We start from the raw sequence: 72089 nt of genomic DNA on the forward strand, positions 1-72089 counted from the left end.
ATCACAAGTTCTCAAACATATAATCAATCAGCATGACCAAGTATTCAACATACTAAGCATCTCAATTCATATCACATATCACTGCACAAATGATAACAAGGGCTAGCGCTCTCAGGCTGCTCCCTCCGTTATCCCACTGACTCCGGCCCGCTTAAGCCGAGCTCAGTGAATATTAAGCTGTCCTCGGCTATCAGTGGCCAAGCCGTGCTCTATGCGCAAATACTATGTACGACACTCTTAGGCCGCTTTTACATGTCCCATGGCGTAATACCATCATTGACACGATACCATTCTCGGGAGCACTTAGTCCCATCACAAACATATAATCGGGTGCAGTGCAGTTTTCTTACCTTTCAACTCACTAGCTTTGATCCCTCGACTCCTTGAGCACGATCCCCCACGAGCCCTAGCGCTCACCTAAAAACAACCATAGGCCAAAGTCATCATCAATCCTCAAGTCCAAAACCTAGCCTCGGGGCCAATCTCGAGCCCCCGGGAAGTCCCAGTTCCACCAAACAAGGTGGTGGAAACAAACCCCAAACCTTTGGTAAAAAACCCTTGCAAATAACCCTAAAATCCCTTTCTGAAAATAGGGTAGCGCTACAACGCTCATGGGAGGGCGCTACAGCGCTACAAACAGAGGCAAAACCCCATCAGTAAACTTGGCCTAGCGCTACAGCGCCCAAAGGCTAGCGCTGTAGCGCTAGTCACAGACTGGCCAACACCAGTTTTTCCCTCCTGCAATTGTCCTCGAACCAACCTCAACCAAAACTCTTCCAAACCTTTCCCAACCTCAAAAATAACCTTATGACCATACTCCACTCATCCCAAGCACCCCAAATACCTAGAACTCAAGCACATGCATCCCCAAACTCAAAATCCACCATAGCCATTCCTAAACACTAAAACTCAGCAAAAACCAACTGAACAACAAAGTTGGAGTTTAGACCTCTGGTGGAATTTCGACCTCAAGGTGCCTCTAGACTTCCTTGGCTTGCTCTCCTTTAGCCTTAGGCCTGAATTCCCTAAAGTTTCCATCCAATTCAACTTAAACACCATAACTCAAAAACCAGAAACAGAAACTGAAGAACTCCAAAGTCTTACCTCAAGTGTTGATGAATCCTTGCTAAACCTCTGCCAATTTCTCAATCCTAGGTTAGGGTCTTTGATGCTTAGTTTATCCCAGCTCTCCTCTGAGCTTTACTCCAGAAATCCTCAAGAAACAGATGAAGGAAATATTAACCGACTTAGAGAACTCTCTCTGTTTTTCTCTCTTTCTTTTCCCTTCCTTTTCCTTCTTTTTCAGACTTCTACATTTCTCTACACTTCCCACTAACATAAAGCCTTGGTAATACTTAACTCCTGTAAACCAAATGACTATTATGCCCTCCCTATTAAGTCTAAGCCCTTTAATCCACTTAGGGGCATTTTAATCATTTTACCCCAATTCCCGCTAACTCCTCGAGTGTCTCTAATATTTCCCGCTTAATTCCCGATACCTAACTAATCACCACTAATATTCCTCAATGTCAAAATAGACCCCAGTATATTTACTAAATTCCCGTTTATACCCCTGAGCTCTCCCCGAGCCGGGTATAAATCCCCGCCATGACTTTTCCACTACCTTGCTCACTAGGATCGCCTCGAGTCACAGATCATAGATATACCCACATAATAATGTGGTCTCAACAATTATCACTTATATCAAAGCAGTTATGCCCATAATGGCCAAAATTACGATTATGCCCTTCTAACCTAATCAGGGCCTACATGCATACTAATACACATAGTCATGCATCTCAAATATTCAAATAGTCATATAACATGCTTTAAATCATAATCATGTATCTTAATCATTAAAGTCACACATAACTCCCATTATGCCTTCCAGGCACACTAATCAAGGCCCTTAAGCCTTATTAGTGAATTTGGGTCGTTACATCCCGTGACCTTCTGACCCATCATGTCACTTCCATGACATTCATGATTAATCCCTAAAACCTGACAAATGAAGTGTGGTCTAATCAATAGGTAAGGGGGATAATGGGCCGCACGGCCCAACCCAGTCGTGGGTGCCTGAATACGCATGTTCATGCTGCGTGTCTGAGAATTCAGGGATATATCAGATACATGATGTCTGATATATGCACGTTTACTTTGCGTGGTTGACTTTATAAGGAGTCACGGCTTCCCATTCTAGCTCGTACCTCGAGCTGGATGCCTTCTTGGCGTGCGGTCTTCATATCCCTGTCTCGGCCCTTAAATAATCTTGGCCAACCTTTTGTTACCTCGAGCTAAAGAGGTAGGACCTTACAACAGTAGCTCTGGCCATGTGGCGTCCACGTGGCTGATATAATTATGCCATATCTCAGCTCGCTAATAGCCCGTGGAAAATCAGGGCGTACAGTTTGGTTGACCAAACCTTCTTTTTTTGGTTGCATTGGTGTCATCTTCATTAGGTGCACTTATCCTTGTCTTCTTTGGTCTTCCATGCAAGTTTGATTCGGTTGGGGGTAAATTGGATTCAAACCAGGATATGGTCACTTATCAAGACTTGGCATTGGTCCAATAACTGCAAGATATTGTGCTTGAAAGTCTTTTTTTGTATGCATCAATTATAAAATCATCAACATTCAAGTTGGAATTCCATATTCAGGCCAATGCATGCCCACATGGTACCCCACTCAATTCAAAAGCTCTACAAGTGCATGTCCGAGTAGCTAGGTTAATGAGAAGCTCTCACTGCCAAGATAAGTAACCTGAAACATGTTTGCATCTGCTTTAATACATGAACAATGGCTGACCACTTGCTTGTTCTTCTCTATGATATCTAGAATTTTCTTCCCCACAGGTTGCAACCACTTTGCCACACTTTCCCTTTTCTTACATAATCTAGACATCAACCAGAACCGAATTTTCTCCAGCAAACTTATGATGGGCTTGTCCCTTGCATCCAATATGACAGAGTTGAAACTCTCACACAGATTGTTCAAGAGCATGTCACATTTGACATGCAATCTAAAGTGTGACTTGCTCCATTCAGTTGGAGCCTTCTTCATTAACCAATCATATGCCTTCTCATTCACCTCTTTCATTTCAGCCATCCTCCTCTTGAAATCTTCTAGTGTTGTGGCTTTTGCACAAGCCCACAACTTTTGTTTTAGAAGAAGACCTGGAAACTCCCTTTTAAAGTTGGCATGTAAATGTCTCACACAAAATCTTATCTCAGCACCATCAAACAAGGAACCTAAAGCATTTTCTAACCCCTTTTGTCTATCACTAATCAGTGTATATCTCCTAGTGTCAATAACCTCCAAATCCTCCTTCAACAATTTTAATGGTTGTGCTCCCAGGATTATGGTGTAGGAGTTGTTTACAATAATCATCCAAAACTCTATATTGCTCCTTCACAAAACCTTCCAACATTTCTTTGGCCTTGTTCCTGGTGTTGTAGAATACATAGGAGGATGTGTTCGAGAACTTTGTTTTTGCAGTCAAGGTGTTGAAGTTACTGTAAGTCATATTTGGGTTCATTCTAAAGTCTTCGATGAAATGCTTAGCCAACCAAGTAGCAATCACTTTCTTGTTGTCAAATACAATGCCACAATTATGCACATCCACCAGTGTATTGACTCTGAATGTTGTGTAGTCTTTTGTCTGCACCCTAGCATACAATGTCCACCCACAACCTTTCCCTTTACAAACTACCATTATCTTCACATAATTATTGGTCACATAAGTGAACTCCCTATCAGTGCTTATGAAGTGCTCAGTCAGAGTCTCCCTAAGTTGCTCCTTACTAGCAAACTCCAACCCAAGTGTAAACTTGAAATCCTTCCAGTCAGTTTTTGGATGGAACTCTTTTTTTCCTCTCTTAACCCCACCTACTTCTTCATCACTGTTCAAACTCCTCAAGTCATCAGACTCATATTCACTATCAGACCCTCCTATGTTTTCTTGGTTGCAGGTATCAGTCACTGAACTCCACCAACTACTAGGGTGTGCAACATTATCCCCCAAATGCCTCTCCTCATCCTCATCTAGGGCATACTCTTCTTCAACAAAGTTTGGATCAGGTTGTGATTGCGTCTCATCAGGCCCTCCACTTTGCCCAAAAGAAGTTTCTGTCTCAACAGGCCCTTCACCAATGCCAATTGAAGTTTCTCTTATGTTATTTTCTTTAGTTATGTTAAAATATTTAATTAAAATTTCAAATAAAAAAATTGAGGTGGGGGTTGAGCCCTCACATTGCCTTACTGCCTCCATCCCTGATCTCTTTCCCCACAGCCTCACCGAAAAGAGAGGTCACCCTTATCTCGTCCCACACTCTTGTTCCAATCTTCATCAAGTCTGCCACCGTCCTAAGCAAAGGATCCTTAGTCTTAACAACTTCAATGGTGGATCTATATTCTCCATAACTCATCCACAGGATCCATGGTTGGGTCCATATGTCAATGGACGAACCATCTCCAATAATTGTGCAGGCACCTTTCAAGATTGAGTTCCAAGTGTAAAGGCCCTTCCAAACCATAGAATACGCCATTTGCCATGTTCTTGGCTTGCAAAGCTTTAATCCATGGTCTATTATAACCATTTGTCATGTCCCAAGCGAGTTTCGAGAGGAGTGCCTTGTTTGTGTCTTCCAACCTTCTAAAACCAAGACCTTGGTTGGCATAGTATGTCCCATGACTTTGTAGCTAGATAGCGATTCTTTTCCAGACCTCCCATCGACAAATACTTCTTGATCAAAGAGTCCAATTCTCTTGTTATCGATACACGAACTTTGAAGGTAGACATTGGATATATTGGTAGGTCCATTGTAACCGAGCTATATATTGCTGTCATACGACCTGCATTGGAGAGAAGCTTCATCTTCCACCCCTCAAATCTATTCATGATGATTTCGCCTGACTTCATTTCTGATGTGACCACCATACATAGGTGTCAAGGCAACAGAGTAAAGCAAAAGCCTCAGAGGTGTTGATCTAGCAATCTTGATCCCATAAATCAGACCCCTTTGTTCACGATTGATGAGCTGACAAAGCACTTCATTTCATATTAGGAAGAGGAAAGGAAAAATTGGGTCACCTTGATTTACTATCTAATATTAGACATATTCAACTATAATAATGATATAATATATATAGGCTGCCTATTATATCCGTGGGCATTGGCAGACCAAGAAATTTTGCTCACTAGGGGCAAAATAAAAAGAATTGGAGGGGGCACAAATGTAAAATAAAAAAATTACAAAAAAGGGCATAAATGTTAAAATAAATAAAAAAAATGACTATAAAATAAAGGAGCATTATATTTGCACTCCAAATATATGTATATATATATATAAATAGGCACTCCATTAATTAAAAAAAATAATTTTAAAATTATTTCTAACACTTTTTCTTAATATTCTTTTTGATATACTTTAATTTTTTTTGGTTAATTTCAATAATATTGTTTTCATAATTTTTTTAATAAATAATTTATAATTTTTTAGAAAAAAAACTCTTATTTGAACAAATTTTCATATATTTTTTGTTTTAATTTATTGTTTATTTATATGTATTTTTTAGAATATAAAAAGGAAACAAGAAAAAAAAATACATTATATATACATTAAATTTTAATAAAAATGAGATGTAATTAAATTTTGGGGTACAATGCCCCTAAAATAAATTCAAGGTCTGCTAGTGCCCGTGAGGGTGCAGAACGGGATGAGCTCGTGGGTGAGCCCCGCTGGGTAATATTCCTTTTTATAATAATCATGTACAAGCGGTTGTGGGAGGTTAAAAGCAAACAGTTGTTTTATTTTTTATTTTTTTGTTATAAGAAGAAAGTACAGTTCTTGGCAGGAAACAATACAAAGCAGGGTGTTGTTACTTTCAAAGTACACTTGTATTTTTAGGCACAAAATTTATAGCAGAGAGACTGTATGTTAAGCTAACATCTGTTGATCGTTTTGTACATGAGTACAAATGTTGAAACCTGAAGTACATTTGGTTTGATTGTGAATGATTAACAGCTTATAAAATCCATGCAATACTCCTCTACTTAAAAAATTTGAGCATGCAAGATTAACAAGTATGTCTCCTATGGGAAACTACACTAATTAACCCATTTTAACACTATAATTATAACTATAACCCATAATTATTGTTTATCACATTAATGACCTTTATTGAAGAGGGTTAGGTTTGTTCTCTTTTTTCTTTCTATGTACCTAGTGGCCACTCATACAAAATTATCTAATCTTAAAAAGAGAACAAGAACCTCTTTTTTCTTAAGTCATCCTCAAAGAGAGATCATCACTATTTCTTCTCACCAAGCCTTGGAAAGTAACGTTATCTATCATACATTTTTTCTTGTCACCAAAGTTGAAGAAGATTGAAGATTAAAGAGAAACTATCTTCCAAAGTTGAAAAAAATTAAAACATTTGATTTGATAATGAGTAAGTATTTTATTTATTTATAGGTTATGGGTGTATTGTGTGATAGTTTATATGGAATTTTCGAACTATTTTAGGCTAAAAAATATGTGAAAAGAAATAATTTTATGTTGAGATGATGAATTTCTAATTGATTTATGTGATTTAAGTTATTGCGTTTACACATACTTCACACGTAATTCACACATACTTCACAAATGATTTACACATGGTCAACACATATTTCACACATGGTTCACATACGATTCACATATAATTCACACGTGATTCACACATAGATCAGACATGATTCACACATATTTCACATATGGTTCACACATAATTCACACGTGATTTATCTATGTTTCTTTTAGCCATGTGTGAACCATGTGTGAATCATGTGTGAACCATGCATGAAATATGTGTGAACCATATGTGAATCCGTCAACTTTTCTTATTGCTTCTTTATTTCTCTTCCTCTTCCTCAACTCCTCCTAGAGAAAGAAACAAAACACTAATTTAGAAGAAAATAATGCAGAAACTAATATATAGAAGATGGAGAAAGTTTCACATTTGCTTACTTGCAACGATAGAGAAAAAGAAAACTAATATGGAGAGAATGACTATGGAGAAATGTGTTTTTGACCTTAGTTTTGTCCTTTGATGAAGAGAAGAAAGCGAAGAAGATGAAAAGCTTGGTTGAAAGTAAGTGAGAAAGTGAAGAGTGCCCGAACTTGTTTTGAGTTATAAGGGTATTTTTGTCAAATAGGGTTATTTTCTTGAGAAACATTAATTTGGGGTTATGTTTAGTTTTTGGTAGTTAAGTAGGATTAATCCATGGAGTTTCCCTTTTCCATTATGATTTTGACAAATTTGCATTAAATTGGTGCAAAAATCATGTTAATTTCAATCTTTTATTTATTAAGACTTAGTTGCATTTGTCATGAATAACTTAGTCTTGGAAGTAAAAATAATGACCTATTTTGTAATAAAAATTAACTGTTTTGCTAAGTAATCTTTGGATGGACTTGAAATATGTATAAAAGAAAAGAACTAAGCAATTATGATTTTCACGTAATTCCACAATTCATTTTATTTTATCTTCTAATAATTAACTATAGATATAATTCAAAATACTAAATTTGCTAATGCAAGAAGAGAAAGGAAATAAAATATTCCTCAAAAGACGTTTTTCTTTGGATTCTTCTGTCATTTCTCCTAAAAAAAAAAAAATTTTGTTAAATAAATAAATAAAGATTCTTCTATCATATGTCGAAACTCATTTACTTGCTGTAAAAATGGGAGTCTTCTTCAGGTTATATATTCTTAGTTATCACTGTTCCTGTAAAATGCAAATTAACAAAAATGGATACATATGGAGACATTTTGTACACCCACTACTAGTACTACCCACTAGGCTAATATTTCTATACTCATTTAACCCCCCAAAAAAAAAAAAAAAATCTGACTTATCTTTTTCATCTCATATTATTAGAAACTAACGAAACTGCAGATTGGATCAGAGTTTCCAATTTGACCATTAAGCTGGAAACAGAGTTCTTTAAAGTTTCATGTGAAGTTGCCTGTAAAAGGGCAAGCTTATCATCCTGCAGTAGCTCAAATTGCCTCTTCAAAAACCTATTTAGGCTGGACTCTGCAATATTAACAAGACTTAGTGATGCATTTGTGTGCATAAATTTTGTTACGATAAGTCCTGCCAAAAGTTGTTGATCTGCCTTCACGAGCTCCGAAACAAAGTAAGGAAAGACGATCCTCCTAAAAAGTAGAAATTCCGTCTTACTATCTCTGTTTTCTTCTGAACCTTCTTCATGAGCGAGCCTCGATAGTTGGGCTGCTTGGCACTTCTGAGAAAGACTTCCAACCAAATAGCAGGTGTAAGAGAATATAGTGCCGAAAGAAGAATTGGAGAGGATATTAGACACAACTCCAGATGAGGATATGAGAATTAGAAACTCAATGCCCTGAGCAACCGTGTCTGTGAACGTTCCATGTTTCAACTTGCTTTCTACAGCAGCCAAGCAATGTGGCCGTAGCGCCTCATATGGAAGCAAAAGGACTAACTTTAAAGCCATAAAACAATCTATTTGAAGTACGGAATTGCTTAGGCTTTGGGCACCATCTTCGTCAAGCAATACGTCATTAGATTGATCAATCACTCTTAGCACATCTTTAAAGCGAGACACTGCTACAAGTTTCTTACATATCTCCAACCAACAGGCATGTAAAGGGTGAAGAGAAGAGCTGTTTTTGGACTTTTCATTCTCAGGAGGCTCGGTGTCCTGGAAACTTTCCCATCCCTCATCCCAGTTGTCAGAGTTCCAAGCGTTTTCAGCATCAGATGCTTCTGGGGAGGCTTTCTCATCATGCCTTGCCATAAAAAGCCCTTCCCACTCTCCCAAAACAGCTAGCAGCGAATCAATATGAGCATCAGTATGGGAAACCTCAGACAACTTAAAGAAGCAAGAAACCGCTGTCTCTACATTAGATAGATCATCAGGGGTAATTTCCAGAGTAGGTGAAATGCTTGCTACGAGCTGAGATGATCTAAGGGCAACCAATGTGCTAGTAAATCTGTTCGATGTATCATTTTTATCTGTCAACCCATGATTTGCAGAAGTTTGACTCTGTTCACTTGTACTGAGCGACTCATCCCATCCCTCCCATGGTACAATATTGGATTCTAACTCAGTTGAGAACCCCTTAATATTTCTACCGGTGAGAAATTGCATAATCTCTAGCATGTAAACTCTAACAGAACCCGGTATCTGCAAATCATCAGAGAACTTAACGAGTCTCTTCCAAATTACATGTCTGACATGCTTCAAATCATCCAGATCACCTTCCAATTTACTCACAGAAGACAAAATATGATAGAAGTCCTGGCGTTCCTGAGATTCACCGACAGCCAATTCTTGCAGGATGGGTTCCAAAACATTCAAGTAGAGATGGGGAAGATCCTGAAGTTCGGTGTCACCAGTTGGAGCATCTACTGCATCAGAATAAACTTCTGCAACTGCTTTAAATCCACAACCCGAAAAAAGCATAGCTCTGCCGAACATGAAAATTTCAAAAGCAGAACCACCGGTTAATCCATAACCTACATAACTAATAACCGTGCTCCAGCCCTGACTTGGTGAAACATTATCCTCAATCACGAGCCTCATGAAAGCATTAAGATGTCTACTTAAGCAATCGGGACTGAATACAAGAATTTCTTCTGCATTACTATGAGACGTAATTTCCTTCATTTCATCAGTTAGTCGCATCCAAAAGTTCAAGAGGATCAGAAGACAGTCCTGCCAAGTTGAATCATCAGGAGGAGTTCCATAAGAATGATATAGAGGTATAATTACTGTCATATACTGCTTTATTATGTCCAAAGCATCAGAAAGGACCAAAAGTTTGATATACTTTCTGCAAAATTCAAAGCTCTGCTCCAGCAGACATATAAACCCCTGTAGGTTTTCAGGCCCCTTAACGGCAAACTCTGTTCTAGACTTAGTCTCCAAAGTCTTCAACAAACTAAGGACGTAATGTTTGTAAACATCCTTCCACAAAATGAGACCATCTGGCACTGAGTCAGCATAAATGCCATGAAGGTTCTCTGCCATCTTTGCTAGGACTTCCAAGCTACTATCATCAATGTGTTCATATATTTCAAGGTTGAAGCACTCAAAGTTCAAACCTCCCAGACCAGCAATGTTTTTGAAGTTGAGGTTTGTAATAATCGAAACCCTATTGCATTCTTGTTCAAGCACCTTGTAATAACGAGAAAATCCAAAACTAGATAAATTAGCTTGATCTGGGTGTATCATTGGTAATGATTTTTTGGTTTCTTCCAGCTGCAAATAGCAATCAGAAAGCAGGCCAAATATGTAAGCAAGTCGCAACTTGTCACGTCCATCAATTGCAGGGTATACAACAGAGAAAATAATTTGGATAGTCTCAATAGCATAGCCAATTATTTCTTCTTTACATTCTGAAATTTCACGCACAATATCATCATTGGTCCAAACCTCGGAAACAAGCAAAGAACTTAGATACTGTAGAAGCACCTGCAAGAAAATGAGAAAATTGATCACTTCACGGATCAAAATTGTTTATCTATGTACCTCCCTTTTTAAAACTTCCAAATATCCATACCTTTGTCCGGTTCAAGCCATAAGTATCGGCTAGTTTTAAAATATCCTTCAGAATGTACTTTTTCTCCAACTTTACTGACTCAATTAGGGAGAGGACAACACTCTCTATGTATTTCATGTCCCCGGACAAAAACCGAGCAGTATCAACCCCAGGAATGATCTTCTCTAGTACTCTGGAACGGTCTGCCACAAACTTTTGTTCTTCTAATTTTAGTTTCCATTCTCTCCAAAATGAAGACTGCATTTTGTCAATTTTGCATATTTCATCTGAAAAGAAATTACAAACGAAATTTATAAAAAGGATGTATGATAGAAAAAAAATACAGGGAATCGGCTACACGTATAAAATATTGAGCATGTAAATGTTAACAAGCAACCACAGGGACTCATTATCAAAATCATATAGTTTTATCTTTTAGCCAAAAAAAAAAAAATTGGAAAGCCAATCACAAGTACCAGGTGTCTGTTTTTCTTTAAATTTTTTCAGTAGCATCTCCCTTCTCTGAGCAGGACCTTGACACTCAACCTCGTAGTTGTGTAACAAGCTATATATCATCCCCACATTCATGATGCTACTAATTTCTTGGTAATCTTTCCGTTTTCTCAGCTGCTCTTCTATTACTTCAACACCACAAAATGCATCCACCAGATTTAACAGAAAGGAGCAGCAAATAATGTCTTTCTCTTCAGTAATAGGAGGCTCAGTAGTAGATTTTGCTAGAGAGGCAATCAAATCATCTTTAGGAGCAAAACCGCTTCTTGCCAACCAAGAAATTACAGTCACCACAGCCTGTGTTCTCACACTCACATATTGCGTTCTAGATATCAAGCCATAAATTGAATTATCACTGTTTTCAGATTTCTTACTCAATTCAAGTAACCATGGAAGTTGCGAAGCAGCAAATGACAAAAGTTTTCCATTTTCTGCTAAAACAGATTCCCAACTGCTTCCTTTCTCCAAGGGTAAGTTTTTAGAAACAGTAGAAAGAATATTTTTTATGTTACTGATATGTACTTCTCGATCATCAGTGGTATCACCTTCAAAACTACCTTTTAGGTGAACTATACCGTCTGAATCTGACATAGTTGAAGAACCTTGAACTGAAAAATTTGGACACTTTGACCCGGTCAACGTCGTTAAAGTCTCACACTGGCCTTGCATATCTAGATCTTTCCATGCCGAAAGCAACTCACTTATAGATTCTTCATCACAATGGCTCAAAGCAAAACCAAGTAAATGTTTTCGAGAATTAACATCCATATTTTCAAGAGCCGGACCCCTTGCTATTGCAGCACACAAGTCCCAAGCTTGACCATGTCCTTTCTTAGTCAAAACAAGGCAGAGATCAAGTGCCAATTGCAGATCACCTGCAACTGCAGCTTCTCTAGCAATAGCTTCCTGCACAGCAGATATGTCATCTGGAGAGCTAAGTCCAAGAAGTTTGGCAATCTCAATGATTTCATCAACATGTAAATATGCTCCGGTTTGACTTGTGATAGCCATTTTAACAATCTCCATTTGATCTTTTATTTGCCTGAATTGCACGGGTAAAAGTGTAACTCCAAGACTGGGAAGTTTAACAGTAATGGCATCAATAGTATCAAGCTCTGCTTTAACTATTCCACTGCTTGAAAGTAGATTCAGACATTCCTTAGCCCTCCATATCTGAATAAAGTTGTAGTCATGCAACATATTAGAATATAATCATACAACCAAATATGTTCTCAGCTTAATTTCAGCTAGGTTATTGTTAGACTGGTTCATTTTTCATTTGAATGGTAAGCCTTGAGTTTGAATATAAAATGCATGCAATCCTACTTCTTTGAGAAAGCACATGAACTTGACTAAACAAATAAGAAAACATCCAAACAACGTATTTACTGTATTACGTAATGTAGCTAACCATAATAATATGAAGCTATTACCAAGATAGTCTAAAGCACTAACAATAATAAAAAAACCAACTTGACTAAGAAATGTGTTTATTTTATAACATGCAGATGCAATTAACTTTAAAAGTATCAACAAATCATCATAATAGAGGGTTGACAACACTTTTGGAACAGCTAACATAATGCAAGATGGCATCTAAGAATTATTATGTATTGTAAACAGGCATATAAAAGGAAAAGAAAAACAAGTAGCACTTCAACTTGAGACTAGCTCAAGTGGTCAGTGGGTCAGTGTGTTAGTGGTCTGGGATTCAAGCCCATAAAAGTATGTTATCTTATTGGGAAAAAAAAAGACAGGGTACATTAAATAATTTAAACTTATCAATCAGCAATTAAACATCCTAGAAGTAAAATGTACTTCAATTTCATACTTACTTCAGGGCAAGCAAGACTTGAGGCAGAGAAAAAATATTCCCTTGCAGCTTGAATGACAAGGCTCTCCGCTTTATCTGATGCCAAGGCAACAGAACTTGTACCCCTTAAATAGTTTCTAGCAAGAGAAAACTTCCCAGCTTTAAGCAGTCCTCTACAAAATTCCATCAGCATATACTCTGGATCTAGGAAAGGAAATGCTTTTTCCTTCATTGACTGCATATCGCGCCACATGTTTGCCCAATCACTATCTGATCGGCCAGGCTGTCGGCGAATAAATTTTGAAAGTATAAGACGAAGAATTTGCTTGACACCTTTTTCATCTGCTTGGGACTCAAGGAAATAACTCATTGGCTTTGGAACCTAAAAAAACAGAAGAACAAAAATCAATTATATGCAAAAAAAATTAGGATTTTTACGCCTGAACTATGACCTATACATTATCGTGCCCCTGATTTGTTTGGGCCATTAAAAATTCCCCCGAAATACTCACAGTGTTGTAAAGTGGAACTTTCGTCCAACCAATGTGGCTAACGACATGCTGACGTGGCTCTTTGTTTGCTAATGTGTCTTGACCACGTCAATGCCACATATGTATTTTAAAAATCTCTTTTTTTATTAAAATTAATAAATTTAAAATAAATCATAGTTTATAAAAAAAAGTTAATTTTGTAAGATTTGATTTAATTTAAATTATTTTTAGTGTAATGATTTATTTTAAATTTATTAAGTTTTTATTAAAAATAGATTTTTTTTAATATTTTTAAATTACCTGACATGGCCAAGACACATCAACAAACAAAGAGCCCGTCAGCATATTGTTAACCACATTGGACAAAATTAGACGGAAGTCCCACTTTACAACATTGTGAATAGTTCGGGAGAATTTTTAACAACCGGAAAAAATCAGGGAGCACGTTAATGTATGTGTCATAGTTCGGGGGGGCAAAAATCCTAAATAGCTTAAAAAAAATACCAAATCATGAGCCAAAAAATTCATGCATTGGTATCAGCCAAAATATTCAAAAAAATACAGCATAATGGTTTTCCTTGAAAGTCTAGATCAGTATTATACTCTTATACAGTATTACACCAATGAATTGATACTTATCATTGCATACATAATTTCATCTTTCTTTCTTTCAATCTTACTTTGACTTCATTCTGAAGATCCCTCTGTGTTGGCATAAAATTCCAAATTAAAAGCATTTTGTTGCAAGAGGATTACAGACCTGATAGAATGATAGAAGCCTCCCCACTTCAATATGCCCCTCCGCAAGTTTTAGCCTTCTCTCCAGGCTACCATCACATATTATACTACCTGAAAAGCAAATAAAAAATAAATTTAAACATGGCAGAGATGATAGAATATCATTTAAGGGCTAAGGATGAAACCAAACATCTAAAAGAAGAGATTACCATGCACTTGTGGAAGCTTTGACAATATGGAAGCCATGGTACTCCACTTATCTGTTACTTTAGACAAATATAGGCACTTCAGGGCACAATTTATAGCTTCAATTTCATCCTTGAACAGGCCACTACTTTGGACATCTCCACACCCCTCCTCTATGACCAGCAAGCAAATGTCCAATTTATTCTCTGAAGCAATTTCCTTCAGCCATCTTACCAAAAAAGACTCAGTCTCATCATGATCAGCATCAAGATGGGTCCTTGTTACATGATCTTGAGAGACTACAGTTGAATAATGAAACCTATTCCGCATAAATGGAACTGCTTTATCACGAAGTTTTTCAACAACATTTTCTTCGTTGACTCCCTTGAGCATCACTTTGAATTTTTCGTAGTCCGATAATTCTTCCCATGTAACAAGACTCAAACTTATTTCCCCATCACTGTCATCAGAATAAATCAGTTGGTGCAGGTATGAGACATTCTCATGGAATTGCTTCAACTCATAGATGCCTTTTCTATTAGCATAATCAAGCAAGCAAAGGCAATTATCTAGCTGCCCACTACATACATCAATATCTCTTGCTCTCTTCTTGTACCATACCAAAAGTTCGTTTGTTGATGGCCAAACAAAACCTGAGCACTGTTTGACAATGGGTTCAGTTCTAATCTGAACATCAATCTCATTACTTGTTTGTAAGCTCTTAACAAAGTCTATCATCTTCCTGCATTCAACCCAATCTTCTTCCCTCACAACTGTACTAGAAGGAGGAGACTTTCCAGGAAGAAGCTGCCCATATGTTTGTACAGGAAGGGTTTCAGGGATAGCAGCTAAAATATCTAAAATAAAAGGAGCAAGTGAATAAGGATGACGCTTGAATAGAAGGTTCAAGGCTCCAATTTTTCCACTTTCAGCCAGCGTTACAGAAGCTTCATTTATAGGCATCACTCGAAATTTGGTAAATTCCTGTACAGAAAACCTGCAGAATTGTTAAACATTGGGTTAGTACTTAGTAGTAAGTTAGTAACCATTACTTCTAAAACCACGCTGACAAAGAAACAAAATCGAAACTTAACATATGCATTGAAAAAACTAGAATTAAGTCAGCTTTTCAAGATGACAAAGGAGGCATCAAATAAAACCTTCTCATCCAAGGATTATAAGTTTGGCTCTCGTTTCCCTTGCAAATTGAAATAACTATAAATAGGGAAGAAAAGCATGATACCTGCCCATATTTATCCCAAGATATGTCTCCAGCCTGTCTCTGAATTGCAAAATTTTAAGTCTAGACACTCGAAAATCCCAAATTTGGTTACTTTCGGGATCTTGTCGTTCAGAAAATTTATACTGGTTAGTAATGCGCAACCCATATTCAAGCAAAGCCTTCACAGAATCTTCTGTAGGTCCAACTTTGTCAACGCATTCTGAGAGAATGAAAACTTGGTCCTTAATTTTAGACAAGTACATGTTTATTTCAGTTAATCCTTGTGGAGAATGCAACCACTGTGATTTTATGACTTCATCTTTATCCAGCCTGTGACAATCGGCAAATTCTAAGGCATCTTGGTAACTTCTGTTGCTGATTAAAATTTCATACATTTCATGAATGGATTTCTTAGAAAATGTTATCAGGTTCCAACTCAACTTGGAAATGTCAATGTTATTAAAACCATCTTCGGTTATCTGTTCTATACAATGAGAGTCACTTGTTCCACTTGAATTAGATAGATTATCTCTCTCTTCATCTGACATACTCTCCAAAAGAAAGAGATTTCCTTGAAACTGATTAGCTCTGTCTAAAACAGGCATAGAAAATACAGGATCATTTTCCTGAACTCTTAAACCACTACATATGTCAATCATGGTAACAACACCAGGCTTTTTAGAGATAGCAAGAACATGGTTAGACCACCAAGTAAAATCCACAACATAAGTGAAGATTTCTCTCAGATTAACTTGCGAACCACATATTTCTCCTACCGATAAATGTGAAAGTGATATACATTTCTTGTCCAGCTTAAAAATGTGCAAGCATCCTGTCACGTCTAGAGTACATATAAATTTAGCTTCTGGAGAAATTTGAACCTTTGGATATGCCAACTGACCAATATAACCTTTTGGTTTTGAATATAAACCGTCAAACTGAACAGAGGACAGCTGCTCTAAATCCATAGCTTTACTCCTACGCCAAAGAGAAAGACAGGACGAACCTGGGATAGATATTAAGAAAGAATATTTAATATAAATGGAGTAAAACGAAAAACTAGTGAAAGAAATGAATTATCAATGTTCACAGAGATGACTGAAACCATAGCACATAAACAGTAATGCAAGAAACCAAGTATGTAAAGAAAATAAAAGGAAGACAGGACAAAAAACATTGATCATCTGCATATTATGCCACATAAAATCAGTTGTAAAAATAGTATGAAAGTTCTCTAGTACTCATAAATCAATAAAAGAAAAATAATATCAACTATGTATAATACTTGTTACGAGTCAAAATGTTCAAGAATGGAGATGAAAATAAAATTATGGAAAACAAGAACAGAAAAACATACCTGTATTTCCACTTGAGGTCAGTGTAAGACTGTCAGAACTAGTAACTACAACAAACAAAAGAAGCTCTGGATGGGAATCAACGCAAATGACATTATTCCCAAACTTTCCCTTTTGGGTTAAGCCATTCTCGATGGAGACATTTGGCTCCCGACTGATCTCAATATGTTGAAGAGAACCATCCATTGTCAATATAGTGAAGCTACACCTGGAAAATTCATTCAACTTATTAACCGAATTTGTGTAAAGGTTAACAAGGTAACAATAACCGCACAAAAAGAAAAACTCATCTTCATACATGTTGTCCTATGTATATGTGCAGAGGCTGTAAGAAAATATATACACTTACAAGCAAGATGTCTGAACATCAGAATCCCCATTTGCAATCAAGCTTATAATCGGTAAAGAGACTTTTAAATGCCTCTTCATAATCCTCGTTATCTCGTCACCATTTGCTTTAATAAAATAGAGAGTATCTGTATCATCAACAACTCCAAGAACAGCATGACTTTCTGACCAAGTTCCGGTTGTAAATGTAACAAAGCCGCTAGCTGTTACAATGTTCACAAATTATAAAAAGTTCCTATCTTTTGGAAACCAATCAAATCGTTGGACATCAACACTAAATTCAATGCAATGCAACAGCCAAAACTAATGATCGTTACAAATAACCCAAGGGGCTCAGCCAAGAAATGTTACCACTGAAAGTGCCACAGGGCTTTGAATAATCATCCTTCTTCTGCAAAAATGTTATGAGATTTCCAGAAGCTACGGCAACATTCTCGCCGCTAGGAGAAACAAACAAAGAAGTTAATTTCCTCAACTTTCTTGGTTGCTTGCTTTCTATCCATTTTTCCTTGAGTTTGCTCACACCTATGCCGAATCAGGCAAAATAAATGTCAAACATATATGCTAATTGAAATACTCAACTTATTCAGATAAGTACAACTATCGCAATGCCGAATTTAACACCCAAAAAACAATGCAAAAACAAGTTAAACTAAGTAAGAACGTTAAAGAACATTGATATACAATAAGATTGATGGTAATTAGCAAATTAACAAAACTCCAATACTGTGAATTCGAATGAAACATTGAACTAAAAAATTAAGTTTTCTAGAAAATTAGATATGTTATAAACCGCAATGAATTGTAAATATAAAAATAAAAAGTCGAAATCGGTGTACCTTGAACTGAAAAAAGCGAAAGAAAGCCGCCTCTGGATTCATTATCAACCTAAGCTTATCGAACAGCAATGGAAGATTTAAGTGATATAAACAATGAGATAATTCAGAAATGAAGGATTTGAGTAAAATGTTAAAAAGGAAGGAAATGGTAACCTGTTGAGGAGGATAATTGAGAGAGAAGGGCCTTGAAGCATGACGACGAGTCTCGTAAAGCACTGGTTCATCCATCGGCAAAGGTTTCGATCTCGAATCCTGCCTATGCTCTAATCAATTTCGCACCAGATTTGATTTCCATAGAAAGAGAAACTGTGATAGATTCTCAGACAAAGATCAGAAGTCAGTACTGTCTTCTCTCTCTTTCCCTTCCTTGCCTTGTTGGGCTTAGAGAATAATATTGGGCTGTGCTGATTATTTTGGGCCTACATTTATAATTGGGAATTTTTAAAAGAGATGTTTACATAAATAAATATGGGAAAAATATATATAGTTTCTAAATTTATGGGAAAAAAAATAATTGTACAAAATATGATAAGTTTTGGAAAAAAAGTTTAAAATATGGTAAATAAATTACCATAAACTTAATTATCTTATTTTTTCTTCTCTCCTCACGATCTCTCTCTCTTCTTCTCATTTCTTTTTTCTCCTTCCCCATTTATTCCTCATTTCTTATTTTCTTTCTCACGATCTCTCCTCAGATTTTTTCCGGCGATGCTACCTCCGCCACTGACGACGGCGACGGCGACGAACTGGTTTTCTTCTTCTTCTTCTTCTTCTTTCTTTCTTTCTTTCTTTCTTGTTATTCTTCTTCTTCTTCTTCTTATTCGGTCTTTCTTATTCTTCTTTTTCTTTCTTCAAATCTAGTTTTATTCTTTTTCTTCTTTTTCATATTTGATTTTTCTTGGTTTTTTTTTTTCTAAATCTGTTTAACTAACCAGGTACTTGACTTCATATTTGATTTGATTTAAGAAATGTACTTAAGAAAAATTGACTGCTATTATTTAATGTAGACTAGGGTAGTATAAGAAGTTAGGTAATTGAATATTTTAGGGTACTTTTAACATATGAAGCTTAGGTTAGCTGATTAGTTTTTTTGGTTGAAAAAGGCAAAAGTTGTCAAAAGGTTATTTCCTGTGATGTTTAGATCAATTGGATATAGGTTTAGCAGCCAAACCTTCATCAAATAAGGTTCTAACATAAATATTTATGTGTTTATTAATTATTTAAAGAAATAGAACTAGAACATTTGCTCAAAAAATGTATCCACTTGTTTACAAAAATTATTCAGAATACAAGTACAAGAAATAAAAAAAACAAGCAAACAAAACTTTTGATTTTTCTGGGTTTTTCTTTTCCAAATCTGTTTAAGTAACCAGGTACTTGACTTCATATTTGATTTTTCTGGATTTTTTTTTTCTAAATCTGTTTAAGTAACCAGGTACTTGACTTCATATTTGATTTGATTTAAGAAATGTACTTAAGAAAAGTTTGCTGCTATTATTTAATGTAGACTATGGTAGTATAAGAAGCTAGGTAGTTGAATATTTTAGGGTACTTTTAACATATGAAAGCTTAGGTTAGCTGATTAGTTTTTTTGGTTGAAAAGGGCAAAAGTTGTCAAAAGGTTCTTCCCTATGATGTTTAGATCAATTGGATATATGTTTAACAGCCAAACCTTCATCAAATAAGGTTCTAACATAAATATTTATGTGTTTATTAATTATTTAAAGAAATAGAACTAGAACGTTTGCTCAAAAAATGTATCCACAGGTTTACAAAAATGATTCAGAATACAAGTTCAAGAAATAAAAAAACAAGCAAACAAAACTTTTGATTTTTCTGGGTTTTTTTTCTTCCCAAATCTGTTTAAGTAACCAGGTACCATGACGCCTGATTAATTTTATTCATATATGATTTTTTTTAGACCTATGAGTAACCAGTTACGATAACGATTAATTTAGATTCTTTTGTTTAGATTTTATTTTGTTTTTACACTTGACTAAGTAACTAGGTACCATAGCAATTGGTTTTTTTTTTAGATTTGATTTTTTTTTCAAACCTCGCTGTAACCAGTTACGATTATGATTAGTTTAAATTTTCTGTTTGAATCTTATTTTTTTCCAAGTCTGGCTAAGTAATAATTTACCAATGCAACTGTCTTTGTTTTTTTTTTCAGACCTAGTTGTAACCAGTTACTTTCAAGATCAATTTAGTTTATTTTTTTCATATCATTTTTTTTTCTTCCAAATCTCACTGAGTAACCAGTTACAATTCAGTTAATATTTTGATAATGGTACATTACTTAAAAAAATAAAAATTATTTTTATAGTTGTAATCAGTTACTACAACACCTCTTAAATAATAAAACTGATTTCTATAATTGTAACCGGTTAACACACATTATTAAAAAAAATAAACAGGGCCATACAATTATTATCACAAAAAAAATCAAAATTGTATTGATATGAATCTTGATAATGCCACACCAGCAAACGATGACTGCAGAATCGGTTAACTTCTTCTTCTATAGAAATCTATGCATATATATATATATATATGTATGTTAGCCCAGAAAATGTGAAGCTGATAACAAGAAAAATATTAGGAAGACTGTTGTTCTGTTCAACTCGACTCCGAGAACAAAATCAAAACCCTATTCGGATTTTTTTTTTATTAATTTCCTAGAAAGTTTCTACAACTGGATATGAGAAAAGTTAAGCCTAGAGCTCAGATTAATCAAGCGAAAATAAATACACTTTTGTAATGATAGAGTAGTTCCGGATAATAAGAAAATCACAGTAAATGCTAAGGGATATATTAAAAATGACAAAATTCAGAAAAAAAAAAATATATATATATATATATATGTACATACAAGAGCTTTGAGGCTGTTTGAGACCAAAAAGAAAAAATGATAAAAAGCAATAGAACGAAGAAAAGATAAATTTAGGAATAATGATAAACTATGAAAATGGATGATGAAAATAAATTTAGGAATATGTCTTAGTTTTTTCTTTCAAAGAATTATATAAAAAAATATTTTATTAAATATAAATAATAAAAATTAACACAAATAACTTAAAATTATTTCAAAATATATCAAAAATAGGTACTAAAAAAGAATAAAAGATAAAATATGGTATATAAATAAAGTTTTACAAATATATGGGAAAAAATCCCATAAAAATGTAAACAAAAAAAATATGCCATAAAAAACTTAAAAAAAAAAAACTGTCATATTTTTCAAAGTTTATAAAAAAATATCATATTTGGTGTAATTTCTTCTTTTTAAAAAATATGGCTTTTATACCATCAATGTGCAAAAATATGGAAGTTAGACTTTTCTTAATTTGTATGAGAAATTTATTAAAGAAAAAGTTAAAATATGGGAAACACAATCAGTAGCTAACTAAAATATGAAAATGTTATATTTTTTTTATCATAGTTATGCTTTCTTTGATTTTGAAGTTAATTTTTTTTTCCATCATTTTTTTATTATTTTTTCTTTTTTTTCCTTATTTGTTTTTTCTTTCATTTTTTCTTTTTTCTTTTTTTTTTCTACTAATTTTTTTCTTTCCATTTTTTCATTATTCTTCTTCTTTTTTTCATTTTTATTCATTTATCTATTTTTTTCTTTCATTTGTATTGTTTTTTTTTCTTCAGTTTTTTTCATTCTATTTTTTCTTTATTTTTGTATTTATTATTTTCTCCTTCCATTTTTTTTTTCACACATATGAGCTTTTTTTCTTCTTCTTCCATTTTTTTTTCATTTTTTTCTACCAATTTTTTCATTCATATTTTTTTTTCTTTTCATTTTTCCATTATTTTTCTTCTTCTTCTTTTCATTCTTATTTATTCATCTATTTTTTTCATTCATCATTTCTTTTGTTTTTTTTTTCATTTTTGTACTTATTCTTTTCTCATTCTATTTCTTTTTTTTCACACATATATTTTAACATTACATAATTATTCTACTATTTTTTTTATTTATTATTGTATTTTTTTTTATAGTTTTTCCACTATATGTAAAAAAAATTCAAATAATTTTTTTCAGCATTTTCTTTTTTTACTGTAACACTTATAGGAATACCAAAATTTGGAAAGAAAACTAATAAAAATATGAAAACGTGAATGGGTAACTCGTTACCTTCACATTCTTTGTGTGTATATTTCTGAGGGTAACTGGTTACTTTCACGTTCTGGTGTGTGTATATTTATGGTTTCTTTATGGTAACTAGTTACTTGTGTTACTAAAATCATAGTTACTTCTTCTTCCTTTTTTAATGAAGTGTTCTTCCATTTTTTCCTTCAAATTTGATGTTTCTTTTCATATTTAATATGAGTAACTCGTCACCCCTCTTAGGTAACTGGTTACCCCTCTTATGACAAAAAGTTACTCATCTCAGGATAACTGGTTACCCCTCCTGGTGCATGTTATTTAACCTAACTTTATGATTTTTTTTAAGATCAATAAAGTAACTGGTTACCCTACCCAGGATTTGAAAAAAAAACGTACAATCTTAAAAAAACATGTTTATAATAAATAAATAATAATTTTAAAAACAATTCATATTACAAAAAAAAAATTGCAAAACAACCAAAGAAAAATTTAATATAAAATTAGTAATATAAAAAACAAATAACCTAAAAAAAATAATAATCAAATTACAAACATACCCTTCCAAATTTGATTAAGAGTAAAATTATGGCATAAACTAACTTTTATACAAAAATATGGGAAAATAAACTCATAAAAGTGAAAATTCTTATAAAAAGCCATAGATTAACTTTTTTTTTAAAAAAAAAGTCATATTTTTGCACATTCTATTAAAAATCCCATATAAAATGTAATTTCCTCTTTATAATTTAGGAAATGACACCGAGATTTTTTTTAGTAAATATAATTTTTTTTTTAACTTTGAAAAATATGACAGTTTTTTGGTATATTTTTTTTGTTTGTATCTTTATGGGAGTTTTTTTCCCATCTATTTGTAATATTTTATTTGTATACTATATTTTATTTTTTAAAAAGTTTTAGTGGGTAGTCTTAATATGTTTTGCAGTTATTTTTATAATTTTCATCTATTTGTATTGTTTTTTATTATTCATATTTTATAATGTACTTTTTTAATTAGTTTTTGAAAAAAAACTGAGATCTTCATTACCATATTTTTTATTTCCATTTCTATTTCTTTTCTTTCATTTTTTATTTTCTTCAATCAACATTTTCTCTGAGTAACTCGTTACCACTATAAAAACAATTTTGATTTTTTTTGTAGTAGTAACCGTATGCCATTGTCATTTTTTTTAGTGATGTATGATAACTAATTACAACTATAAAAATCAGTTTAATTTTGTAAGTGGTATTGTAGTAACTGGTTATAACCATAAAAATAATTTTGATTTTTTTAGTAATGTATCATTATCAAAATACCAACTGAATTGTAACTAGTTACTTAGTGAGATTTGGAAGAAGAAAAAAATTGATATGAAAAAAATAAACTAAATTGATTGTGAAAGTAACTAGTTGCTGCTAGGTCTGAAGAAAAAAATTGATATGAAAAAGAAAGAACCAATTGCGATGGTAACTGTTAACCGAGATTTTCGGCAACTATCTTAGAGAAGGATATTTACTGATAATAATAAAGAGAATGGAGGATCGACACAAGATTTTTATGTGGTTGGGGCGTTAACTAGCCTTAGTCCACGAGTCTGTATATAAGTCTGTATTAGAGCTAGAATAAGCTATTACAATGGAGTTGTTTAACTGTATTTGAGCAGAGTTTCTGCCTTCTCCCCCTCTTCTACGTTGCATTACAACTTATATTTATAGGAGGAGGGGGACATCAGGTTTGGGCCGGGCCTGACCCGGGCCCATTTGGAGTATGTGCACAGGGGGCCTTCCTAGTAGAGGCCCGAGCTAAAAAGATATACAGTACATCAAACCCAAACCAGCTCAGGCCCAATTAGTTACCCTGAGATGCAAGCATTCTCCCGAAAAAACGGCACTTTGGCTCTGACCACTTCGAATCACGAGGCAGATTCAGGGGACAAGACCGGTCAGAGTACTTGGCTGCGCAGTTCTGACACGCCAGCAGATAATCCCAAGGAGACCCTTTCTGCAGGTGAAAAGTGGGGGGACAAGACCCACGCGAAATGAGGCGGCTTCAGTGTCCTGGACGCCTGACCCATAGCCTGGGGATGAAGCGGTCCAGGTTCGTTTACCTTGGGCCCGCTGCGTTTACTTCGGGACCGGACCATTCTGGGCCCGGGAGCGGGACGCGATGGCCGCGATGGTCCGGGGAACTCCGGACAGTGCCGTGACCGTTCGAGCTGAATCATGAACCCGGAGGGACGTCCCGGACCCTTCTACACAGGCCCAGTCCGTAGTCCGCGGACTAGGCCCAAATACCGAACCGGTCCCTCTGACCGTGGGCCTGGGCGAGGGCCCAAAACCCTGACAGGAAATGGGGATAACATTTACCCCCCAAGCCTTCATCCCGGTTAGCCGGGTGGAGGGTTGCACCACCCTCGCGGTTCTTGCCAAGTTGCCTCCACAAAATCTGCCAGGGCCAGGAGGCTCACGGGAAGGCAGTGGCTGGGCCAGGTTACCCAGCCCGGACCATTTGATGTACCCCGGGGACGTTTACCCTTGGCCTGCTTCAAGAATAGCGACACGTCGCCATGTGACTGTTGCGAGGGCCTCGAAGAGTCGCCTAGGCCTCCCAAAGTCTGCTAGGCCTGGGCTAGGGTGTCAGCGCACGTCACGAGGCGTCCCATCCGCACGGGGAGAGTCATCATTGATTTCCTTGGAAAGGGGCGGACCGTAGGATGGGGCGTCCTTTGACATCCACCACTCCTGGACCGTCGAATTGGAGGTGTTGAGGATCCAGACCACAAAAGAGCTCATAAATGTCCTCTGCGCGATCCTCTGCCGTCGGATGAAGAGGCATCTGACCGTTGGATCGGGGGCCAGTATTTGAGGGCTGATATAAAGACTCAGACTACAGGCATTCGGCATTTTTCCATTTTCGACCCAGCTTAAGAAAAAGAAAAACCAGAACGCTCGCCAGAGCTTTGCATGTCCAACCTCGCCGACGAAATACTTCGCCGTTTACTAGTTCTGCGCCACCGCCTGTTTCCCAGGGCCTCAACTTTCGTTCTGCAACCTGACGGCGCTTCTCGGACTTGCCCCGCCGACGAACTGCTGCACCGGCTGTGCCACTTCAAGAACGAGGTTCTGCCGTCCTTACGATCGAACAACCGCCAGCTTCAGCCGTCGACACCACACAGTAAGTATCTTCTGATTCTGTTGTCAACTTTGTGAACCTAGGCTCTCTAGACGCATGCACCTAGGCTCCGTGCTTTAGAATTTGCTAGGAAGGCTGCCCGGTTTGGGCGGCACCGTTTCGGATGATCCCTGGACAAGGGATGGACCGTAGTAGCCTTTCCTCCTGATCAGGGTCCCGGGGCTTTTCGGGGTCCCGGGCCTGATCCGTCGGGACTCCGAGCAGTCCTTAGGAGATTCCCTGTACCTCGACCGACTCTATTGGGTTCAGGTACTGACTGCTTGGCCTCTTTCTTTGTTCCCAGATCGTCAATCATGGCCACGGGCGTCACACTTTACTCCGAAGAGGAGGTTAATAGGGCCCCTGTAGTCACTCCCGGCTCCAAGACGCCCAAAGGCAACAGGTGGGAAATGGACGTAACGCCCAACCTGTTCCGGAACTATCGGATGATGCAGCTCCTGGAGACGGGGCTGGGCATCGAATCGACTCCGGGCCTATTTCACAATCGTATGGCCAGGTTAGAGGAGCGGGCGCATACGTCCGTGGATGGATTCGGGGCCGGCCACATCAGCGCGGGAGCTACGCTCCCGCTTCATGACTACTTCGTGCGGTTCCTGACGTATGTGGGGATCGCACCATTCCAACTGCTGCCACAAGCATATCGCCTGCTTGCTGGGTGGAAGGTGTTCTGTGCCGCGAAAGAGATCGCGGATCCTACCCCGGCGGAAGTCCTGTACTTCTACAAGCTGGTGCCGCAGGTCAGCGCCAAAGACAAGAGCCTGGACGGCTTTTACAGGCTGCAGCCGCGGAGTGGCTATCCGGCTCCTACCAGTACCTGGAAGCACCCCCCGGATGTCAGGCATTACTGGTTTATGACATCCGGGTTCCTTATTGACGAGAATCCCACGCTGCTGCTAGACTTCCAGCGAGTGGGTAAGTACTTCCCCGGACCCTCTATTTCACTCCCCTTTCGTTTTCCATCTCTCATTGTATCTTCCGGGTCGCAGGTCCCTTCATCCAAACCCCCCTCACCGCCTTTCTCTTGGAAAGGAGGAGGTTCTACGCCAAGCTGACCGCGGAGGAGCTAGACGTAGGGGGCTATGTCAACGAAAAAAACCTCCGGCTAGTAGGGTTACTCGCGGCCACCTAGACCATTGTAGCCCCTAGCTTCCGGGGCATCCCGTTTGAGAAGAACGTCAAGGCCCGGGAGCAGCTAGCCCTCGACCACATCGCCGGGGTGGTGAGAGCGGCGCGGGCCACCGCAGCCCAGCGTAAGAAGAATCAGCTCCCGGTGGAAGAGGCCACCTCGGAAGAGCTGGAAGAGCTTTTCGAAGATGCCCTACCAAACGTTGGGACTCCCGGGGCTAGCGTATCGGGGCGAGGTAACTCCCCTTTAGTCTTAATTTATGCCCCTCAAGTTGGGGATTTAGCTAAGGATAGGCTAGAGCCGCCGGGCCCCGCGTTTGGGGCTGACGGGGAGATGAGGCCTTCGTCTCCTATCCCTGTAGGATCAGAAACCCTAATGTTCCTGTCCGGGTTCCTCCAGTACGGGGGGTTTCTAATCTCGGTCGACGTAGGAGACCGGATACACTCATTTGCTTTAAGGGAATTGAGTCTCGCCCGGGGCCTAGACGAGGGTTTGTCCCGGGCTATACTTTCTTCTTACTGTTGAGCTTTCCCGTTTGGCTTATCATACTAACTTTGTTTTCCTGTATTTTTGCAGAGGATTCCAACATGTCTGACCCGGCCAGCGAGATGAGGAGGCTCATCAAGGAAAGATCAGCCTTGAAGGCGGCCAGGAGGTCAAATGTCGTGGCCGGCGCGGAGCTCCCCCCAACCAGTGAAAAACCCGGGACAACGCCCGGCCCAGGCGAGGCACTGGCCGTTGTACCATTCCGGGCCATGGAGCCGGCCGCAGACGGTCTCCCGGACCAGCCCTCGGTAATCGATTTGGAAGCGGGCGAAGCCACAAGCCGGAGCTCTGGGAAGAGAGGCCCTGGAGATGATGCCCGGGAGGGCAAGCCGAGCGATCTTGCCCTGGTACATCTTTAACTGCACTTGCGACTCTTCCCGGATTTCCTCGATAAGGTCCAAAGATTCTTGGAGCAAGGCATGGTTCTGGGTGGGATCATACGTGTCACGACGATGGGACGGGATGGTCGTTTTGATTGGGATGACGGCTTCGCATCCGTACGTCATTGAGTATGGGGTGTGCCCGGTTGATGTCCGTTCGGTTGTCCGATAGGCCCACAACACGCGGGGGAGCTCTTCGGGCCACTTACTCTTACAGGCCTGAAGCTTTTTCTTCAGTGTCCCTTTTAGGATTTTGTTCACGGCTTCGGCCTGTCCGTTCGCCTGGGGCCTGGCCACGGCGGAGAAACTCTTCACTATACCGTGCCTCTCGCAGAAATCCGTGAAGTGATGGCTGTCAAATTGTTTCCCGTTGTCAGACACGATTTTGTAGGGGAGGCCATACCGACACACTATGTTGTTAACGACGAAATCTAAGGCCTTCTTGGACGTGATCGTGTTCATAGGCTCCGCCTCAACCCATTTCGTGAAATAGTCTACCGCCACAATGGCATACTTCACCCCTCCTCTCCCGGTTGGGAGGGATCCCATAAGATCGATCCCCCACACTGCAAAGGGCCAGGGACTGTTCATCAAGGTTATCTCTGTTGGGGGGGCCCGAGGGATCTTCGCGTACCTCTGGCATTGTTCGCACCTGCGGACGTAGTCTATGCAGTCCCTTTTCATGGTGGGCCAGAAGTATCCTTGGCGCAGAATCTTCTTGGACAAACTGGGTCCGGCTGTGTGGTCTCCGCAAAAGCCTCCGTGGACCTCATGCATGATGGCACCCAGCTCAGTCCCGGACACGCACCTGAGGTAAGGCATAGACAGTCCCCAGCGATAAAGTTTCCCGTCCATCATGACGTATCGGTGGGCCTGGTACAGAAGCTTCCTGGCCGCGGCTCGCTCGTTCGGAACCTCCCCGGCGGACAGGTAGCGGATCAGCGGCCCCATCCATGAATTGGGGTGATCGACGGCATGGACGGTCGGAGTCCCTATGCTTGGGACGGGGAGATGGTTGACGGGGACCAGCCCGGCCAACTCGGCCTCTGCGTCGGTTGCTAGCTTCGCTAATGTGTCCGCAAAGACGTTCTTCTCCCGGGGTATCTGGCGGATGGAATGCGCTGCGAACGCTTGGAGCATCTCCCTCGCTTGGGTTACGTATGCCGCCATTCGCTCTCCCTTGGTCTGATATTCCCCCGAAATCTGTCTGACTACCAACTGAGAATCGCTGTATATTTTGAGGTTCGCCGCCCCTACTTCTCGGGCCAGACGCAAGCCGGCTATGACGGCCTCATGCTCCGCCTCGTTGTTCGACGCTTTGAACTGGAAACGGAGAGCGTTTTGTAGCTGATGCCCCTGCGGGGATACCAGGATGATCCCGGCGCCGGCCCCGTTCTCGTTCGATGCTCCGTCCACGAAGACTTTCCAAACGGGAGAAATGCCCGCGGGGGCACTCTCTTCTGGGGTGACCCCGGAACATTCGACGATGAAGTCGGCCAGGGCCTATCCCTTAATGGCCACCCGGGGCACGTAAGATATATCAAATTGGCTCAGCTCCATGGCCCATTTCAGGAGTCTCCCCGACGCCTCAGGTTTCTGCAACACCTGCCGCAGGGGGTGGTTGGTTAAGACCTTTATCGTGTGGGCCTGGAAATAAGGCCGAAGCTTCCGGGATGCCGTCAGCAGACAGAAAGTCAGCTTCTCGATTAGTGGGTATCTAGATTCGGCGTCTAGTAATCGCTTGCTCACGTAGTACACCGGGAGTTGAGTCCTCTCCTCTTCGCGTACCAACGCGGCGCTGATGGCGTGCTCGGTTACGGCCAGGTATAAGTACAAAGGCTCTCCTTCGACTGGCTTCGCCAGGATGGGGGCCTTGGCCAAGTGCTCTTTCAGCTTCTGGAAGGCTTCTTCGCACTCGGGTGACCATTCGAACCGCTGGCTTCCCCGGAGGACGTTGAAAAAAGGGACGCACTTGTCCGTGGCCTTGGAGACAAAACGGCTTAGGGCGGCCACTCGCCCCGTCAGGCTTTGAACGTCCTTGTGCTTCCGGGGAGAGGCCATGTTGATCAGGGCCTTGATCTTCTCGGGGTTGGCTTCAATTCCTCGGGAACTCACGATAAAGCCCAGGAATTTCCCGGATGCGACGCTGAAGGTGCACTTCTTAGGGTTCAGCTTCATCCCGTACTTCCGGATAATTGCGAAAGCCTCCGCCAAATCGCTCGAATGTTCCCGCGACGTCTTGGATTTGACCAGCATATCGTCGATGTATACTTCCATGTTTCGACCCAGATGGGCCCTAAACATTCGATTGACGAGCCTCTGGTAGGTGGCTCCGGCATTCTTGAGTCCGAAAGGCATGACGACATAGCAGTAGATGCCCTTGTCAGTTTGGAAACTGGTGTGCTCCTGATCTGCCACGTGCATGGAGATCTGGTTGTAGCCTGAGTAGGCGTCCATGAAACTCAAGATCTCGTAACCGGACGTAGCATCCACCATTTGGTCTATCCGGGGGAGCGGGAAACAGTCCTTCGGACATGCTTTGTTGAGGTCCGTGAAGTCAATGCAGGTCCTCCACGTCCCGTTAGGCTTCGGCACCAAGACCGGGTTGGCCAGCCATACGGGGTACACGGCTTCGCGGATGAAGTTAATGGAAGACAGGTTCTCTACCTCCAGCTTGAGGGCCTCGGCCCTTTCCGTCCCCAAAGGTCTGCGCTTCTGGCGGACCGGGGTCGCGTTTGGGTCAACACTCAACGCGTGGCATATGATATTGCGGTCGATCCCGGTCATATCGGAGTGGGACCATGCCAGAAGATCCTGGTTTTTCTTGACTTGGGCGATAATGGCGGCCCGAATGTCTTCCGGCAGGCTCTTTCCCACTTGGATGACCCTGGCAGGGTCAGACTCGCTGATGCATACCTCTTCTATTTCGTCCATTGGCTCAAGAGTGCGTTCCTCTCCCAACCGTGGGTCCAGATCGTCTTCGTCCTGGATAGCTTGCTCGGGCGGGCGGAGTGCCGGCCTGACGGGCTCATCCCGGACCATACAAACAGGACGGGCAGAGATATGGTAACACTTCCGCGCGCTTTTCTGGTCTCCGCGGACCGTCCCAATCCCTCCGTTGCTGCACGGGAACTTCATGCATAGATGGCGGATGGAGGTGATGGCCCCGAACTCGACCAGGGCGGGCCGGCCAAAGATGGCGTTGTAAGCGGTCGGGCAATCCACCACCACAAAGGTGCAGAATTTGAACGATTGCTGCAATGCGTCCCCCAGTGTAACAGGCAGCTGGACCTTTCCCATGGGGAGGAGTGCGTCTCCGTTGAAGCCGTAGATTTGGGTCGGGCACGATGCCAGATCAGCCTCCGTCAGGCCAATGGCGGCAAAGGCGGATTTGAACAACAAGTTGACGGAGCTTCCGTCATCCACCAACACTCAGGACACCATCTTGTTGGCAATTTGAGCATCTATGACCAGTGGATTGTGGTGCGGGAAATGGACGTTACGGGCGTCGTCTTCTGTGAACGTGATGGGGAGGTTCATCAGTTTGGGGCGCTGAGCAGGGGCCTGAACGAGGGCGCAAACTTCTTGGTCATGGTCCAGCTCGCTCAGATAGCGCTTTTGATCATTCTTCGAAGGGCCTCCTAGGTGGGGTCCGCCTGATATGGTCGACACGTGCCCGTCCACTCGAGGGGGCGCTGCCCCGGAAGGATAGGGCATCCCAGGACCGGGGGCCTGCGCCGGGAGCCCTTGCGCATACCCTCCCTGGGGCGGGTATGCACGAGTCGTTGCCGGCGCCGTAGACTGCCCGGGATTTGCTGTCATGCCCGGGACGCCTATGGGCATCCTTACCCACTAATGGAGGTTCCCAGCTTGATGAGGTTTTCAATTTCATCTTTGAGCTGCCGACATTCGTCGGTGGTGTGGCCCACATCTTTGTGATAGGCGCACCATTTGCTGGTGTCTCTGGGGTTCCTCCCCCCCCCCTAAACATAGGGCTAGGTTTCCGGTAATGGACCGCTCTCTCCGTAGCCAGGTAGATGTTTTCCCGGGTATCCACCAAGTTAGTGTATTCCGAGTATTGGGGCTCATAGCCCCTCTTCCCTTTTTTGGCCGACTCCGGCCGGTTCTGGCCTTTGCCGGCCCGCTTACTCCGGGAGGGATTCACGCTTGCCTCGGTTACCCTGGTCTGCGATTGCTGGGCCACGACGGGGGCCATGCTGTGCCCCGCTGGCGCGACACCATACCCGGAGAAGGGCGTTGACTGGGCCGGGGCGTATCCCGAAACGGCAGGACCGTACACCGTAGGCGTGTAACTAATGCCGGGCGCGACTACCGCCCCCGGGACGATGGGGGGCGATGCGTAGGACTGCGCGGGGAAATGTCCCGCACCTCCTGGAATCGTCTGAGGGACTGGGTGAGGGGCCGAGGGCCACCCGAAGGCCTGGATCTGGGCCTCCTCCCAGTTGATGAATCCTTAGGCCCTCCTAATAAATTCTTCTAGGGTGGCGACTTTATTGCGCTGCATGTCGTCCCAGAGCGGGGACCCGGCCCGGATTCCAGACTGTAGTGCCACCAGGCGCTGTCTGTCGTCGACCTTTGTCTTGGAGGCTTCTTCAGTGAAGCGCTGGATGTAGGCCCTCAATGTTTCTGCGGGCATTTGCTTAATATTGGCGAGGGCACTGATTTGCATGTCCATCCTCATGGCGCCCACGAATTGCTTCCGAAAAGCCGACTGTAGCCCGGACCATGTTTGGATGGACCCCGGTTTAAGCCTTTTCCACCACTCTTCGGCGGGACCGCCCAACGTGATGGAGAAGCAGAGGCATTTGCCGTTGTCGCTGACGTGAGCCACGGTCATGAGTCGGTTGTACCGGGACAGATGATCCCTAGGGTCCGTGCTTCCAGTGTAGGCGGTGAGACTTGGCATCTTGAACCCCTTGGGCAACACAGCGTCTAGGATATGTCTCGCGCATGGCTCCTTGTCCTCTTCGTCAGAGTCAGTGTCCGCGCCCTCTTGCTTGCGGACCAAGCGGTCGGTGACCTTTTTTAATGCTGCCATTTGTTCCATGAGCTGCCTGGCCGCGCCGTCCTCCAGGGGGATTCTCTCGTTCCGCCTGTCGTTTATGTCGTTCCTGAGGTCGCCGTTTCGAGGAAGGATTTTTTGCTTGCGGGCCCGCTCTTTCCGGGCATTCAGTCCGTCACGTAAATCTACCCGGGAAGTGTCGTCCCCGGAGCTGAGAGCGTAACGATCCTCGCGGAGGGGTCGCTCCCGATGATTCTTGTTGACCGAGGCACTCGGGTGCAAAGACTTTTCCCTCCCGTTCGCCCTTGGGGCGGGCCGGGGCTGACCGTCCTGCGGCCGTACCCCCTGCGGATCGATTGGGTGGCCTCGTCCTGGGACGGGGCACACCTTCTCTTTCCTAGGTAACGGTCGTGAACGTGCCCCGGCTTTACTGACGGGGGTAGTCTTTTTCCGAGTCGTCCGTCGCTCCCTGTCCGGGACTTTCGGAGCCGTGTCGGGGGGAGGCTCTGGGAAACGGATCGGGCTGGCCCCCCTGGGGCCCCCGGTTTGTGCTTGGGGTGCGGGATGTTGTGTTTTTGGGTGCGGGCCAACTGCGGGGTTGGCCGCCGGGCCCTGCGCGGCCATCAGCGCTTGCAGGGCATGGAGAGACTCTTGCACCCGGCGGTGTGCCTCCGCCTGCTCAGCCATCCTGGCTTCCTGATCCAGGATCTGCTGCCTCAGTCTAGTCACCTCCGGGTCTTGCTGATCGTCGCGAGGGACCTCGGGATCCGCGGCTTCATCATGATACTTCCCCTCGTTTTCCTCCTCATAGTACTCTTCTTCGTTTCCTACTTCGTACTCTGTCTCACCCTCGTAGTCTTGCGACTCATCTTGGTGAGACGTCTGAGGAGGCACGTCTTCAGGCAGGTTCTGAGGGATGCGCTGAGAAGGCAGTGGGTCTCCGTTGTCCTGCTCCGGGTTGGCAGGGTCGAAGGTGGTGTTACGAGTGTTCACCATCGTAGTAAAGGCCTGACGTTGGCGCTAGCTTCCTTCAGCTCTCAATGAAAGCACCAAACTGTTAACCGAGATTTTCGGCAACTATCTTAGAGAAGGATATTTACTGATAATAATAAAGAGAATGGAGGATCGACACAAGATTTTTACGTGGTTGGGGCGTTAACTAGCCTTAGTCCACGAGTCTGTATATAAGTCTGTATTAGAGCTAGAATAAGCTATTACAATAGAGTTGTTTAACTGTATTTGAGCAGAGTTTCTGCCTTCTCCCCCTCTTCTACGTTGCATTACAACTTATATTTATAGGAGGAGGGGGACATCAGGTTTGGGCCGGGCCTGACCCGGGCCCATTTGGAGTATGTGCACAGGGGGCCTTCCTAGTAGAGGCCCGAGCTAAAAAGATATACAGTACATCAAACCCAAACCAGCTCAGGCCCAATTAGTTACCCTGAGATGCAAGCATTCTCCCGAAAAAACGGCACTTTGGCTCTGACCACTTCGAATCACGAGGCAGATTCAGGGGACAAGACCGGTCAGAGTACTTGGCTGCGCATTTCTGACACGCCAGTAGATAATCCCAAGGAGACCCTTTCTGCAGGTGAAAAGTGGGGGGACAAGACCCACGCGAAATGAGGCGGCTTCAGTGTCCTGGACGCCTGACCCATAGCCTGGGGATGAAGCGGTCCAGGTTCGTTTACCTTGGGCCCGCTGCGTTTACTTCGGGCCCGGACCATTCTGGGCCCGGGAGCGGGACGCGATGGCCGCGATGGTCCGGGGCACTCCGGACAGTGCCGTGACCGTTCGAGCTGAATCATGAACCCGGAGGGACGTCCCGGACCCTTCTACACAGGCCCAGTCCGTAGTCCGCGGACTAGGCCCAAATACCGAACCGATCCCTCTGACCGTGGGCCGGGGCGAGGGCCCAAAACCCTGACAGGAAATGGGGATAACAGTAACCAGTTACTTAGCCAGACTTGGAAACAAATAGGATCCCAACAAAAAATCTAAACTGATCATAATCGTAATTAGTTATAGCTAGGTTTGAAAAAAAAATCAGATCTAAAAAAAAAGAATTAATCATCATGGTACCTAGTTACTTAGTCAGATGTGAAACAAAATTAAATCTAAACAAAAAAACCTAAATTAATCGTTATTGTAACTGGTTAAAACTAGATCTAAAAAAAATCATATATAAATAAAAAGAATCAGACGTCATTGTACCTGATTACTTAAACAGATATGGAAAAAAAACTAGAAATTAGAACAGAAAAGTTAGGTCTGGAATAAAAAAATCAAATATGAAATGCATCATATTTGAAATGACAAAGTCAAATGTGAAGAAGAAGAAGAAAACCAGATTTGAAGAAAGAAGAAGAAGAACCAGAGAGGCAGAGGTGCATCACTGTTAGGGGCGGAGGCGGAGGTGCATCGTCGTCAGGGGCAAGGGTGGAGATGGCATCCCCTGTAGAGGGCTGAGATGATGGAACCAAATAGGGTAGGAAGAGGAGGAAATGAGAAAATGTAGAGATATCGTGAGGGAGAAGGAAATGGTAAGAGAGAGTTTTGTGTATTTATGATTATGGTAATCTATTTTTTATATTTTATGAAATTGTCATATTTTAAACTTTTTTTTCTTTGAAACTTATCATATTTTATATAATTACTTTTTTCCCATAAATATAGATATTATATTTATTTTTCTCGTATGTATGTAAACTTTTCTTTACAATTTTCCAGATCTTTCTCCTCAAGAGTTTTTGGATTTTTTTTCAACTACTGTTCTTTATTATCCTCATTTTCATATTTTTACTTTTATTTATGGGAATTTTTTCATTTTTTTAAATACTTTGTATTTTCAAAACTATAAGTTTTAATTATTATTTTTCAAAAATATGATTTCTGAATCTAATAGTTTTAAAATTCTGAAAATCACTAAAATAAATAAATTAAAGACATTATAAAAGAATTTTTTTAATAAAAAAATCATATTGAAAGAAAATTACATTTTCATCTCCCTCTCTTATTTTTGCCTGTTGTCTTTCTTTATTTTCTCATATCTTTCTTGTTAGCAAGAAAATAAAAAATGAAAAACTCTTCTAATATAATAAAATTATATCAAATTTAGTTCAAAATACAACATAATGCCATCAAATGTGACCAATTAAATTCATTCTTTTATATTTATTTATTTAAAATTCAATTCCAATAAAAAATTATTTTGTATTTATTAAATATTAATGATTTTTTATGGATTTTATATCCAAATAATGTTGTATATCACTTGTGCATTGGAGCATAATACTAAATATGATGCTTAATCGTGTTTTATTTCAAATTTGGTATTACCGTTTTCCTTGCAAATTTATGATGTATTGCTAAAATATAACACACTTCAAAGAATTTTTTTTATTATAGTGTGCTAAAAGCTATGCCAAATTTGACACAAGTTTAACATTAATTCAAATTTGGATCAAAATACAGTGTGATCCAAATTTGGATCACCAATAAATATTCACCTTTTTGTGATCACTTATTATTTTATTATATTTTTTGATATATTATTTATTATTGGCAATAAATGCTCATTTTTTATTTATTTTTTTGCCATTACTTATTATTTTTGGTATATTATTTGTTATTAGCATTAAATGTAGACTATTTTACATAATTTTTACACCAATGTGCATTAGAGCATAATTGTAAAAGTGGTATTATATATATATGGAACGACTACAACGCATCATTTTTTTTTGCAACACCGGTGCATTCTTTTCTATTTTCGGCACCTGGATAGATATAATCATAAATTTTTTTATATGACGGTGTACATTGTAGGTATTTAGAATATCCTGCAAATTTTCAAGAAATTCTGAATAGTTTACGAAGCCGAAAACAGAGTTCAAACTGTCAAATTTTACACGCGCACAAAAAAAACAGGCACGCGTGCAACAGACAGTTTAGACTCTGTTTTGGTACCATAATTTATTCAGAATTTCTTGAAATTTTGTAGGATGTTCTAGATAGCTATAATGTATATCATCATATAAATTTTTTTTGGATTATAACTATTCAGGTGCCGAAATAGAAAAAGGATGCACCGGTGTTGCAAAAAAAAAGGATGCGTTGTAGTCGCTCCCTATATATATATACCATTCATTTACTTTTTGTGCTAAATTTAATACAATTTTTATGTCTCTCATTGGAGATGTTCTTATACTTACATCAGAAATAAATTATATTCCTTTTCATTGTTTTAATGTCATTTTCACCTAGTTGGCCATTATTTTCCAATCTTATTGTCATTTTTGTTGGAAATATTACACTTAAAAGGAAGGGTTACAACCAAACTACAAAAGAATATAAACAAGAACCAAAAATACAATACATGAAAAGAATGAAGATTATAAACTCAAGACATTACACTTAAAATGAATGGTTACAACCAAACTACAAAAGAATATAAACAAGAACCAAGAATAAAATACATGAAAAGAATGAAGATTATAAACTCAAGACACAAATTTACAAGTAAATATCACAAGAATAAAGAATAAAGTGAAAAAGAAGAACTCCAAGGCTCAAACAAGTCTCAAAAGATGTTGTCCAAAAAAGTTATTTCCTTCCTCACAAGAACATTCTCAAAATACTCTCTAAAAATATTTTTGAGAATTATAAAGTCTATCACTCTCAGCCTAGTGCTTTTTAGGTTAAGAATGTAAAAATCTCTCATGGGAACAAAATGATCACTATTTATAAAGTTTAAACACTTCTTTAAATTTGAAATCATCTACCAACCCATTAATTGTTACAAAACCTTAATTAAGCGTTCATGAACATAAAGAAAAGTTACAAGACCAATTAGAGTAGAGCAAAACATTACAAAATAGCTCCCAAATAGAGTTATTATGTAACAGGTACATGTTCCCTATTAGCATTTTAGTGGCGATGTGTCACCACACAATGGATGAAACATCACCACCTTGTTTCTTTTGGCATTTAAGAAAAAAAAAAGCAAAAATGTTTCAAAATTTCCAAAATGTTTTTTTTATCATTTATAGACATTATAAGTGATAAAATATGATGTATAAGAGCTATATACATTATAAATTACATTTGATTCAAATCAAACAAATATATAACTCTTTTACACATTTAAGAGTGTAAATTACAAATATGTAACAATAAGTTACTAGATTTATAACTCCTCCATACATTGTTTGATTTATTTAATCACACAATTATATTATCTTATAAAATATAACCCTATTATATTTGTTTTTTAACAACCTTGGCTTGTTTGGGACAACTTTTAGATAAACTAAAAGTTGATTTATGAAAAAGTTATGTAATAAAGGTGTTTGATAAACAGTTAGAAAGTAGTCTATTAAATAATTTATACAAAAACTATAGTTAAAAACTAAAACTGACACAATTTTTTCTAAAATCAGCTTTTTGAGACATCTTTGCAGTAAATATATTTTATCTATTTATTTACTTTTTTATTATATATAACTCAAAATAAAAGTATTTAAAATAAATTAATATGATAATAAAATAAATAATATTTAAATCTTAAATATTTTTTATTTTCTTTAAAAAAATATTTTTATCATTTATATTTATTAGATATTTTTAAATAATTTTTTTTATTTTTATATTAACAAACCACTTTAATAGAGAGTTTGTTATACACTATAGTATTCTTTTTGCTTCTTATAGTATTTTTAAAATTATAATTTATCAAATACATATTAATTTCATATTTTAGAAAAAAATAATAATTTTAACATGTTTAAATAAATACAATATTTATATTGAAATCTATTAAGTATATTTAGTATATGTGAATTTGTTTTAAAAATAAATATGGCATCTATTATGCTCATTTAATATTTAACAATATTTTAATTATCAAACAGTCTGATACAACTTTTACAACTCATAGTACTTTAAAACTTATAATTTACCAAACACTCAGCAACTTTTTCATACAGCACAACTGCAACTACTTTTCCCCACAACACGACTACAATTACTTTTTCCCACAACACAATTATACTAAACTAGTCCTATATTTGTTTTGAGTGCGATCATTCATTGTATTTTTTCTTTCTCTCTCTGCCTCTTTTTTTTGGTATAAACCATCTATACATATTTTTTTCCTTTTATGATAAAAGATACCATACCACTAGATTGCTTTCTTGGAGGTGCATATATATCTCAATTATTCTCCACCAATGAACTATTTGGAAGTCAACTAGTTCAGGAGAAGAAGGAAAAAGAGAAAACTGGGTCATATCTTGTTAGAACTTAGATATTCTCCTAATCTCTATGCAAGTGTCTCTACATTCAACTTAATCAGCATATTCTTCATATCGATTATAATCAATCAGATATATTGTGAAGTTAAAATTTCGTGTAATATATATTCTTTTCATAAGTTATGGCACCAAGAAATATGCATTTATTATGATTTTTTTTTTTATGTATCGTCGATGATACTTTCCAAGCTTCCCTAGAAAATGATGTTTATTATGGGGGTGTGTTCAATTTTCTCATAATAGTAAGATGAGTAAAGAAATAACTATAAAATCGAATTAATATATTACAATAAGGAATATTTATGATATAAATATTAAATTTTACTAATTGTTTATTTATATATTAATTTAATTATATTGACGGTATAAATGCCAATTATTTAATTAATTACACATGTTAGTACCTTTATTTAAAGATTATTAAGAATTTTTGCCTTTGAATTATAAGGCCGCATTCCAAACTATTGACATTGTTGTAAAGTAAGACTTCCATCCATTTTTGTCCAATGCGACTAATGAAATATTAACGTGACTCTTTACTAGCTGATGTGTCTTGGCTACATCAATGCTGCATTCTAAATGTGTAATTTTAAAAATGTTAAGAATATATTTTCTTATTAAATTAATAAATTAAAAATAAATCATTATAATAAAAATAATTTAAATTTAATCAAATCTTACATTTTTTTTTTTATAAACTATGATTTAAGTTAACTCAAAAAATCTAAACTATGATTTAAATCCTTATAAAAAAAATTAAAAATAATTTCCAAAATAGAAAAATATTAAATAAATTTGATATAAACTTTTTAATGAAAAAATAATTATGATTTAATTAAACATTATTATTTAAATTAACCTAAACAAATAACTAAAAACCCTAAAATATTTCTCCTCCTCCATATCCTTCTTCTTCTTCATTCGATGGATGCAAGTGGTTGGGACGAAGATGGATGAAACTTCTTCAAATTTGGTCGCAGGTGGCTTGGACACATCAGACAAGGCTGGGAAGTCGCGAGGGTGGTTAACTACACGGACTAAGTGGAGCTAGGTTTGTCGAGGCTCAAATTTGAAGATTGAAGCTGAGGAAATCAGAGGAGTGAGTTCAACATCGAGGCTCAAAAAGCTTAAATTTAATTTAATTTTTTTTAAATTCAATACCATGAAAATATTATTAAAAAAATCATTTTATAATCAAAAGAAAGCAATATACATGTAATGTCCTTAAGCATACTTATTTGAAGTTGAAGATTTTTTTGTTTGAATTGTACTTATTTGAAGAATTGATATCTACTAATTAAATAGAACCCTCCCCTACTTTACCACCCTCCATCCATAGTTCCAACTCAATAAGATTCTTCAATTTTGCCTCTTTTACTCACTCCTTTACGCCATTCCTCAATTATGCTTGCAATAACAATTCACACTAACATTTTCTTTTTTCTTAGTCAATGACCACGCCAGAATCAAATTATAGGGACCCATTATTTTTAAATAAAAATTAAATAAATTAATCTGAAACATATACATTTTATTTTTTAAAAATTCTAATATTAATTTTTACTTTTTACAACAGCTGAAGGAGACATGACCACCACTTCTTCCCTCTACCTTTGCCAATACTCTTAATCTCTCTCTTCTATTCATAGGCTAATATGCTTTATTAGAAAATTAAGTAATTTAATTTTTCTTAGAATCTAAGTTGTCCTTTAGTTGGAAGAATGAAAATAGAGGAATATGAATAAGAATGAAAAAAATAATAGGAATAAAATAAAATAAAGATTAATATAAATAAAAAAATTATTAATTTTTTTTTCAATATTGCACTAGAATGGTCTTTCTTTCTATTTTCAAATGGAATAGTCATTCCACCAATATGGTGGAAAAACCATTTGTTTACCGAGTTTTTCGGAAACTAGAATTATAAAAGATAAGAGAGCTTAAGAAGAAAGGATTTAGAATTTACAAGCAAAGTTTTTACGTGGTTGGGGCGTTAAAGAGCCTTAGTCCACAAGTCAGTTGTATTAGAGCCTAGAGAGCTTTTGACAATGGTGTTTTCTACAAGTTTTAGCAGAGTAATCACTTACTAGCGAAATTCCCCTTTTCCTTCAATGCACCACTATTCATATTTATAGGCAAGCGAGTGCATTGGGCTTGGGCCGGGCTAATCTGGGCCCAATAAGGGTATAAATATTATTTGCTCTCTGATGGAGGCTCAATACAAATGATTGAAATATAAAACATATATTAACCAAGGCCCATTGGGCCAGCCCAAACATGATCACATTATAAGACTCGTGACAAACAGGTGCTTCAATCTGGGTGTTATGGGCTACGAGGAAGATTCAGGGGACAAGATCTGTCAGTGTAGTGGCGGCGCAGTTCTGAACAGACGTCGTACATTCCCGATGTAGCCTTATCCGCAGGTTAATTATGGGGACATAGCTCCACACTTCGTGGGATGATGTCAGTATCGGGGACACTTTATCATGCCAAACTCGGCCAACCGATCCAGAACCGTTTACCAACGTCCCTCTTCATTTACCAGGGTCCCGGTTCGTTTACCAGGACACAGGTTCATCCACAGCGATCCCGACCTAATCTCGGACTTGGGAGCCAAGACCTCTTCTATTGCATCTCGGGAGCATCCCGGTACGCGGTCCCGGGTTTATGCAACATGCCCCGGCGATGGTCTTGGCTTATACTTCCGGATGCCCTTTGGGCCTTACCGAGACTTGGACTGCCAGTATTCGTTTTCTCTTCGTCTACTGGGCCTGATCTGGGCTTTAACTCCCTAGAAGGCGGCCCATAAACTTAGAGTTTGGATCCGTACATTTTGGGAAGAAACGGGGATAACAATTACCCCCCAAGCCTTCATCTGGGCTTGCGCGGTGGAGGCTTGTCGCCCTCCCGGACCAGCTCAGTGCTTCCCGATTCACTTCCAAGGCGACGAGTCCGCTGACGGGGGGCATTGCTTGCTGAATGGTCGTGGAATGAGCCCCTGTTTCAATGTCATGGACCAAATCCAAAAAGCTTGGTCCATTTACAAGAATCCGGGTTCGTTTACCAGATCCCCGGTTCATTTACTTAAGGGCCATCTGGAGGCCTCCCGTTCGCTCTGCTTCATCGTGAAGTGCGTACATGTCCTCTTGCGATTGGTGCATCGATGGCACTTGAATTTGAAGGGTCAGAAAACATTCTATTGGTTACTGTGTTGGCAGTCAAATATCGGCTCGACTTCTGTAGCGTCCCATCCGCACGAACGGCCTTTTTATTATCTCTGCGTCAAAGAGGACTGTTGGATGGGATGAACTTTGAGGTGCTCTTCCTCTGGGCTATTGGATCAGGGCGACGCAGATTGCACCTTTGGGTAACCGTGATCCAGTTCTCGAGTAGGCCAATTAATGTCCTTGCATGATCCAGGACCGTCCGATGGGTGGGATCACGCCGAACCGTCAGATCAAAAACAACCTCTCGGTTCTTATAAATACCCTTAGATTCTCATTTAAAATTTTTACACTCTCAACACGAAATTGCACAAGGGACCTTTTATGTCCGAGATCGCCGACGACATTCACCATCAGCTACCTCACCTTCGCCGTCACTTATTTCCAACGTGCCTGATCTCCGCACCTTTGCCTGAACGGACGACCTCGGCTTGTCCAATAGACGAACTTTTGCATCGCCTCCGCCTATTCAAAACGGTGATTCTGCCGTCACTATCGCCAGACATACGCCATTCTTCACGACTAGTACTTTCCAGTAAGTTTTCCTAACTTTTGCTTTTATTTTCTCGCATTTATCATACCGTCCTACTATTTTTATAACCGTAAGGTTGCTAGAGCCATCGCCTCTGTTAGGGTGGCTCTGGGTGCGTTAGAGTAGGCGAGGAAAAAGTTGCTAGGGCCGTCCTGGATCTTCTCAAGTTCGGGTTTTCCCGGGACAAACGGCAATAGGCTGGCTTAGGAAAACTTTAGCAAGAATCCTTCTTGTTTGTTCCCGATCAGGATCTTGTGGATCCTTGGTGATCCCAGATTTGATCCGGAGGGGACTCTTCCAAGCAGTTCGTAGGAGAGCCCCCGTACCTTAACTGACCTTTTTGGGTTTTGGTGCTGACTGCTTGGTTTGTTTTGCTTCCTTTTGTTCTCAGATCATCAGCTATGACTTCCGGCGTCACCCTCCATTAAGAAGAACACATTCAAATAACCCTTTTCACTCTGCTGGGGTATAAAGCTCCCAGTGGCAACATATGGGAGATGGATGGGGTGAAGAACTTATTCCGGAATTCTCGAATGATGTACGCCCTGGAAAAACATTTGGGCATGGAATCGACTCCCGGACTGTTCTACAACCGTCTGGCCAGAAAAGAAGAAAAAGCCCATACCGCTGCGGGCGAATTCGGGGCCTAGAGCGTGGGCCACATCAGTGCGAGAGCCACTCTTCTGCTTCACGATTACTTCGCGCAATTCCTCAAGTTCGTGGGGATTGCGCCATTCCAGCTTTTGCCTTAAGCATATCGACTGCTTGCGGGATGGCACATTTTCTGCATGGCGAAGGGAATCCCGGACCCGAATCTTGCAGAGGTGTTGTACTTCTACAAACTGGAGCCGCAACTTAATGCCAAGGACAAAACTTTGGATGACTTCTACAGATTGAAACCTTGTGGCAACTACGCTACCCCCACCAGCTCATGGAAGCACCCCCCGGATGTCAGACACTATTGGTTCATGACATCCGGGTTTCTTTTGGACAAGAACCCCACGCTGACGTTGGACTTCTAGCGAGTGGGTAAGTAGCTTCCCGTTTCCTGGTTTAATTCTGTTTTTCACTTTTTATTCACCATTTTCAACTTATTGCCCTAGATGACATGACCCTATGCCCAGACTCCCCTCACCCAGTTGATCCTGGATCGGAGGACCTGGACGTAGGGGGCTATGTTAACACCGAAAATCTTCGAGTGGTTGGGATGTTGGCAGCCAACCAGACGATTAGGGCCCCTAGCCTCCGGAGGATACAATGCGAGAATGATCCAGCCTTGAGGGAGGAACTGGCCCTCGAGCACATCAAGGCTGTGGAAGCCGCGGCCCTGGCAGATGCGGCAAAAAGGAAGAGGGACCATGTAACGCCCTGGTTACTCCAGAACAGTTACGGTGACCGGTGAACCAGAAATTTAACTCGCTACCCGAGTTCTTTGGTTAAAATCGTGCTTCTAAGTGTTATTAACAGGCTAAGGTGGAAAACCAATCAAAAGGAAAGGATATATTTTATTAAATGCATAAAACTGTTCATGGGCCCATCAAAACATTTATAGGTTATTTACAACTCAAAATGGTCATTACTTGTTATCCTTGTTTCCTGCCGTGGGCCTGGGACTGCGTTCCAGGCCCACTAACTGCCCAATTGAGGTTGGGCCCAGTCCGGGCTCGTTTGGCAAGGAGCAGGATGGATATCGACAGCCCAATTCTGGGTGAGGCCATCCGGGAGACGGTTCAACTGGCTGGGGGTAACAGTCGGGATCGGTACGAATGGTCTTGAAGCCTGGTAAACGATCCGGGCTCCTGGTGGATGATCCGGGCGCATGGTAAATGGAGAGGGACAGAGGTAAACGAACCCAGGTCGAGTCCCCAAGGTTGGCAGGATAAAGCATCCATGACCCTGACTCCGCCCTATGAAGCGTGGGAGTTGTCCCCACGTTTCACCTACGATAAAGGCCACCTCAGGTGTAATGCCACAAATTTCCTAATAAGGTTTAGGACCTTGATTAGGAGGCCGGGAGGGTCATAATTGATTTATTATAGTATTTAATGATTATATGCATGTTCATGTGAATTATATTATTATATGATGGTAAATGCATGCATATGGGAGTATTTATTATTATAAGGGTATTTTGGTAATTTGGCCACTGTGGGCGTAATTGTATATTTTGGGTGCATGGTTGTGATTAATTAATATAGCCACATTATAAGATGGATTGGTTCGAGCTAATCGGCATGAGACGATCATGAGATGTAAGTGTTCGGTCTAGTCATAACAGGTTTAAGTTCGGGGCTCGGGGTGAGTCTCGGGGTCATTTTAATGATTAGAGCATTACCGGGAATTAAAGGGTAATGAGATATGATTTATTGGTATTTGGGAATATTGAGAATAGCGTGAATTGGAGAGCGTTAATTATAATTAACGAGATAGGCGGGAAATGACGGTTTTACCCTCGGAAGCTTTTAGAGGGATTTATTTGGCTTAAGGGCATTATGGCCTTTTGACCTTAAGGATTTATATCAGTTTTTGGGGTTTGGAAGGCTGTAGAAACAGAGTAAGAACTTTCTCCTTCCCGTACATCCATTTTCCTCTTTCTTTCAATGGAGTTTTGAGCTCAAAGGGTGGAATCAAGCTAGGAGATCAAGGGGCTGAGGTTTTAGGCTTGGTTCAGCTATTGGAGAGGATTTAATTCCAGGTTTGAGGTGAGTTTTATCCATTGAGTTTCTGGTTATACCCTGTTTTCGTTTTAAGTTTTTAGCTTTTGGTTTCTTGATGGAAGTATGGATTTGAGGAGGTTTTAATTGAAGTTTAGGTTGGGTTTTGATGAGGGGAAATTATGGGTTATGTTTAGGGGTTTAATTGTGTGTTTGGAGGAGGTTTTCAGTTGGTTTGAAGGGCTGGTTTGAGAGGAAAAATACAGGGGAAAACTGAGTTCGCGTGTGGTCTTTTTGCTGGTCTGGGCTGAGTGCCGCGCCGCGGCTGTGGAGCGCCGCGGCCCTTGGCGTCTGGTAGGGAGGCCCTCTCTGTTTGAGGGTGCGCCGCGGCGCAGCTGGGGAGGGCCGCAACCCTTAAGGTCATTTTTTGACCAAAATGGTATTTTAAGCTTGGGGATTCAAGCCTTAGGCCTCGGGGTTGTACCTAGTACCCGGTTAAGTGGGGATTGATGTCCCGGAGGCTAGATATTGATTTGGGAATTTATGTTGACCATTTTTATTGATGGTATCTTATATTTGGTTATGACTAGGTGACCGCTAAAGGACTAAAAGTTGATCGTTCTCAAGGGTCGTTCTTTAAATTATTCTAGCTCGAATCTGAGGTAAGAAAACTACACCCTATGTATGTGTGGCATGCATGGCTGTTATTGATGCATGTTGGTTGGCTACTGAATATGACATGCATGGTTATTATTGATGCATGTCGGTTGATTATTATGTGTGACATGCATGGCTATTCCTGATGCATGTTGGTTGACTATTAAACATGACATGCATGGCTGATATTGGTGCATGTTGGATTGTTGGATATATTGCATATGATGCATGAGAAACATGTGATTAGGACATGCTCTGTATACTGGGTATGATGTTGTTCAGAGCTTGAGCCTCTGTGTTGTGCATGGACCTAATTGTACTAGTATCTGTTAAATAAGCGTGTTGAATGCCTTGTTTATGGATATTGGATATGTGATATATGTTTGGTGGCATGGCTTACTTGTGTATGGCGCTGACTTATTAGTCAGAATCGGCAATGGTGTCAGATCCGTCTGTGAAGCTGTGACTTATTAGTTAAGTTCACAACGGGCTGAGCACTGGTCGAGTTTCACTGACCCAAGAGTCAGAAGTGGCAGTGCGTTGCGAACGCCGGGCCAAATGGAGATTAGATCTAATCGAGGTCGGCATTGGATGACCCATATAGGGTATCAGTGCTGGACCGACCGGAAGGTCAATGAGAACTATAAGCGCTTACCTGGTCTAAGACCAGATGATTTCAGCCAAGGTATATGACCCCGGTGACTGTTTGTCACATGGCTGGGGGACGCTGTCCTTAGTTACAACTCTAGAGTCGGGAGGATGGTTATGTTGGTAACTACCACCATGCACCTTGATAACTCTACAAAATAGAGTTATTTTACCACTTTTTATGTGCTAATTGTTGCTTAATTCTTGAGTTTTTAAGTAATTTATTAAGTTTTTAAGTAATTTTGAATTTATTAGGTTTATTTTAATTTTTTAGATTTTTGTGTGTTTTTATAGTTATTTTGTTGTAAAATATTGTAGTTAATTATTTGAATTATTATTGTTTAGTTTGACGTAAAAAATGTTGTATCATTGAAATTAAATGTTAAATATAAATTAAGTTATAATTAATATTTTCAAATAATTAAATTGATTTATTTTATAATTGAAAATATTTTATTATGATTTATTTTATGTTTATTTTGTAGGGAATTTATTGTATTTGTGGGCTTTGAAAAGAAAAGAAAAGAAACGATATAAAGCTGAAAAAGAAGAAAGAAAATGGCATTTTTCAAAAGCCATAAGCCTCATGGGCCCTGCCACCTTCTAGGCCCAACAGCCACTTGGCCCACGAAGCACTCCCTTCAGCAGCTTCTCCTTTAATCACTCCTGCTGCCTTCCCACGTTGACTCTTCTCTTCAGCCAAAGACCAAGTCAGCTCCTCCAAATGCCACACACCACCAACGACGCCAGCTGTCCTCACCGACCCAGCAGCTTGCCACCAAGGTCTCCTTCAGCATTCGGTCAGCCCCCATGAGCTGCCTGCCCCAACTGCCAGCAACAGCCCAATTCGGCCCAACCACCACCCCATGCATGCCTTAAATTCTTGAGCCCAACAATGTCTCATTTGTCCCCTTGTCCAAAAATACCACATTTTTACCCTACTTTCTACATATTTTACCTCACTTTCTACATATTTTACCCCCAAAACATCATTATTATTCCATATAATTTACCTCTATTTTCCATATTATAATTAATTAAATTAATTTAATCAATTTAATTAATTTAAATTGATTATTTTAATTATCATTTTTTGGCTATAAATAAGGGAGTTTAGTGTCCATTTTGGAGGGAGGTGACCATACCAAAAACTCTACACATTTCAAAACCTCTCTATTCTCTTCATCTTCTTCTTCTTCTTCTTCTTCTTTTTGGTTATTTTTCTATGTGTTTTTAGAGGAAATTTTGGGGGTTTCTCCTCCAAATTTTCCTATTTATGTTTGTAATTTTTAGTGTGTATTTGCTATTCTAGTTATGTGTTTCTAATTTTTTTAAGATTATTAAGGTGATGATGAAACAATTTGTAACTAGATAGTATTTATTGTGTATGTTGATTTCCCATTTTGTGTAACAAAGTTTATGGAATTTTCTTCTTCAAATATCTTCTTTCATCTTAAATATCATGTATTTTGGATTGTTAGCACATATTTACACTTTGTTCTTCATTAGTGAAAAAACATAATATTCTTTGTGTAAGATGTGTCATTAAATTGTACACATCCATGCTTAGAACAAAAATATTATGTTTTTCCTTATAAATAATGTTTATTGATTTATTTGTTATTTCATTAGATTGATTTACACTAAATGCTTTGAAATTATAACTTTGAAAAGTGAAGAAAAATCTTATCTTTTTGGAAGAAATTTGTGCTTAAAATTATAAATCTATTTAGAAAATGATAGTTTGATTTATTTTAACTATCACTAAAACTTGGGAATCAATATACTTATAAATATTATTGAACTTAAATTTTGTGGATTCTATTATCTTAATAATCTTATTTTACTATCTTGATTTCTATTATTAATTTATGTTTATATATTGGCTTTAATATCTTTATTATTATCTTTTAGTTTATTTTCTTATCACAAATTCTCATCAATCTTTGGAGCTAGGTTAGAATTTATTAATTTTGATTTAAAATAGTTTCCTTTTCAATTTTAGACAACTCCTTTGGGTTCGACATCCTTGCTTACACGATCACTATTCTATATGAACGATTCGTGCGCATGCGAGTATAAATTTTTAAACATACTCGTTTTGGGTCCATCACACCTATCCTGATCAAGCTTATGAAGGAACCACCTATCAATTGAGCTATCTGTTGATATTATATCATGTTACCTGATGATATTACATCATGTTATCTGTTGATATTATATCATGTTATACGGTGTTTTCTTGCTGGGCTTCGGCTCACGGGTGCTACGTGGTGCAGGTAAAGGCAAGAGGAAGCTAGACCATCCTTGAGTTGGAGAGATTAGGTGATGATGTGTACATATGCAGCTGCTCGTCCGCCACGGCCGAGGTTTAAAGTGGAACTAGGGTCGAACCCTGTTTTGTCGCTTAGAACGACCTGTTGTAAATATTTTCTGTAATAGACACTGAAATTATATTCTCGGGATCCCAATGTATATATATTAAACGTTCTAGTGAATCGTTACATCTTAACCAAAGTTTTTAATCCCTAAACCGCTACTCTTACTTAGTTCACGATTTTGGCCAAATGACTCGGTTAGCGAGTTTAGCACTGTTTACAAGGCACACCGTAACGGTCCCTGGAGTCTGGGGCGTTACATCAGGATTGTACACCGCTGGTTCAGACCTGTGCCGCCACTGCTCTGACTGATCTTGTCCCCTGAATCTGTCTCGTAATTCGAGATGCCCAGACCAAAAGCTCCAATTTGTCAGATGATAGTTACATTTTGGGCTGGTCTAATGGGCCCAAGTTAGCATTTTTCTTTGATGTTTTAATTCTTCTGTATTGGGCTTCCGATAGAGAAGCTAGTAATATTTATACCTTTGTTGGGCCCGGGTCAGCCCGACCCACGCCAAATGCTCCTGTGAACCTATAAATACATGTAACAGAGCACTAGAGAAGGGAGTCTGGGGAGCATGCATACTGTTACCCTACTAAAACTAAGAGAAAACTCCATTATTGTAGACTCTCTAAGTTCTAATACAACTGTCTCGTGGACTAAGGCTCATTAACGCCCCAACTACGTAAAAAGCTTGCTTACCCTTTCTCTTAATCTCTTTTATCTTTTATTATTATAGTTTCTAAAAATCTCGGTAAACATTTTGGTGCTTTCATTGAGAGCCTGAGAAAGCTAGTGTTGACATCAAACCTCTACAACAATGGTGAAAACAAGACACATCACTTTCGACCCTACTAACCTAGAACAGGGCAATGGAGAGCCGCTGCCCACCCAACCTCTTCCTCAAAATCCACCTGAGGACGCTCCTCATCAGACATCCCACCCTGACGAGTCACAAGACTACGGAGGTGGAACGGAGTACGAGGAGGACTATTACGAGGAAGAGGAGGGAAATGAGGGGGAGTACCATGACGAAGCTGAGGATCCCGAGATCCCAGGAGTGGACCCCAACCAGGAGGATCTGGAGGTGACTAGACTGAGGCAGCAAGTCCTGGACCAGGAAGCCAGGATTGCTGAGCAGGCGAAGGCATCTCGACGGATGCAAGAGTCCCTCCAAGCCTTACATGCATTCATAGCCGTGCAGGGTCCGGCGACCAATCTCCCAGCTGGCCCGCCTCCGGGAGTGCAACAGCCTGCTCCGCAGGCCAGAACCAGAGCCCCCGAAGATGTGAGGCTGACCCCTCCCCCGGAGTAGTTTCCTGAGCCAGGCCCAGGAAACCCAGACCGGGAGAAAAAGAAGGCCGAGGGAAAAATCCCCCCGTCTCGAAAGCCGGGACCCTTCCCCGGCCGCTCCCTAGGAAAGAGAAGGTGCGTCCCGTCCGAGGACAGGGCCACCCGATCGATCCGCAAGGGACGCGGCCGTGGGATGCTAGGCCCCGGTATGCCCCAGGATGAGCCGGATGGGAAAGGTCTTTGCACCCCAATGCTTCAGTGAACAAAAATCACCGGGAACGCCTGCATAGCGGGGAACATCACACCCTTAGTTCTGGGGACGACACGTCCTGGGTGGACCTGCGCGATGGGCTGAACGCTAGGAAAGAATGGGCCCGTAAGGAAAAGATCCGCCCCTGAGGTGGCGACCTTAGGAATGACATCAATGACAGGAGGAATGAGAGAGCTCCCCTAGAGGATGGCATGGCCAGGCAGCTCATGGAGCAACTGGCCATTTTGAAAAAAGTCACGGATCGCTTGGTTCGCAAGTAGGAAGGAGCGGACACCGACTCTGATGAGGAGGAAAAAGAGCCCTGTGCGAGGCACATCCTGGACGCTGTGCTCCCCAAGGGGTTCAAGATGCCGAGTCTCACTGCCTATACCGGGAACACCGACCCCAGGGATCATTTGTCCCGGTACAACCGACTTATGACCGTGGCCCACGTTAGTGATGACGACAAGTGTCTCTGTTTTTCGATCACTTTAGGCGATCCTGCCGAGGAATGGTGTAAGAGACTCAAGCCAGAATCCATCCAATCCTGGTCAGGGCTACAATTGGCGTTTTGCAAACAGTTCATGCCCGCCATGAGGATGGACATGCAAATCAGTGCCTTCGCCAATCTTAAACAGCTCCCCGCAGAGACACTGAGGGCCTACATCAAACGTTTCATCGTGGAGGCCTCCAAGACCAAGGTGGACGATGGGCAACGCCTGGTGGCATTGCAATCCGGGATCCGGGCCGGGTCCCCCCTCTGGGATGACATGCAATGTATCAAGGCTGCTACCTTAGAAGAATTCATAAGGAGGGCCCAGGGGTTCATCAATTGGGAGAAGGCTCAGATCCAGGCGTTCGGATGGCCGTCGGCGCCTCAGCCCATTGCTCCAGCGTTCCCGGGATACGGGGTGCAGTTCCCGGCACAGCCCTACGTCAGTCCCCCGGTTGCCCTAGGTTCGGCGGCTACGCCCAGGGTTACCTACACCATGCCTACAGTGTACGGTCTTGCCTCTTCAGGATATACCCCGGTCTAGTCTGCCCCCTTTTCCGGATATGGAGCCGCACCAGTGGGTTACAGCGCTGCCCTCGTCGGGGCCCAACAGTCCCAGGTGGGGGGAACTGAGGTAAGTGCAACAAGGGAAGAGGTTCGACAAGGGCCAAAATCGGTCTGAGTCGGCTAAGAAAGGCAAGAGGGGCTACGAGCCCCAGTATTCGGAATACACCAATTTGGTGGACACCAGGGAGAACATCTTCCTGACCACAGAAAGGGCGGTTCATTACCGGAAGCCTGCCCCCATGTTCAAAGGAGGGAGAAATCTGAGAGATACCAACAAACGATGCGCCTACCATTAGGATGTGGGCCACACGACTGAAGAGTGCCGATAGCTCAAGGATGAGATCGAGAATCTGATCAAGCTGGGGTATCTCCACCAGTGGGTTAGGATGCCCGTGGGAGTCCCGGGCCTGTCAGCAGGTCCCAGACAACCCGCGGTCCCGGGTGCGCCCAGAGCATATTCGCCTCAGGGAGGATATGCATAGGGTCCGACGGCGCACACCCCTCAGGGGGTCCCCGTCGCGCAAACACCCAGCCCTGGAATGTCTTATCCATCTTGGACGACACCCCCTCGCATGGACGGACATGTAGCCACCATTTCGGGCGGGCCTCACCTGGGAGGGTCGTCCAGGAATGATCAGAAACTCTACCTAAGCGAGCTCGACCATGATCAGGAGGTGTGCGCTCTGGTCCAGTCCCTGACTCAGTGCCCGAAACTGATGAACCTCCCTATCACCTTCACAGAGGACGACACCCGTAACGTCCATTTCCCGTACCATGACCCGCTAGTCATAGACGCCCATATCACTAACAAGCTGGTGTCCCAGGTGCTGGTGGACGACGGAAGCTCCATCAACATCTTGTTTAAGCCTGCCTTTACCGCGATTGGCTTGACCGAAGCGGATCTGACATTATGCCCAACCCAGATCTACGACTTCAATGGAGATGCGTTACTCCCCATGGGAAAGATCCTGTTACCCGTAACATTGGGGAGCGAGTTGCAGCATTCGTTCAAGTTTTGCACATTCGTGGTGGTGGATTGCCCCACTGCTTACAATGTCATTTTCGACCGGCCCGCACTAGTCGAGTTCGGGGCGATCACCTCCATCTGTCATCTTTGCATGAAGTTCCCTTGCGACAACGGAGGGGTGGGGACAGTCTGGGGAGATCAAAAGAGCGCTCGGAAGTGCTACCATGTGTCCACCCGACCAATCTACATGGTCTGGGAGGAACCCTTCGAGGAAGTCATCGACCCGGTTCCTCCTCCCCCTGCTGGAAGAATGGTTCGGGAGGAAGATGAGCTAGACCCGAGGATAGGAGACGACCGCGTCCTGGAGCCCATGGACGAGATTGAGGAGGTGTGCATTAGTGACACTGATCCGACCAGGATAATCCAAGTTGGGAAAAATCTGCCGGCAGAGGTCCGAGCCGCCATAATCGCCCAAGTAAAGGAGAACCAGGATATTCTGGCCTGGCCTCATTCAGATATGACGGGGATTGACCGTAACATCATCTGCCATGCATTGAACATCGACCCGAACGCGACCCCGGTACGACAAAAACGAAGGCCCTTGGGAATGGAGAGGGCCGAGGCCCTCAAGCTGGAGGTAGAGAAGCTGTCATCGACCAACTTCATCCGCGAGGTTGTGTACCCCGTGTGGCTGGCCAATCCCGTTCTGGTGCCGAAGCCGAACGAGACATGGAGGACATGCATTGATTTCACGGATCTCAACAAGGCTTGCCCGAAGGATTTGTTCCCGCTTCCCTAGATCGACCAGATGGTGGATGCGACATCCGGGTACGAGATCTTAAGCTTCATGGACGCTTACTCTGGCTACAATCAGATTTCCATGCATGTAGTAGACCAGGAGCACACGCTGGGGCCACCTATATGAGGCTCGTCAACCGAATGTTCCGGGCCCAGCTGGGGCGAAACATGGAAGTCTACATCGGCGATATGCTTGTCAACTCCAAGACATTCGGGAAACATTCGGACGACCTGGCCGAGGCTTTCACGGTCATTCAAAAGTATGGGATGAAGCTGAATCCCAAGAAATGTACTTTCGCGCGTGGCCTCTGGGAAGTTCTTGGGGTTCATAGTGAGCTTCTGGGGAATAGAAGCCAATCCAAACAAGATCAAGGCACTGATTGATATGCCCTCTCCTCGGAAGCATAAAGACGTGCAAAGTCTGACCGGGCGGATAGCCGCCTTAAGCCGTTTCATCTCTAAGGCTACAGACAAGTGCATCCCATTCTTCAATGTTCTTTGGGGAAGCCAACGCTTCGAATGGTCAGCCGAGTGAGAAGAGGCTTTTCAAAAGCTGAAAGTGAACCTGGCCCGAGTGTCGATCTTGGCGAAACCGGTGGACGGAGAGCCTCTATATCTCTATTTGGTAGTGACCGAGCACGCGATCAGCGCCGCACTAGTGCGGGAGGAGGAAAAAGCCTATCTCCCGGTCTACTACGTGAGTAAAAGGTTGTTGGGGGCTGAGTCACGGTATCCGTTGATTGAAAAATTAACATTTTGTCTACTGATGGTGTCCCGGAAACTCCGGCCTTACTTCCAGGCCCACACCATAAAAGTCCTGACCAACCACCCCTTGCAGCAAGTGTTGCAGAAGCTCGAGTCGTCAGGGAGACTCTTAAAGTGGGCCATGGAGCTAAGTCAGTTCAATATAGCCTACGTTCCTAGAGTTTCAATCAAGGGGCAAGCCCTAGCCGAATTCATCGTGGAATGTTTCGGGATCACCCAGGCGGATGACCCCGCGGATCCCACGGCGTTCGTATGGAAGGTGTTCATGGACGGGGCCTCGAACGAGAATAGAGCAGGGGCCGGAGTCATCCTAGTGTTGCCACAGGGACACCAGTTTCAAAACGCCCTGCATTTCCTTTTTAAAGCATCGAACAACGAGGTCGAGCACGAGGCATTGCTGGCCGGGTTGCGTTTGGCCCGGGAAGTAGGGGCCACGAACCTGGAGATCTACAGCGATTCCCAGTTGGTTGTCAGGCAGGTCTTGGGAGAATATCAAACCAAAGGGGAGAGAATGGCAACTTATGTGATATATGAGAGAAACACTGCAAGCGTTCAAGAGACACACCATCCGCCAGATCCCCAGAGAGCAAAACGTGTTCGAGGACACGCTAGCAAAATTAGCCACCGATGCCGAAGCGGAGCTGTCCGGACTGGTCCCCGTTAACCATCTCCCCATGCCAAGCATTCAAGTCTCCGTGATCAACACCATTGACCACACCGCGTCCTGGATGGGACCCCTCATCCACTATCTGACAACCAGTGGGTTGCCAGCAAACAGGGTCGCAGCCAGGAAGCTTCAGTACCAGGTCCACAGGTATGTCGTGATGGACGGAAAACTCTACCGCAGGGGGTTGTCCATGCCATACCTCAGGTGCGTGTCCGGAACCGAACTAAGCGCCATCCTGCATGAGGTGCACGAAGGCTTCTGCAGAGACCATACAACTGGACTCAGTCTATCCAAAAAGATCATGCGCCAAGGATATTTCTGGCCAACTATGAAGAAAGAATGTATTGACTATGTCCGCAAGTGCGAGCAGTGCCAAAGGTACGCGAAGGTCTCGCGAGTCCCGCCAACAGAAATAACCCTGATGACAAGGCCCTGGCCTTTCGTTGTGTGGGAAATCGATCTGGTGGGATCGGTTCCGACCGGGAAGGGGGGGTGAAATACGCCATTGTGGTCGTCGATTATTATACCAAGTGGGTTGAAGCGGAACCCATGAGTACAATCACCTCGAAGAAGGCCCTGGATTTCATCATCAACAATATCGTGTGTCGGTACGGGCTCCCCTACAAGATTGTATCCGACAACAGGAAGCAGTTCGACAACATCCACTTCACATATTTCTATGAAAGACATGGTATCATCAAAAGCTTCTCCGCGGTCGCCAGGTGATTAGTGCTCAAAAATATCATTTTATTAATCTTAAAGTGTAAAATTAATTAAGTTTTAATTAAGATTTTCATGGATTTATTATCATATATTTTATATTTGAAAATATTAATTTTAATTTAATTTGTGTTTAATTTTCAGGAAATAAAATATATTTTTAACACAAAGAAAAAGAAAGGAGAAAGAAAGAATTAAAATTGAAGAAATCATGAAAAAAATGGCATTTTTGAAAGATGAAATGGCCCAAAACTAAGCCCAAAATGGAGCCCAAACCCAAGCAGCCAGCCAAGCCGCCAGCCGCCCCCTGACGCCGTCTGACGCGCTGTCCAATCCGAGCTGCCACCTGACGCGCCTGACATGCGTCCCATCCACCTGACGCACCTGACATGCATCCCATCAACCTGACGCGCATGACATGCGTCCCATCCACCTGACGCACCTGACATGCGTCCCATCCACCTGACGCACCTGACATGCATCCCATCCCTGACGCGCCTGACATGCGTCCCATCCGCCTGACACGATCTGACGCACGTCCCATCCGTGTCTCTACTTTACCAGCAGCCCCTTCCCATTTTCATCAGCTTTTTGAGCCACTTACCCTACTATTTTGTACACGATTTTACACGTTTTTTGTCATATTTTCTCTATAAACAGAGAACCAAAGCCAGTGTAAATTATCAGATTGTAGAGTGGGGAAAATACACTTTATTATTTTGTTTCTTTTCTTATTTCTAGTTTAATTTTGCTTGTTTTAGGTGACAAAAATTAGTGAATTATTTTAGAAATATTGGTGAGGTTAGAGTGTAGTTTTTGTACTTCTTATTCTCAATAGTGATATTGATTCTTCTTATGCTTCATTTCCATATCTCATTAATTATTTTGTTTCTCATCTTCTAATTTCTTTTCTAAAATTATTTAGCATCTTTTACATAAGTTCAGTCATGCTTTTCTTATGTAACTTAGATTGTTAATTTATTTTAGTATATTTGTTATATTGTATCTCTTTTACTGCATTCTGCCAGTGATATTTTGTCGCTCTTGGATATATAATATGATATGCTATGAAATTAGGAGTTAGATTCAATTTAATCTAGATTATTTAATTTGTGCTTTTAACATATACATCTTCCAGTTGCAATTAATGGTGTAGAATTGCAACTGTGTTTTGAATTAATATCAATATTAGAATAGGTTTTACAGCACTGCATCTCTACCTTGCCATGCCCTTTATCTGATCATTTTCTCTAATCTATAATTTTAATTTCACAAAATCCATATCTTCAATTCTACTTTATTTTTATCTTTTATTTACTAATCAAATTTTTAGTTGGGTTTGCCTCTCTGTGGATACGACATAGCCCGATTACTACTGCGACCGCTTAGGAAATATTGGGCGATATCAATTTTTGGCGCTGTTGCCGGGGAGGTAATTCTACAATTAAAGGTTTGCATAGTAAATTAATTTTTTTTTTTATAAAATAAAAGTAGTATAATTTTTTTTAATTTCTCTTTTAATTTTTTTCCTTAGTAATTTTTTTTATTTATTCATTTTTTTACATTGTTTTATTTGTTTATTTTACTTTTAGGTTTATTTTTAGTTTGTTTATTTGTTTTTGGGCTCATTTTTAGTTATTTATTTATTTTTTTTTATTTTACTTTTTAGGTTCAGGTTTAGGATTTTATTTTTTAGATTTAGTTTTTTTTTTCCCAAAAATAAAAATAAAAATATAAATAAAATTTTGTATCAAAACAAAGTATTGAGAACATTTGTGTAATGTTGGAAATCATTAAAAACCAAACATGTTCTGTCTTAGAAAAATTGGTTCTTAAATAAGGTCTGTGTTAGCGTTACCCTCCAATCTTTTCTAAGAACCTCAGGGAGTTCTAGAAAAGCTCTTGGGCCTAAAGTGGTACCTTGACAGCCTTCCCAATTGGCCTGGGAACATTTTTGGTGTATACTTATTACACTATTACACACTTGCGCTGATAATACTTACAAAAAAAATATATATAAAAAAAAAAAAACAAATGAATGAAGAAGATCATCGACGTTTTGAGTACTATTATCCAATATATCTCTCTTCACTTCAAAACAATCCAAAATCTAGTGCTACTGAGGGTACTAGAAATTTTAGAGGTGCCTACCAACTTAGCGAAAGAGAGTACCTTAAATCTGAAGTAGAATTCTTGACTAGAGAATTCGAAAACTTGAAAGCTAAGTATGGTCGAGAAAGTAACGAGGTCATAAGGGTAGAGTATGATGAACCATATTTTGACTGTGAAAGAGTCGACCATTTTGCTCAAGATTACTCAACTCTTAGAGAAAAGGAGGAAGCTTTTCAATACTATTCTTACTATAAGAATAGTAATCTTAGCTGGAAAAACCCTGTTGCTTCAAGTTGGAAGTCTAAGTACAACTACCGTGCACCGATTGGTTGGGAATTGGCACCATCTAGCAGGAATGTTGAGCACGATTTTTCTAACTCTTACCATGAACCTCCACATAATGTCTGGACTAATACGAATTCCTTAGAAAAATCATTATACACATTTATGGAGGAACAAATAAACTTTACTGAAGACATAAGAAACATTACTAAACACATGATGGGGGAACTTAGAGAAATTCGGACTCAATTTTCAGAATTGACCGATAAAGTTAATTCACATTATTTCAGTCAATTCCAATCAGATGAGGAAACAATGACACCAATCTCTAATCCTATTCCCAAAAAATTTGATGAGGATGATGTCATTACTATTCGGAGTGAAAATATTCCTCATGCTGAAATTCTTCCAACAACTCCGAATGAAAACAAGTGTTATCATACTGATGTGATAAACCTTATTGTGGAGGAAATCCACAAACTTTTCTCAAAGAATCAATCACACTATTTCCTCCATGATACTGACAACGAACATTTTCTTTATCCTGAGAATGTTACTAATGCTTCCATTTTTGAGACACAGGATAAAAGAAAATTCATTTTTGATACTGGATAGTCAAGAATATTGAGTTGGTGAACCTACCTGAGGAGACTTTTCTCCGGTTTACCAAGGCTAATCAGGTTCTATCTTTCCTTGCTTTCTTTATTTCTAGTATGTTTTATTTTTTGTTATTTGTTTTATTTTTCCTTTTTATTTAATTATGATAGTTTGTCTTGTTTTTTTTCTTTTTCTAAGAATCAATATCATATCATTTTGCATTAGCTCACTCTCTATATGTTCTCATTTCACGCTTTTCATGCATAAATTTTTAAACAATGAGGACATTGTCTAATTTTGGTTTGGGGTGGTGAGCATATTCATGCACGTTCATGTTGATTTTTGTCATGTTAATATTTTCACGGTCAAATTTTTTTAAAAATTACTTATTTATTTTTGCAAAATGTTACTTTTGAGTCAATTTTTGTTATCTGTATTACTAAGAGTTTCTCTAGAGTTACCTAATGCACATGCCAATTGTTGTGGTAAGATGGTTGTTAGCACATATTTGCTTAGAAATTTGCCATGTTTAAGTAATTCATTCTTTTGTGTGAGATGTGAGAAGTGAGACTTGAGAAAACAACTTTTAAATTTTTATTGATTCTTAGAAATTGTTATAATTATTTGGACAAGGTATTGTGGTATGAATGGATGATGTTTTAGGGATAATATTTTCTATAGACAAATCTTATTAAGCTTTTTATTATGTTGTTCATAAAAAAAATGAAAAAAAAGAAGAAAAGAAAAAAGAAAAAAAAAATAGAAAAAAAAGGAGAAAGACACAAGAGCAATATTTTTATCATTTTCAATTATGTTGTCTCTTTTGTCAAAGAAAAAAAAAGTGTGTTTATTAATTTCATGTTCTATTTTATGACTCTTAGAATAAATGTAAATATTGTCTATTTAACTTAAAATCCCGAAAAACTGGTTTTGTGGTACTCTTTATGGTGGTTGTCCAAATAGTTTATTTCCTATCTTCGTTTCAATAATTATTTAAGAGTTTTTCCTAAATACATACCCATTTGATGAGTGCTTACTTCTTTTCCAACTCCATGAGTGAAACCCTTAAACTTTAAATATTTTCAATTACATGAGAGGTTAATGGAGTTGAGACTTTTACTTGGCATAATTTCAAAAGCTTTATGTGTTATGGTTTGCGGTAAGAAGGTTCAAGTTTGGTGCATACACTTACAACTCAAGATTTATTCGAAGTAATTTTGATAACTCTGGTTGACTTGTTACTAACATTTTGTGTTAATACTTAAGTTCTTTTTATAATTTTTGACCAGAAATATATCATGTTGACATTTATCATTTCGCTTGAATTGCTAGAGACTAGCAATAAGCTGGTTGGGGGTTGTGATTAGTGCTCAAAAATATCATTTTATTAATCTTAAAGTGTAAAATTAATTAAGTTTTAATTAAGATTTTCATAGATTTATTATCATATATTTTATATTTGAAAATATTAATTTTAATTTAATTTGTGTTTAATTTTCAGGAAATAAAATATATTTTTGACACAAAGAAAAAGAAAGGAGAAAGAAAGAATTAAAATTGAAGAAATCATGAAAAAAATGACATTTTTGAAAGATGAAATGGCCCAAAACTAAGCCCAAAATGGAGCCAAAACCCAAGCAGCCAGCCAAGCCGCCAGCCGCCCCCTGACGCGCTGTCTAATCCGAGCTGCCACCTGACATGCATCCCATCCACCTGACGCACCTGACATGCATCCCATCCACCTGACGCGCCTGACATGCGTCCCATCCGCCTGACACGATCTGACGCACGTCCCATCCGTGTCTCCACTTTACCAGCAGCCACTTCCCATTTTCATCATCTTTTTGAGCCACTTCCCCTACTATTTTGTACACGATTTTACACGTTTTTTGTCCTATTTTCTCTATAAATAGAGAACCAAAGTCAGTGTAAATTATCAGATTGTAGAGTGGGGAAAATACACTTTATTATTTTGTTTCTTTTCTTATTTCTAGTTTAATTTTGCTTGTTTTAGGTGACAAAAATTAGTGAATTATTTTAGAAATATTGGTGAGGTTAGAGTGTAGTTTTTGTACTTCTTATTCTCAATAGTGATATTGATTCTTCTTATGCTTCATTTCCATATCTCATTAATTATTTTGTTTCTCATCTTCTAATTTCTTTTCTAAAATTATTTAGCATCTTTTACATAAGTTCAGTCATGCTTTTCTTATGTAACTTAGATTGTTAATTTATTTTAGTATATTTGTTATATTGTATCTCTTTTACTGCATTCTGCCAGTGGTATTTTGTCGCTCTTGGATATATAATATGATATGCTATGAAATTAGGAGTTAGATTCAATTTAATCTAGATTATTTAATTTGTGCTTTTAACATATACATCTTCCAGTTGCAATTAATGGTGTAGAATTGCAACTGTGTTTTGAATTAATATCAATATTAGAATAGGTTTTACAGCACTGCATCTCTACCTTGCCATGCCCTTTATCTGATCATTTTCTCTAATCTATAATTTTAATTTCACAAAATCCATATCTTCAATTCTACTTTATTTTTATCTTTTATTTACTAATCAAATTTTTAGTTGGGTTTGCCTCTCTGTGGATACGACATAGCCCGATTACTACTGCGACCGCTTAGGAAATATTGAGCGATATCAATTTTTGGCGCCGTTTCCGGGGAGGTAATTCTACAATTAAAGGTTTGCATAGTAAATTATTATTTTTTTATAAAATAAAAGTAGTATAATTTTTTTTAATTTCTCTTTTAATTTTTTTCCTTAGTAATTTTTTTTATTTATTCATTTATTCATTTTTTTAAATTGTTTTATTTGTTTATTTTACTTTTAGGTTTATTTTTAGTTTGTTTATTTGTTTTTAATTTTTGTTTTTGGGCTCATTTTTAGTTATTTATTTATTTTTTATTTATTTTACTTTTTAGGTTTAGGTTTAGGATTTTATTTTTTAGATTTAGTTTTTTTTTTCCCAAAAATAAAAATATAAATATAAATAAAATTTTGTATCAAAACAAAGTATTGAGAACATTTGTGTAATGTTGGAAATCAGTAAAAACCAAACATGTTCTGTCTTAGAAAAATTGGTTCCCTGCCACCCAAGATCCGGGGGTGGGGGTTCTGGGCCCGAATTGGGAAGGGTCGTACGAGATCCAGCACGAAGTGTGCCCCAGAACATACCGTTTAAAGCGGCTCGATGGCACGGAAGTCCCAAGAGCTTGGAACGCAGAACATCTCCGTAAATACTATCAGTAGTCAGGAGAACATGTTCCATTTTTATATTTTTGTTGTAAATAATGTACGCCCCAGGGCGATTCCTTGAATAATAAAAATGGTGTGTACAAAACACCATAAAGAAATGTTATTAAACAATGAAAACTCTACTCAAGTGACCCCAGACCAGTCTCTGCTCACTTGGGGGGCATCCCCGGTATGAACAGATACCGGCAAGGTCTGGGGGGTACAAACCCCGTCAGACAAAGCCTGGTCCCGCCCCGGACGAACGATGTCCGGGGGTATAATAAAGAGGACCGAGCCTCAGGCTGGTCTCGCCCCGGACGAACGATGTCCGGGGGTATAATAAAGAGGACCGAGCCTCAGGCTGGTCCCGCCCCAGACGAATGATGTCTGGGGGTATAATAAAGAGGACCGAGCCTCAGGCTGGTCCCGCCCCGGATGAACGATGTCCGGGGGTATAATAAAGAGGACCAAGTCTCAAGCTGGTCTTGCCCTGGATGAACGATGTCTGGGGGTATAAAAAAAAGGACCAAGCCTCAGGCTGGTCCCGCCCGGACGAACACTGTTTGGGGGATAAAAGTATATGGTATGCCCCAGGGCAAGGACATAGCCCGCGACTGTTAGAATGCGGGTCCCAGGTGTGTGCAAAAGTGGTACGGCCCAGGCCATGGGAGCCTAGTCTAGGTTTCAAAATAAACTACCTGAACATCGATGGCCCAGGCCATTAGATTTTCGAAGTTGAGGACTGGACGGGTAGATTCAGTAATGACTATCAACTCCCTAATGGCCCACACTGTTGGATCCTGGATAACGGGATTAAATTAAGTTGACAAGTTAAAGTCATGAATAATCTAGTCCAGGCCTTTGGAACCAGGACCAGACGCTCAGCACGGTGATAAAAAAAAAGGCAACAAAAATAACATAAACTGGATAAAACACTACAAATTGTCTTGGACGCGTACGCATCCGTAAAAATGTTATTACAAGATAAAGGAAAAAAGGCAAGGTGAAGATCCGGGTCTAGGCTTCATCATCCAGGAGCTCCGTGTCCTTTTTCTCCTTGGCCTCAAATTCGGCTCTCTTTGAGTCCGGGTCAGGAAAGATCAAGAGGTTCATGCTCTTGTCCTTGCGCCAGGCCATGTAGATGGCCTCCTCGAAGGTGACGTGCAGCATGTCGTCCACCTGCTCTTTTGCGCAGCGGGTCTCCTCATGCGCCTTCACCTCCTTGCAAAGTGAGCCATCCAGCTCAAGGATCCGGGCCTCCAAACCTTTGACCCTCTCCGGGTCCTGGATGGACTGAGTCATGGCTGCCTCCTCTGTGACTTTTACTCGAAGAAGCTCTGCCTCCAAAAGGGCCATCTTCTCATCAGCCTCGGCTTCTTTTCGGGACATAGCCTCTTCAAGCCGGAAAGTGACCCGATCGAACTCCGCGCGGTCTGCTTCGGCCTGAGCAACCGCTTTGGCCAGGGACTCGTTTTCCTGGGCTGTCTCCCTGGCCAAGGCTTCCTTGGCGGCTTCCCTTTGGTTCAAAGCCGCCTCTAGCTCCAGCTGGAGTGTTTCCATCTTCATGGCCGCCTCGGCCACCAGGTCGACATTCCGATGGGATAGTAGAGCATCCTGGAACAAAGCAAAGTTAGAAGAGTCCTTATTGAACAAGGAAAAGGAGAAATAAGATGCAAAGCAAACTTACAGCGGTGGCTTGATGGCAGAGAGCTTGGGAAATGAACAACATGTCCAGGTTGGCGATGGTGGCATATCGCTTTAGTTGGAGATTGGACATGGTGTTCCCCACCTGATCCAGCAGGTCCGTCGCGAATGGGGTCGTGTCCTGCCTCAGCTTAGGGCGGAAGCCAGTCTCGGCGACTAGCCGATCCACGATCGGCTGAGGGGCACTGAAAGCCGTCGGGTGCTGAGAGAATTCAACCAGACGACGAATCGTCAGGGCCTTGTAGGTCTCGTCCCTCCTTTCCCGGCCACTCTCCTAGGTCCGGGAAATAAGCTTGGACTGCTTGTCCCACAAGACGGCTTCCCCATCCTCGGGTAAGGCCAGATGGATGGGAAGGGCCGATGTTTCCGGAAGGTCCTTCGCGGCGAGGCGACTTTCTCCGAATGACTCTCCAGCCGATCCAGCCCGCCTCTTCCGGGGCCTCTTTGTAATGACCCACTAATCTAGACTAATTGGACCATTATCGAAACTATACATAAAACTTACATTTTTACAAAAATACCATAATTTATTGAGTAACTTGAAAAATAAGAGTTATTTACAAAGAAACAGAATACTAAGAAGGATTATGGGATCCCATTGTTTTTTAAAACAAAACATGATTTAAAATAAAAGACATTACATAATAATGCGGAAAATACACATAAAAACCATAAAAACATAAAAGGAGACTATATCCTCGAATCGAATAACGCTCGGCCCCTTGACTCCATTCATCATCGATACACATTCTCCAAGCGTCACGAATCTTTCCGCCTCTAAACTTATTTTCCTGCACATAAACAGAAAGGAGTGAGCCTAATGCCCAGTAAGGAAAATCTAACACAAAGTCACATACATAATTTCATAAGAAAACATAAAGACTTAACATAATACATATAACATACACTTATTATAATGGCCATTATTACTTGGGGTCCCATAGACTAAACAAGCATATGCCCATGGGATTAGCGGGGTCCTACTAGCTAAGTAGGTCATATGCCCATAACCCATTTGGGGTCTTGTTAGTCATATGGGTCATATGCCCAAGCCTACAAACATACACATATATCATAACACTTTTAATAACATAAAACATATAGATAACATAATCACATAACATGTTGATTCTAGCCTATTTCCTTACCAAAGTTACCGAGATTATGGACTGAGTTGGGATTGTTGGAACACTCCTAAAACCATAAGAAAGAGTAAGTCTAAAGAAAGGAGATGAAATGAAAGAGATGGAAAGACTAAACCATAGAAAACACACTTACCGACTTATATGCTTAAAAGCTTGGATTCCCTAACCAAAATAAGAATAAGGTTAGGGGACTGAGTAGAAGGTTTTGAGAAAGGAAATAACATAAAAATACAGAAAAGAACTAGAGTTTTGGGTTTACCTCAAAGATTTCAAGATCAATCTAACCTTCACCGAAATACTATAGCACTCACTTCCCAAAGTGTTTGATAAGCTTATGATGTTTAAGCTTATAGTTTTTCCCCAAACCAAGTGTTTACACTCTCACACTCACTTAACACTAGCAGCCTCTGAACTTAGAGCAAATGGTGAATAATGGCTGGGTACTAGGTCCTATTTATAGAGTTTGGGAATGAAAATATCTTGATTTTACTTGAATAAAAATAATGGCTTTTTAGGTGAAAATCATTTGAATAATCGTTCAGCAGAGGCTGAAGACTCGTTCAGAAGATGCTAGACTGTTGAAGGAGTTTGAATGGCTGAAGGGAAAGGAATTCAAAAGTATTTGAATTCATGCTGGTGGAGGCGATATATCGCCCCCTATAGGCGATATATCGCCTGGACCTTTGTTCCCGAGGCGACCGTGCATCGATTCGTGTTTTCCGTATCTACGTGCTGCGACATATCGCCCCCTATAGCTGCGATATATCGGCATACGCAGAATATTTAAACACGAATTTACACATTTTTAGCTAAGTTTGAATGGATTAAACAACCTTGACTAAGCCCTCAACGTGCTCAAAGCTGCTGACTGACCCTATACATTCAAACTTTTACCCTTATTTAATTTAATCCTCAAAAATACTTAATCCTTAATTACCATTCAAAACATGTGCTTAAAATCCTATTGGTTGATGTCTAAACCTTATAATATAATAATATAATCCTTAATATCAGACACATTAATCAAACCTTAGGTTATACTTAATATTCTTAAACTATAGGTTAAACTTAGAAAATCTATAAGTACTACTATGAGTGTCCAAATAACTCCCGGTCTGAACCAAAAATCCAAAGTAACAATGATAACACTAAACATACTATAATACTACTAAACAATTAGGTAAGTAAAGTTCTTGGACTCTACACTCTTGTTCCCGGTTTCTGCCTCCGCTGCGCCTGGCCCCGTGGCCCTCTTCTCGGAACTCTGGCTTACCGCAGGTCCCAGCTCCAGATTGATACCGTGGGGTGAACGAGAAGGTTGGGGATGGTGGCCGAGTCCACGGCCGTAATAGGAACTGCAGTAAATGCAACTTGGCCAGGTCGAGGATCTGCCCCTGACGTCTCCTTGCTGTGGGGGAGGTCCAGGCCTGGCACCTCAAATGTTTTCTTGGCAGCCTTCTTTGCCGCGACCTTGGCTGCCCAGACCTCAAGGAGTTGCCTCATCTCGTCCACGGGATCGGACATGTCGGACTCTCCTGAAACAAACACAAATGAAAAGGAGTCAGTACAATTAACATGCAAACAGAGAAGTCAAAACTAAGAGTGGCCTGGGACGAACCCTTATCTAAGCCCTGGACATGACTCAATTCATCTAGCGCAAAAGAGTAGACTCGGTCCCCCATGTCATCCGGGTTCAGGAAATTCCCGTATTGGAGGAACCCGGACAGGTACATGAGAATTTCTGAGCCTACGGGAACGGGAGACGAAGGTCTCGTCTCCCCGTCAGCCCCGAATGCAGGGCCTCAAAGTGCTAGCCTATCCCTAGCTAAGTCCCCAAATTGGGGAGCATAAGTCAAAAGCATAGGTGAGTTACCTCGCCCTGATACGCTAGCCCCAGGGTTCCCCGTGTTTGACAGTGCCTCCTCGAAGAGGGCTTCCAACTCCTCGGAAGTGGCCGCCTCCTTTGACTGGGCCAAGTCCCTCTTCCACTTGGTTGCGTCCGCGAGTGCCGTGGCCTCTACGTCCCTGATGTGCTCCAGGGCCAGCTCCTCCCTTTTAGCGGGATCCTTCTCGCACTATATTCCTCGGAGGCTCGGGGTGTCGATCGTCTGGTGGGCCGCGAGCAATCCGATTAGTCAGAGGTTTTCGGTGTTGATGTAACCCCTACATCCAGATCCTCCGCGCTCAGCTCAGAGTAGAGTTTCTTCCGATCCAAAATGAATTGGGTGAGAGGAGTCTGGGCGAAAGGTCCTGCCACCCAAGATAATACAGTGAGAATAAAAGAAAAAAAAGGAAGACATGCAATGTAGAGAATCGGGAAAACACTTACCCACTCGCTGGAAGTCCAGCATCAGTGATAACTCTATATTTTAGAGTTATTAATTGAGCTTTTGAACTTAAAAATTTAAGTGAAATAGAGTGTTTGTGTTATTATTGTGTGGTTTTAGTCATTTTATCTTTTAATTTTGTTTGTGTATTTTGTTTTAATTAATGATAACTCTTGTGGAAAATAATGGGATTATATTCTCAAAATGTGGTATCTATTTTGAAGGCAAAAAGAAAGGGTGCTTGGAAAGCTTAGTGAAACATGTGCAAGGAAATCATCTTGGAGCTGAAATTCTGGCATTTTGTTGCAACATCAGTCAACTTTGTTGCAGCAAAGTGTGGGCAGTCAGCAACATAAAGTCTGTACACTTGGCATGTACTTAGATGAGGTGGAAAGGAGCTGCAAAATTCTGAAAAGGAAAAGGATGTGGTCCCCACGTGTAGAAGAAAAAGAAAGGGTTTATACCCAATTTTGGAGCCCTAGAGAATTTTTTTTTTATCTTCTTCAACCTTGGAGCAGCCACCATTTTGGAGAGAGAGCTGCCATTGTAGAGAGAAAAACACCCAGAAAAATGAAGAAAAAAATATTTTATTTGAGTGTTAGTTTTAGGTTTGGTATTTTTTTTCTAGTAATTTTATTTAGAGATTTGGCAAAAATCAAGAGGAAGAAGAAGAGGATTTTGGGGGAAAAGCTTGGAGTCTTGTGTAACGACCCACTAATCTAGACTACTTGGACCATTAACGAATCTATACATAAAACTTACATTTTTGCGGAAATACCATAATTTTATTGAAAACTTATGGAAACAAAGGTTACTTTCATAAAATAAGTAGGATATGGGTACCCATTGTCTTTAAAACAAAAATAACTTAAAAACTAAAAAGAGTTACATAGAAAATGCGGAAAGTACATTTAAAACCATAAAAAAAACATAAACAAGACTACATCCTCGAATCGAATAACGCTCGGCCCCTTGACTCCATTCACCATCGATACACATCCTCTAAGCGTCACGAATCTTTCCGCCTCTAAAGCTTATTTCCTGCACATAAACAGAAAGGAATGAGCCTAATGCCCAGCAAGGAAAATCTAACACATAGTCATAAACATAAACATAATTTCATAATAACGTAAAGACATATCATAACACATAATTCACTTATTATAATGGCCATTATTACTTGGGGTCCCATAGACTAAACAAGCATATGCCCATGGGATTAGTGGGGTCCTACTAGCTAAGTAGGTCATATGCCCATAACCCATTTGGGGTCTTGTTAGCCATATGGGTCATATGCCCAAGCCTACAAACATACACATATACATATCATAACACATTAATAACATAAAGCATATAGATAACATAAGCACATAACATATTAATTCTAGCCTATTTTCCTTACCAAAGTTACCGAGATTATGGACTGAGTTGGGATTGTTGGAACACTCCTAAAACCATAAGAAAGAGTAAGTCTAAAGAAAGGAGATGAAATGAAAGAGATGGAACGACTAAACCATAGAAAACATACTTACCGACTTATATGCTTAAAAGCTTGGATTCCCTAACCAAAATAAGAATAAGGTTAGGGGACTGAGTAGAAGGTTTTGAGAAAGGAAATAACATAAAATACAGAAAGGAACTAGAGTTTTGGGTTTACCTCAAAGATTTGCAAGATCAATCTAACCTTCACCGAAATACTATAGAACTCACTTCCCAAAGTGTTTGATAAGCTTATGATGTTTAAGCTTATAGTTTTTCCCCAAACCAAGTGTTTACACTCTCACACTCACTTAACACTAGCAGCTTCTGAACTTAGAGCAAATGGTGAATAATGGCTGGGTACTAGGTCCTATTTATAGAGTTTGGGAATGAAAATATCTTGATTTTACTTGAATAAAAATAATGGCTTTTTAGGTGAAAATCATTTGAATAATCGTTCAGCAGAGGCTGAAGACTCGTTCACAAGATGCTGGACTGTTGAAGGAGTTTGAATGGCTGAAAGGAAATGAATTCAAAAGAGTTTGAATCCATGCTGAAGGAGGCGATATATCGCCCCCTGTAGGCGATATATCGCCTGGGCCAGTATGCCCGAGGCGACCGTGCATCGTTTCGTGTTTTCCGTATCTACGTGCTGCGACATATCGCCCCCTATAGCTGCGATATATCGGCACACGCTGAATATTTAAACACGAATTTACACATTTTTAGCTAAGTTTGAATGGAGTAAACAGCCTTGACTAAGCCCTCAACGTACTCAAAGCTGCTGACTGACCCTATAACATTCAAACTTTACTCCTTATTATATTTAATCCTCAAAAATCTTAATCCTTAATTACCATTCAAAACATGTGCTTAAAATCCTATTGGTTGATGTCTAAACCTTATAATATAATAATATAATCCTTAATATCAGTCACATTAATCAAACCTTAGGTTATACTTAATATTCTTAAACTATAGATTAAACTTAGAAAATCTATAAGTACTACTATGAGTGTCCAAATAACTCCCGGTCTGAACCAAAAATCCACAGTAACAATGATAATACTAAACATACTATCATACTATTATCTATCTTAGCTAAGTAAAGTTCTTGGACTCTACAATTCTCCCCTACTAAAAAGAATTTCGTCCTCGAAATTTACTTATCACATAACTCCGGATACCGGCCTTGCATGTCCTCCTCCAACTCCCACGTTGCCTCGCATTCAAAACTATTGCTCCATAGGACTTTGACTATAGGAAAGCTCTTAAACCGTAACTACTTCATCCCTCTATCTAGGATGCTAACCGGTTGTTCCTCATAACTTAAGTCTTTCTGGAGTGCTATTGTATCGTACTTGAGGACGTGAGATGGGTCTGACACATATTTGCGTATCATTGAGATGTGGAAGACGTTGTGACTATCAGCTAGTGCTGGCGGTAGGGCTAGTCTATACGCAACTGTTCCCACTTTGTCCAATATCTAAAAGGACCTATGAATCGGGGACTAAGCTTGCCTTTCTTCCTGAACCGCTTGACGCCTTTCATAGGAGATATCTTCAAGAAGACTTGATCTCCAACTTGGAATTCCACATCGCATCGCTTGGTATCCGCATAGCTTTTCTGTCGGCTTTGAGCTGCAAGCATACGCTGTCTAATAAGCGCTACTGCTTCTTGAGCTTGTCTAACAGCTTCGGGCCTTAGAAGCTTCCTTTCTCCTACCTCGTCCCAGTGCAACGGTGATCGGCACCTTCTTCCATATAGCAACTCATAAGGTGCCATCTCGATCGTCGACTGGTAGCTGTTGTTGTACGAGAACTCGATCAGCGGTAAGTACTTGTTCCACGATCCTCCGAAATCAAGTATACAAGCGCGTAGCATATCCCCTAAGATCTGAATCGTACGCTCAGACTGCCCATCTGTCTGAGGATGGAAAGCTGTACTAAGGGTTAACTTAGTACCCATAGCTTGCTGTAAGCTTCTCCAAAATCTTGACGTAAATACTGATCCTCTATCTGACACTATCGTCTTGGGGATTCCATGCAATCGTACAATCTCTTGGATGTAGATGTTGCATATTGGTCTGCCATGCATGACGTTCTAACAGGCAGAAAATGAGCCGACTTGGTTAGTCTATCTATTACTATCCAAGCGGAATCATGCTGCTTGTTCGTCTTTGGTAGCCCCGTCACAAAATCCATGGCTATATCATTCCACTTCCATTCTGGTATGCTAAGCGGTTGCAATAATCCTGCAGGCCGCTGATGCTCCGCCTTCACTTGCTGACATACCAGACACTTAGATACATACTCCGCTATGTTCTTCTTCATCCCTGGCCACCAATAGACTGCCTTGATGTCATGAGTTATCTTGGTAGACCCTGGATGAACCGAGTATGGGGTGTTGTGCGCTTCTTCTAGGATCGTCTTCTTAATACTTTGATCGTCTGGCACGCATACCCGATCCTTATATCTCAATAAACCTTGACTGGATTTTGAGAAATCTGTAGTCTTGCCTTCTCTGACTGCATCCATGTGCGTTGCTAGTGAATCATCATGTCTCTGACCATTCCGTATGTCTTCTAGCAGATTCGATTGGATAGACAAGTTAGCCAGCTTGCCTACAACCATTTCTATTCCAGCACTGATAAGCTCCTGCTGTAGTGGCTTTTCTATCCCGGATAAGGCTGCTAAATTCCCATAGTTTTTTCCGGCTGAGTGCATCGGCAACTACATTCGTTTTCCCTGGGTGGTATAGGATTTCACAGTTGTAATCCTTTACTAACTCTAACCACCTGCGCTGCCTCATGTTGAGCTCCTTCTGTGTAAAGAAGTATTTTAAACTCTTGTGGTCCGTATAAATCTCGCACCGTCCTCCGTAAAGATAATGGTGCCAGATTTGCAACGACCACCGCTGCCAACTCCATATCGTGAGTTGGATAGCGTTGTTCATACTTCTTCAACTGACGTGAGGCGTAGGCTATCACTTTGTCGTTTTTGCATCAGCACGCTTCCCAATCCTAGCTTTGATGCATCGCATTAGACAACGAACTTATCGTCGGGTGTCGGTACACTAAGTACTGGTGTTGAGCAAGGCTTATCTTTAAGCAACTGGAAGCTTTCTTCACACTTATCGTTCCAGTTAAACTTTTGTTGCTTCCGGGTCAGGTTGGTGTGTGGAGTGGCTATCTTAGAAAAAGCCCTCTACAACTTTCTATAGTAACCTGCTAGCCCTAAGAAGCTTCTTACTTCTGACGCGTTCTTTGGTCTAGGCCAATCCTTCATGGCCTCTACCTTCGATGGATCTACTGCAACTCCGTCTTTTGATATGATGTGCCCGAGGAACGCCACTTGTGAGAGTCAAAACTCGCATTTCTTGAACTTCGCGTAGAGTTGGTGCTCCTTCAATCGCGTCAAAATCATCCTCAAATGTTCCTCGTGCTCTACTTCATCCTTGGAGTATACTAAGATATCGTCGATGAATACGACGACGAATTTATCTAAGTAATCCTTGAAGACCTTATTCATTAAGTCCATAACACGGTTGGTGTGTTAGCAAGACCAAAAGACATAACCAACTCGTAATGTCCATAACGAGTCCTAAAGGCTATCTTAGGAATATCTTCTCCTTTTACCTTGAGCTGATGATACCCGGACCTTAAATCGATCTTAGAGAATACAGTCGCGCCTCGGAGTTGATCGAATAAATCGTCAATCCGAGGTAGCGGGTACTTGTTCTTAATCATTACTTTGTTCAGCTCACGGTAGTCTATGCACATCCGCATACTTCCGTCCTTCTT

The 72089-nt window shown here is 40.6% G+C and overlaps 1 protein-coding gene across 1 annotated transcript; it reads right to left on the reverse strand.

The window, feature by feature from the left end:
• Positions 1–7697: 7697 nt before the first annotated feature.
• On the reverse strand, positions 7698–18418 carry LOC133834433 (MAG2-interacting protein 2). Its single transcript, XM_062264042.1, has 12 exons — positions 18227–18418; positions 18074–18122; positions 17586–17759; positions 17236–17437; positions 16889–17094; positions 15553–16537; positions 14333–15306; positions 14146–14234; positions 12917–13276; positions 11045–12254; positions 10590–10855; positions 7698–10501 (listed from the first exon to the last, which is right to left on the reverse strand). The coding sequence occupies exons 1-12, from the start codon at positions 18299–18301 to the stop codon at positions 7904–7906; spliced, it is 7188 nt and encodes a 2395-aa protein (XP_062120026.1). The 5' UTR covers positions 18302–18418; the 3' UTR covers positions 7698–7903.
• Positions 18419–72089: the final 53671 nt, after the last annotated feature.

This window comes from Humulus lupulus, chromosome 5, assembly GCF_963169125.1.
Source record: "Humulus lupulus chromosome 5, drHumLupu1.1, whole genome shotgun sequence".
Classification (NCBI taxonomy): domain Eukaryota; kingdom Viridiplantae; phylum Streptophyta; class Magnoliopsida; order Rosales; family Cannabaceae; genus Humulus; species Humulus lupulus.

Bases quoted from the DNA above. Each gene is read 5' to 3' on its own strand.
- LOC133834433 (XM_062264042.1), bottom strand. From the start codon at position 18,301: ATGGATGAACCAGTGCTTTACGAGACTCGTCGTCATGCTTCAAGGCCC. The intron at 17,095-17,235 runs GTAAGTGTATAT...TGAATTTTCCAG, and splicing joins GATGTTCAGACATCTTGCTT to GTGTAGCTTCACTATATTGA. The intron at 14,235-14,332 runs GTAATCTCTTCT...TTTGCTTTTCAG, and splicing joins AAAGCTTCCACAAGTGCATG to GTAGTATAATATGTGATGGT.